The sequence below is a fragment of the Capsicum annuum genome, chromosome 10, assembly GCF_002878395.1.
Source record: "Capsicum annuum cultivar UCD-10X-F1 chromosome 10, UCD10Xv1.1, whole genome shotgun sequence".
NCBI classification, from domain to species: Eukaryota; Viridiplantae; Streptophyta; class Magnoliopsida; order Solanales; family Solanaceae; genus Capsicum; species Capsicum annuum.
The window spans coordinates 50,304,063-50,376,151 of NC_061120.1; the positions used below are offsets into that span (position 1 = coordinate 50,304,063).

General features: G+C 34.9%; 1 non-coding gene across 1 annotated transcript; it reads left to right on the top strand.

Annotated features, from left to right (window-relative positions):
* Positions 1 to 31,151: 31,151 nt before the first annotated feature.
* Positions 31,152 to 31,258, top strand: LOC124888362. The gene has a single exon (XR_007046488.1). It is a non-coding gene; the product is annotated as a small nucleolar RNA snoR97 (small nucleolar RNA).
* The last annotated feature ends 40,831 nt before the right edge of the window (positions 31,259 to 72,089 follow it).

Sequence of the window (72,089 nt, forward strand, 5' to 3'; positions counted from 1 at the left end):
TAGAGAATGTAAATATTTCAAGGTAGAACCTTCTAGTAGTTGCAATTCAGTTCATCTAATGCATTATTCATTAGTTTTTGACTCCCAAAGTTTAGTTATAATCTAGTTCATAGATGTCCTGTGCATCACCCAGTATCTCCGTAAGGTAAGCATTCTTAGAGGGACATAGCGTCCCAAGAGGGAGATACCCCACCTTCTCTTAATGCTCCCATGTCTTAGATATTTTAATTTCTCCTTGCATAACGAATTCAGTTTAGAATAGAGGGTACTCATAAGTTGACCATCAAGTTAGACCTCAGCTGTAAGTTAAGTATTCAGATGTTCAGTTTAGTTCATGATGTTCAGTCCATATGTCACGTAGCAGAATCAATTATGTTCTTATGTTTCAGTTCAATATTAGTGACTTTACCATTACATGTTCAGTCGGATGTTTTTGAGTCAGTTCAGTCATGTATTCATGCATCAGACATCCGTGGTCAGCTTATCAGTACTTTCAGTCATGTATTCACGTATCATGTCAGTCATATAATCATGCATCAGATATGCATGGATTCAAATTATTATTTAAGAATCAGATATGCATTCTTAATTTGAGAAATTTAGTTTATCGGAACACTTAGTCCTACATTACTAAATCAGCTACCCATGCATCAGATATGCATGTACAGTATGATATGCTCAGTTTTCAGTCATGTCAGCCATGAAATCATGATCATTCATTCATGTTATATATTCGTGTAAGTTGTCTTTTCTCTCATCTCAATCAGTATCATTCGAGGATGATTATTCCCAAGGGGGAGATATTGTAATACCCCATATTTTGGACTGGAATAAAAATTCATCAATCCTATGCGCAGATGTTTCAAAAGCCTCAAATCCTATATAAATTTAGTGTGGTAATCAATTATGTAGTGTGGGGATCTATTTGAATATAAATTTTGATCATAGACGTCCCCTAACTCAAGTACAAGTTAAAAGTTTTCCTCTCGTTCACGTTTTATTGAGCATCAAAACTTGGTGCAACTTCAATCGACCATAACTTGTTGTATGTTATGAACTGGGTGGTTTACTTATATCAAATGAAATATATTTGAATTAGATTTCCAACAATGCTAATTTTGCCTAAATACAATATCTGAGCAAGGAGTTATCACCATTTTACTCCACCATGTCGGCTGGAAACAGTGTGACGACATTCATGATAGCTTATCACATTTGTGACCCCCTATCACGAAGGTCGTCAGCCTTAGGAAGAAACCAGCTCCTAAGTGATGAAATTCGTGATAGCTTATCATATTTGTGACACCCTATCATGAAGGTCATCGGCCTTAGCTAGAAACTAGCTCCTCAGTGACGATATTCGTGATAGCTTATCACATTTGTGACACCCTATCACGAAGGTCGTCAGCCTTAGGTAGAAACCGTATTCTAAGTGATGACATTCGTGATAGCTTATCTCATTTGTGATGCCCTATCATGAAGGTCGTCATCCTTAGGCAGAAACCAGCCCCTAAGTGATGATATTCGGGATACCTTATCACATTTGTGACGCCCTATCACAAAGGTCATCAACTATAATTTTTCAGCAATTGGGAAATTATTTTGTAAGGGTATTTTGATCTTTTCCTTCACCTTCCACGACTTATAACCCTAAAGAGGCGTAATTTTTCCAATTTTTCTTCAGTTAAGCATCTTAAAAACCCTCTCTTACACTCTCAACTACAAGATTAGGGTTTCGATCAAACTCCTCTCTCAAAAGCAAAATTCAAGCCTTTTTCCAAGATAATCAAGAATTAAGTTTCCCAATCCAAGAACTCTCCAGCAAATCATTAAGGTTTCCTTTCTAAGGTATGCGTGTTTTCTTCCACGGACTCCTTTCGTCCATGAAGTTCAAGAACCCTTTTCTAAAACTATATATTATGGTTTTCATGTTATGAAAGGATTTTTTATCATGTTTATGTGTGGAATGATGCCAAGATAGAATCTTTATGTGTTATTATGAATCTATGACATCATATGAGTTGAAAACATATAAGTTTGATTATTTATGATGAGTAATTGTATGATTTACACCTATGCCTAAGTTATGCATGTAAGGTGTTTGATAAAATACCTAACAGACTAAGAATCATGCATTATAGCTAAATTGTTATTAAGTGAAGGATTCATGATATGCCCCCATATTGCAATGATTTTCATGTTGATGTTGTGTCATGTAAATGTTTTTGGGATGTTCATGAACTGGTCTTATGAGATTATGCCATACTTACTTACAAATCCTACTTATGTACAAAATGTATGATATCCATGCAATGTATGAAATTCCCCAAGTTATGATATTATGGGTTGTTGATGTTGGTCACGTACTTAAGTCAGTCATGTGTGTCAGTTTCCTTCCATCGAGTCCTGGGGGTATTCGTACCCAAAAAATATAGTTGTGTGCCAAGAGACATGTCATGTTATCACGATACTCTCAGTTAAGCCATGATCTATAGAATTCAGTTAGTCATGTGACTCAGGAAAACTCAGAAATCTCAGTAGTTCAGTAATCTCAGTGACCTCAGTACTCAGTCTGTAACTTCAATATTCACAGTCAATCTTAGTAACTTTAGTACTCTCAATCAGTCCTCAAAACTCAATACATTTTGTTAGTCATCGAAATTCAGTAAACTTAATTTAGCTTCGCTAAACAATACCATTAGTATCAGTTCAGCTAATCAGTTTAGTTCAGTTATTTAGTTCATCTCTGTTATTCAGTTTAGTGTATTTCAGATGGGAGTAGGATTCAGCACCGAGTGAGCCTAAGGATGTGGACTCACCCACTAGAATAGGACTGAGATCCCTAGAAGCAATCCTTAAGTTCAAGAACGATGTTGCCAGCGTAGGTACTAGATGCCACCCATTAGATAGGAATGACATACTCAAGGGTCAGCCATTAGCACATTTATATGTATAGGACTGATCCAAGGAGTCACCCGCTAGATTAGGACTGACTCCATAGAAGATGTTTCTACTGGTGACGTGGTACTGACACCCTTCCTGTCATGGCAGAGATTAGACCCTATTTAGCTTAGCTTAGGGCATGTCGGTTAGATGAACACATCCCACAGTTTCAGTTAAAGAATCAGGCCTGTCAGACATAGTTAACTCAGCTTAGTAGTACAAATTTAGTACTGTTAAATACAGTCAATGCTTATTATTGTAAATAGACTTCAAGATCATCCATTAGATAGGATTGATCCCAACTATGATTAATCAATATCATAGTCATTTGATTTAAAGATCACCCGCTAGATAGGACTGATCTCAGACTAAGTCAAATCATCCTTTTTATCAGTATACTCATGATCACTCGCTAGATAGGACTGATCTCAGATTTAGTTACTCCATGTAGAACGAAACTCAGATATTTCCATCAGTACTTAGATTGTCAGATATAGTCACTGAGTATCGGTTATATTGGTTAGCCCAATCATTACAGTTATATCAGTTATATCAGTTGTCATAGCTCATGTTACTAGTATTTAGTCTCAAGACTATTAGACACAATCAGTCAAACCAGTTCTTCATAATTCAAACTATCAAAAATAGTCAATAATCTATTCAGTACCTTAGTAATAGTAAAGTCATTTCGTCAGCATTCAGATTCAGTAGTCAGTATCATCATGAGTTTAGTAATAGTTATTTATGCATGTATGTATTCTTATGTCCATATTAGTTAGAATTGTTTATGCATATAACCCTTTGCATTTAGCCTACCTCACTCATATACTTAGTACATTCAGACGTACTGATGTCTTTGCATTATGGTGTTTTATTTTATGCCATAGGTTCAGAGGCATGAGCTCCAGATCAGCAGTAGATTTCAGTCTCAGTAGTCAGAATTAGAAGCAATTCCTAATATATTGAGGACATGATGATTTCAGTTTTTAGTTTATTTCAGTAGTTGGAGTTAGTTGGAGACATGTTCCTTTAACTCCCTATTCAGACAGTTTAGAGGCTTTTCAGACTATGATGTTCAGACTTTAGTTTATTTTAGTTGTTTTGGGTAGTTTATACCTTATTTCAGATGGTATAACTTAGTATGTTTTGTTTAGTTTGAACCTTACGGCCTGACAGTATTACATATTCCATATTTCATGAGACATTATGCAGTTTACAGGTACAGATATCAGCCATGGGTTAGCTTGTGGTCCTTTGGGGCCATGAGCACCATGTAGCATTCCTATTCAGAAAATCGGGTCGTTACATAACTAAAGGATATGCTAGGTCGAAGATCATTGGGGATAATATTTCAATAAAACCACAATAATTTTACCCATTGGTTCTTTCGAGCAGCTAACAAGTGTACAAATTTTCATAATAACCCAAGAACTCAATCAAGCATCCCTATTTATAGGATGATGATCTTGACGTTATTTACACTCTCAATACACTTATTTCTAAGATTAAAAGGGATAGTAAACCATAGATCAATTTTCATGTCCCCGTATAACCCTCTTTTGAGGATGTTATGGGTTACCTAATGTTAACTTTCATCCCTCTTTCGAGGATGATAAAGGGTTTCTAGAGTTTTAGGTTTTCACCCATCAAATTCAAACCCATAAGCTCAAGAAATGGTGGAATCCTTACTCAACAACTAAAATCCATGTAAACACAATAATAACTATGCACAATTACATGCTAGTTCAACATAATCCCAAGACTAAATTACTTAGCTAATCATGGAGAAAGTAAAGAGAGATATACCATAAGGATTATCCAAAGAATTAATTCTTCACAAAAATCCTAAGAAATTTATCTTCCAAAGTTAATTACATACTTGCCCAATTAGGGTTTGAAGTCTTGAATTCAAAGATATCTTATAAGGTAACCAATACCCTAAAGAAGAAAGGGTTTTATGTTTATATATGGTTTGGGATTCTTTTAAGTATTTTTAAAGATCTGCCCCTGGGAATATTAGTGCATTTTATCACTAATATGTCTTATTCATTTATTTAAAACAAGGTAACGTACACCTATGTTTAGTGAGAATGGGTGGAAAAATCACCTCTCATTAGCACTTGATTTATTTTTCATGTTACTACAAATCCTTTATACCCCATTTCTATGCATCCTGCACAATATCCACCATCAAATTAGATGATTTACTTTAGTTAAGGTACATAATGTCTAAGGAGAGGCCAATGCCAAAGAAGGTTCATTGTAACAACTGGGTTGGTGAATTTGGTAGTTCAAACAAAAGGTCTATTAAAGTTCAAAGTTTAGATTCAAGGGATACATGATAATTTGGTACATCATTTAGGCTATAGTGGAATTATTTAAACATGTCCTATAATTCTTTCGTAACCTCCTATCCTACATCTTTTAGCAAGACTAATTGGATAACAACACTGCTCCTCTTGGACCACAAGAACTAAGGTAAAAAAGGGAACAAGCCAAGGCCACAATATCTGTAGCCTTCATCAAGGCTGCTACACCAATAAAAATTCCCTAGTCTTAAGAGAGATTGGACTAATAACAATGAGTATGCTGAAGAAAAGAGTTCCTAAGAAGAGAAGGATGAGTCCAACAATGAATAATTTGAGGGTGTTGCTACTACCCCACCTTAATGGGGCTTGGATCCAGGATGTTGGATTGTATTAAACTCTAGGGACTATTACATTGATTGGATCTTAATGAAAAACTTTGTAACAAGACAAGGATTATTCAAGGAGAACCATGGATCCTACCATATTTCATCCAAAAAATTCTAGAATTAATTTAGGGATTTGAGTGTTATGAGCTGGGGTAAAGGACAAGACCCCTATGGAACTATGTGCCCTAGTTGGTGAATGAGTTTTACTCAAAATATGCTGCCAAGAAAAAGAATATGAATCCTTTAGGGAAGGATAAGGATATGAAGAAATATCCCATACTTGACACTATATGGGTTCAATACACTAAAGTGGATATCTCAATCAAGGGTATCTTTAGAGCATTGTTAGGAGTCATATTTAAGATAACTAAAGAGACAGTAAAGTATAAATTATAGATAAATGACTTAAAGAGGGTTAGGATATTGAATATGGGTGATAAGATAATACACTCTATGTGATCGGAAGGCCACATTGCTAAAGTGGGTGAAAATGCCTAATGGACAGAGAGAAATTATGCTTAGTTTGGTTTGCCCATTTGGTTATATTGGCTAGAGACGTCAACAAGGTTACAAAAGATGATTTGTTGGCGCATGCTGAGGATATTAAAAAATTCAACAATTATCCCTGGGGATATGATAGCTTCTACTTAACTGTCCAATATTTACTGACAAAGGTATCCTCAGGGACGACCACATTATACGGATTTCCTTGGGCTTTTATGGAAAAATTAATCACTAATTTTACTCATCCATTAATTTATATTGAATATAGTTATTATGACTTTTTTTTGCTTGCTTCCTATTTACATTTTTTAGGCTTGGACATTTGAAGCTATTCCTTCCTTTTGAAAGCTGGTAATGGATTACTTGGATGAGGTTTCTTATCCAAGGATGTTTAGGTGGTTTTGCTGCAAAAAGAAACACCAATATTAAGGAGGCTGATCTCCTTAACCCTCTGGATGATGCAGTACATCTTCTTCAAGTAAAATAATTTTACTAAATAAAAGATATTGAACAGATGTTATATCTGGTGCAACAGTTGTTATATCTAATGCACCAAATGGGACATCTGTTGCGACAGGTTACCCATCCTGTGCCAATCGGTACAACAGATAGATAATTTATTTCCAAACCATTTGGACCTCAACTTTACAGGTGTAATGACCCTTTTGGTTATTTTTCACATTTTTAATTATCTTCATTTATTTATATTCTCTATAGCTACCCTCAGTTATTTATAACTTGTTGGACTGACGGTTCAATTATTGCACAGTTTGTTTGCTTTTTAGAGCAAATTTCCTATTTTGAAGTCTTTACTAGTTCTAAATGGCCACCAAACAAAAAAATGAATGAAATAATCTCGAATGAAAATTTCTAATGCACCAAAAGATCCAGAATATCAAATTTAGTCTATATAGACCTTTGGTTTGGGTCCCAATGTATCCCAAATCATTTTGACCTATTGGTTAAAAAGTTGGAATACTAGAATATAGGTGTGGGACCCATATTTGGTCTAACCAACCTTGGATGGAAAATCAAACTTCTCCATAATGTACACAATGTCGATTTTAGGCTGGGGGACCCTTGTTTTAGGTCCCTAGGCTCCCAGACTTATTTTTGGCAATTGAGCAATGGAAATGTAGGTGTGGGCCTTACTTTTTGCCTAAACAATCTCGTATAAAAGTTTTGATGATTCTAATGTGTTTTAAATTCAAAATTCACTGTTTGATCATGTTCTTTGTATTTTGAATTGTTCCGAGGGTCTAAATCAAGATTTTAATTTTTTTCATATGGTGCCCAAGGGAGAAACCGTGATCGCCGAAAATTATATGGCAATAGCACTAACATGATCGCGGACCATAGGATCTATGAGTGGTGATATTATATGAACTAAACATTTATGCACACTACCATGTTTTGTATTAGAAAATGAGACATCAATATAATTTAAATGCACTAATATCCTCATTTTGTAGGTATTTAGTTTAAAAGGTGAAATATTGTGTATTGAAGCTCAAAAAGGGATCAAATGGAAGGGAACGGTGTGCACCTAGAGACCTGAAGTAGCTCAACCTTAGTTACCATGACCGTCGTCCTCAATTTGCGGTTGTGGTCAGTCAAGATGGTCAGCATAATGCGATCGCAAATCACAACTGCGGTCGCGTTTCTACGATCGTGGTCAAGCTTGCTCGATCTCAGTTCAGATCGAATATGCCCCAACACAGTTTTGTAAAATTTCATAGAGAAATCCCAAATCATATATTGGCAAAAACCCTTCCTTCTTTAGGTATTTCTTACCTTATAGATATTTTTTAATTGAAAGAAAGAAATCCTAATTGTGCAAGTGTGTAACTAACTGTGGAGGATTGATTTCTTAGTATTTGGTGAAGAATGAATGCTTTTGATAATCCTCTTGGTATATCTTTCTTTACCTAATTTAAGAGTAGCTAAGTAAATTTATCTTAGGATTATGTTGAACTAAAGTGTAATTGAGTGTGGGTGTTGCTGTGTTTGCATGATTCTTAGTTGTTGGGTATGGATTCCACCATTGCTTGAATGTATGGGTAAGAATTTATGGGTGAAAACCCCAAATCTCCAAATGGGTTTGTAGGTGAAAACCTCAAACCCTGAAAACCCTTCATCATCCTTGAAAGAGGGATTAAGGTGAACTTGAGGTAACCCATAACATCCTTGAAAGAGGGTTAAAGGGGGGCAAGGCAAAGGTGGACAATTGAGCCTATGGTTTACTCCCTTTTACAATCTTAGAAATAAGTGTATTTGGAGTGTAAATAATGTTAAGAGAATTATCCTATAAATGGGGATGCTTGATTGAGGTTTTGGGTGATTACGAATTACATACTTGTTAGGTGCTCGAAAGAGCAAATGGGTAAAATCATTGTGGTTTTATTGAAAGATTAACCACAATGACGTTTTACCTAGACTATTCTTTAGTTAACAACTAAGCTTCATGCAAAACCATCATCAACCAACATACTTTACCTTTAGGTAGACATAATCCTAAGATCTCCTCAAATCTTAATTTTAAATTAAAAGTATTACTTTCGTGCATTGTTAGTCGAAAAATCATTACAAGCCAATCCCCCCATTTTATTTTACATGTCCTATTTATTATCATTTGTAACGACCCGGGAGTATACCCTGGATGCCACACGGTGCTTGCAGCTATAAGTGACCACAAGCTAACCCATAAGCTGGTACCTACTTGAGCACTAAAAAAACTGATAATAAAGGATACACATATGTGGAAAAAAGTTGGATACACCATAACGTTTAAACATTTAAGAATATCTCTGAACTAATATTCCTAGAAAAGAAATGTCTAAGAACAATACTGTAAAGACTGTTAATAACAACTGATAACTGACTAGCTTTCTGCAAGTATCTGAAAGACTGTAACTGACTGACTATGAAGTTGATGGGATAAGTCCCCAACTAACGTCTACTGACTACTGAAATAAAACATTGAAATAAACATAAACAGTCCTCAAAATATGAGAAATCACCAGTGCTACTTCTGCTGTTGCACTGGGATGTCTAGGTATGGTCGAGAACCTGAGCATCCGAACCTATGATATGAGATATCATAGCGCAAGAAATGAGTATGCGGTCAGTACTCTGAATGTACTGGTATGCTAAATGAGGTTAAGCTGATATGAATGAATAATAACTTATTGAATAAATAGCATGAGATAACTGATGTATAGTATGCGAGGAAGTTGTAAAATTTGAGTATGCTTGACAAAACATATGACATGATCCTAGGATAGTCTATAAACTAAAATACCAAAATGTTGATACTAAATAACTAATAATTGTATGCCATGGTCAAATAATCCTAAAACTTTACTCTGTACTGAATACTGGACTGAGACTATGAGAGCTATCATCTAACCGACATAACCCAGTAAGAGCTAATTGAGGTCCAACCTATGACCCCAGTTAGAAGGGTGTCAGTGCTGTGCCACGAGTGCTGACACTGGTTGTGTGGATCCACTGAAATGAAGTCCCGAAGGACTAAAGAGTCACCCTCTACTGGCAGGTGCTCTGGTAAGATATATGTCAACCCTCAACTGGCAAGTTAATATCTCTAACCTATATGCTTGCAGACTAATCCCCTTTATCAGACTTGTGGTAAGAACCACAAGGGTACTTGCAGAGCTGGCAGCGATGTCTGTTTTGGTTATGGTAAGCCAAGCCACAGGTTCAGAGACTGCTCTTAGTCAGGTTATCAGAGTCATATCCATTCCTCAGCTTCGTCTGATCGCCCGAATCAGTAGGGTGGCACCACCAGTGCTACTAGCAGGCAACGCCCAAATAGACTAATGCTCTTACGACCCAACAAGATCAGGAAAATTCTCTTAGTGTAGTTAGTAGTACGTTACAGATCTTTCATGTGCATCTTTATGCTTTGATAGATCCAATATCTTCTTGATCTTTTATTACAGCCTATATAGCAGTTGATTTTGGAATCAGTCCTGAAATTCTAGCAGAGCCCTTCTCGATCTCTAACCCAATGGGAAAAACCATTATAGCCCAGTGGGTATACAAGAACTGCCCGATTATGATGTTTTAGAAAATCACATCAGCAGACTTAGTCGAATCAGAGATGACTGATTTTAATGTCATTCTCGGTATGGATTGGCTTCATTCCTACTATGCCACAATCAACTATAGAAACTGAATAGTCCAATTTTAGTTTCCAAATGAACCCGTGAGTGGAAGGGTAATATATCCACTTTTAGGGATCAGCTTGTTTCCTACCTTCAGGCAAGGAAAATGATATCTAAAAAATGTGCCTATCATTTTGTTTGAGTTAAGGACACTAGTTCTGAAACTCCCAGCCTTGAATCAGTCCCAGTAGTGAATGAATATTCAGATTTCTTTCTCAAAGATCTTCCAGTAATTCCTCCCGAAAAGAAAAGAGACTTTGGCATTGACCTTCATCCAGATACTCAGCCTATCTCTATTCTGCCATACAGAATGGCACTAGCAAAACTTAGAGAATTGAAAGAATAAATGAATGATCTCTTAGATAAGGGATTCATCAGACCCAACATTTCCCCATGGGTCGTACCAGTCTTCTTTGTGCAGAAGAAAGATAATTCTCTAAGAATATGCATTGATTACCGTCAACTAAATAAGGTCACGATGAAGAACAAGTATCTTCTTCCCAAAATCGCTGAGTTTTTTGACCAACTTTAAGGTGCCAACTATTTCTCTATAATAGACCTCAGATCCAGCTATCATCATCTTAGAGTTAGAGAAAGTGACATTTCAAAAATAGCTTTTCGAACTCGATATGGTCACTTTGAATTTTTAGTCATGTTATTTGGTCTTATCAATGCCCCAGCAGATTTCAAATACTTGATGAACTGCTGTTCATACAGTACTTGGACATATTCATCATAGTCTTTATAGATGATATTCTAGTATATTCCCACACTGAGCGCGATTATGCAGACCATCTTAGAATAGTACTTCATACTCTTAGAGATCATCAGTTATTCGCCAAATTTGATAAGTGCGAATTTTGGTTAAGGTCAGTAGCATTCCTTGGTCACATCATTTCCGGTGATGGCATTAGAGTTGATACTCAAAAGACCAAAGCAGTAAGAAACTGTCCAAGACCTATCTCTCCATCAGATATCTGGAGTTTCTTGGGTTTGGCTAGCTATTACAGATGATTTGTTAAAGGATTTTCATCTATTGCATCCCCTATGTCCAGATTGACTCAAAAAAAGTCAAGTTTTAGTGGTCTGACCTGTGCGAGAAGAGTTTTCAAGAGTTGAAGACTCGACTTACCTCAGCCCTAATCTTAGCTATTCCAGATGGTTCAGATGGGTTCATGGTATATTGTGATACATCCAGAGTAGGTTTTGGTTTTGTCCTCATGCAGCATGGTAAGGTCATATCCTATGCCTCCAGATATCTTAAACCCCATAAGAGGAATTATCCTACTCATGATCTTGAGTTAGCAGCTATAGTCCTTACCTTGAAGATTTGGAGGCATTATGTCTATGGAGTTTATATAGATGTCTTTATAGATCACAAGAGTCTTCAGTATGTCTTTTCTCAAAAATGTCTCAATCTTCATAAGAGAAGGTGGTTAGAGCTCTTAAAAAACTATGACATGAGTGTCCTCTATCATCCAGGCAAGGACAACGTAGTGACCGACACTCTCAGTAGGCTATCCATGGGTAGTTTTTCTCATGTGGAGGATACTAAGAAAAAGTTAGCTCAAGAAGTCTATCAGCTTGCCAGACTAGGCATTTACTTAGTCGATTCTTTAGAGGGTGGTGTATGTTCAGAATCATCTCTAGTTTTTGAGGTGAAAGAAAAGCAAGATAGAGATCCCAGCCTTGTCAAGTTGAAAGAGTTAGTTCAGGATCAGAAAGTAGAGGTTTCCTCCTAAGGATGAGATGGTGTTTTGCGTTGTCAGGGTCATCTCTGTGTTCCAGGTGTAGATGACTTAAGGCAGCAAATTCTTGCAGAAGCGCATTGTGCACGCTACTCTATTCATCCAGGGGACATAAAGATATACCATGACTTACGGGAAATCTATTGATGGAGTAGGATGAAGAGAGATATTGTAGATTTTATGACTAAGTACTCTGCATGTCAGCAAGTTAAGATAGAGCATCAGAAGCCTAGTAGGTCCATGCAGGAGTTCAGTATTCCTACTTGAAAGTGGTAAGTTATGAAAATAGACTTCGTGATGGGTTTCCCTTAAACTCATCATTAGAAATGATTTAGTCTGGGCCATTGTATACAGAATAACCAAATTAGCTCATTTCCTTCTAGATCATACCTCTTATTCAGTCGAGGATTATGCCAAACTCTATATCAAGGAGTTGGTTAGATTGCATGGTCTTCCATTGTCTATTATCTCATACAAAGGTACCCAGTTCACCTCTCATTTCTGGAAAGCATTCCAAAAGAGTCTCGATACCTAAGTTCATCTCAGTATAGCATTCTATCCTCAGATAGATGGTCAAGCATAAAGAACCATTCAAACTTTAGAAGATATGCTAAGGGCGTGTGCAATTGATTTCAAGGGAAGTTAGGATGACCACTTGCCTTTGATTAAGTTTGCATACAACAACAACTATCATTCCAGCATTCAGATGGCTCCATTTGAAGCTCTCTATAGTAGGATATGTAGATATCCAATTGGTTGGTTCAAAGTTAGTGAGGCCTCATTCATAGGTCCCGACTTAGTATTCGACACCTTAGAAAAAGTCCAGTTAATGAGAGAAAGACTTCAGGCTGCTCAGAGCCGTCAGAAGTCTTATGCATATTTTCAAATAAAAGATCTCAAGTTTGAGGTTGGTGATTTTGTCTATCTAAAGATCTTTCCTATGAATGGAGTGAAGAGATTTGGCAAGAAGGGAAAGCTCATTCCTCGATATGTCGGTCCCTTCAAGATTCTCAGTCATTTCGGTAAGGTAGATTATGAGCTCGAATTGCCTTCAGATCTAGCCTCAGTTCATATAGTCTTCCATGTATCTTTGCTCAAGAAGTGTATAGGTGATCCACCAGTCGTAGTCCCTATTCAGAGTATTGATGTTCAGAACAGTCTCTTTTATGAAGAGATTCCAGTTGAAAGCTTAGACTATCAGACTCACAGATTGAGGAACAAAGAAGTCCCTCTAGTTAAAGTTCTTTGGTGAATTCAGTCCAGCAAGGGAGCTACTTAGGAAGCAGAAGCAGACATCCATACCAAGTATCCTCACCTCTTCTCCGCCAACTTAGATCAAGTTCAAGGTAATGGTTCTCCTTAAGCATACTCAGTTTCATGATCAGTTTTCATCACGAACTTGGTATTCCATTTTATTTTCTTGTTCCCAGTATAAACTTGGTATCAAGTACCATTGTATATTTAGTCGTGCATTCATGTATTAGCTCAGTTATATAATTATGCATCAGAAATGCATTCTTATTGTCAGAAACTTAGTTCCTTGAAACATTCAGTCATGCATTCATGAATCAGTTACACATGCATCAGATATGCATGTTCAGTATGTTATGTTCATCTTGTCAGTCATGAGATCATGTTCCAGTTATTCATGTTCAGTTTATGTTCATCTTATTATTTCCCCTCTCAATCAGTCTTATTCGAAGATGAATGTTCTCAAGGGGGAGATATTATAATACCCTAAAGATTTCTAGCAAATTTCATCCCAAGAATGCCTAGTATTAGATTCTAAAGTGAATGATAATTATTCCATGAGGAATTTTCAAGAGTTTCGTTTTTTGTCATGTGGAACATTAAATAAGCTTTCCATCGATATATGATTCACTTAAATCCGATAACCGGATAAGAAGTTATGACTATTTCATGTTCTCGTCATAAAACAACACCATATTAGTTAGTGGCATGCCACGACACAAGAGGAAATTGCATTTGGAAATTTCCAGTAGGTGTCCACGATTATGGCGCATCATGCCAGCACTTAAATTCTGAATTGTCATTTTCCAATGACACGGCGCGATAACACCGCGTCGCACCAGGGGCCGAGTTTGGTAAAATTTTAGTGAAATTAAATGACGCATCCAGGGTTAAAAGGGTCAATTTTCTACCCCTATTTAAATCTAATAACACGTGATTTAGCGATTCTTCACCCAAAATATACTATTTTGTCTCAAGTTTCTCTCAAGAGCAAGCTAGGGTTTCTATTGGGGATTTAAATTCAAGAAGGTTTCACCATCAATCTTCATGAAATCACAAACTAAGGTATGCATAGTGTTCATTCATGGACTCCTTTTATCCATGAAGCCCAAGAATCCCTTTTCTAGATTCAAGTTATGGATCTTGTTATGAATTTTATGATTGGGCTACTTTTGTTTATGTTGATAATGAGTAATTGAATTGTATTCCATGAATGAGTCTTAAATTCCATATGGGTTGATTTGTATCGGTATATATTCATGAAACCCAGGACTAAACCCTTGAATGATTAAATTAGAATTGAATCACGACAGTTAATTGTTGTATGATGTTGTTTACACATTATATACCTACTATGTGTTTGGTTGAATGCCTAGATGAAGGGAAAATGTCTAATTAGCATGATATCATGAAATCCCCATGTACTTACAAGCTTATGCCTATCACATATTTGATGAAATGATTCAGTAAATATGTTATGATGATTATTATGTATTCAAGTAAGTCATGCTTTGTAAGTTTCCTTCCATCGAGTCCTGGGGGTACTTGTACCTGAAATATTAGCTATGTACCTAGAGTCATGTCATGTTTTCATGATACTCTCAGTCAAGCTATGAATCCTTAGACTTCAGATAGTCTTATGACTCAGGAAAAATTTCCATAATCTCATAACTCAATCAGTTATCAGATATAAGTAGTATTCCATCAGTCAACAAAACTTAGTAACTCAGCTCATGTTCAGTTCAGTAAATCATGTTCAGTGTCCATTCAGATGGGAGTAGGAATTAGCACTAAGTGACCCCAAGGATGGGGAAACATAATATCAGATGAGGGTGTGACCTTTAGAAGTCATCCTTGCATTCTAAAACTATGTAGCCAGAATAGGTTGAGACATCAACACTGTTTGATAAGGGTTGATGAGGTAGATAATCACTGTCAGATAATGGCCCTACTGTTCTCTTTTGGAGACACTATCAAATAAGTGTTGCCACAACTTGTCCTTACTAATGGCACAGTATTGACACCCTTCCAATTGGGGTTACAGATTGTACCCCAAATCATCCAAAATGGCGTATTAGGGAAATATCGGTTAAATATTACCTCCCACAGTTTCAGTACCAGTCTCAGTAAAAGAACTTAGATAGTTTTTCAGGTTTAAGACTGTTAGATATAATCAACTCAAATATAGTAAAGAACTCAGATAATTCCATCATATTTAGGACTGTTAGATACAATAACCCATGTTATCAGTTATATTCAGATATAGCTATTTATGTTATCAGTTATATCAGTTACTAGTTTGTCATGTCATTAGTATTTAGATTCAGTAATCATGATATTACAGTGTCAGTTACAGTTACGTATTTATGTATGTATTCTCGCATTCATGCTAGACAGTCAGCTAGCATTATTCATGCATTTTAACCCTTGCATTAGCCTACCTTACACGTATACTCAGTACATTCCATTGTACTGGTGCATTTGTGCTATGGTACTTTCTTTTTATGTTACACCATAGGTTCAGAGATACGAGTTCTAGATCTGCAGTAGATTCCAGTCTCAGCAGTTAGAATAGAAGTGAGTCGTCATCCTTTGAGGACATAATTATTTCTCTACTATTTCATTGATTAGTTATTAGTTGGAGTTAGTTGGTGATATGTCCCATCAACTCCTTATTCAGATTATTCAGACAGTAGAGGCTTTCAAACTAGATGCAGACTATTGTGTTTCAGACTTCAGTGTTTACAATTTTGTTTAGGGTATTATATTGACCTACAGATGTTATCTCATTCATGTTATGTTCAGTATTGAACCTTATGGCCTTTCAGTATATATTTTAGCATTATTCAGTATTTTATGCAGTATACAGGTACAGATACCAGTCATGGGTTAGCTTGTGGTCATTCAGGGTCATGAGCACCGTGTAGCATTCTCAGTTTAGCAAATTGGGGTGTTACAGAATGCATATATTTGATACATTCTTGATCATTATATCTTTTATTGATGTTATTCTAGCTAAAATACGATCTAATGACTGTTCATCCTAAATAAGGTTTAGGCAATAAGGGAGCTAGTTGTTTATGAAGTGCCTATAGTACTTGATGGCTAGAAATCTAATGTACTAGTTAATGAACCTTTTCTAGTTTAAATATGGTAGCTAGCGATTATGGATGATATGTGGCAATGATAATGACAGGGTTAATGTTGGTGAAGATTAGTTGTTATTGATGACTAAGTTTAAGATGTTGATTAGTTGTGAAATGAGAATTTATGTATTAATAATGGTAGATTCTTAAAGATCTTAGTTAATAGCAAAACAAAGTGTATAAATAATGGTTAGAGGTCTTTTGCTAGATGGTGACTAGTGAGATTATGATGGTTAGAAATGAATTTGTTAATTAGCAATTTGGGACTAGTGGTGAATCTTGACTAGGTGCTAAATATTGACTATTTAGTGAGTAATGATTACATGAAGAAATGGTTAGGCTAATAATTAGAGGTCATCGGCATGATTCAACCTATTCACTTACTTTGATTGTGGGATATTTTGACCCATTCTACATTTTTATAATGATTTAAACTCGAAGATCATTATAGGCAATAGACTTATTGATTTACACCTTTTTTGCCACGACTTGTGTCTGCGCACCTATTATATATATATATATATATTTGTGATGATATATATACCTAAGTTGAGTCTATAGAATACTGTTGTGATGATATTGATACCTGATTAGAGTACGAAGGATATTATGATAATGATATTGATACTTGGCAAGGATGGAGGTTGATTACGCTGATGATGGTCATGATAATAATAGTTATAATATATATGGTTATGATGATGACATTGTGATATTGACTATGTACCTTACATTCATTCCTGTATGTGAATCCCCTATCACCAATATGTACTTATGTCTATCAGCTGGGACAATTTCATAGATATAGGTGAATAACATGCCTTATGTTATCATCTATTAATTGAACCTTCAGAGCTTGGGGTGGTGTAGGTACGTATAATCTCGATTAGGTATTTGGTAATCTAGATTACCCAGTTATTCATGCTATTATTGATATTGTTATTTTCTTTATTATGATATTGTTATTATGGCTAACTTATGGAATATCGGTTATTGATCCATTATTGAGATTTGAGTTATGTCTTCGACCTCTTCTATCTTAAGATTGCATTACTATGCATGATTATTTCATGTTCCATGTGGATTAGAAACCCTGAGTATGATAGTATTAAATTCTGGTAGTATTTTAATAAGGTCTTAGAATGAGAATATGATGATCTAGGTTATGCTTTTAGATGACTTCATGTTTATATCTACATATATATAGCTATATGAAGCTATGACACTACCATATATCCCTTTCTTAGTTTGTTCGTGCGGTATAATCACTTCTTGGTGTTTTATATTGCTATGTATCTTTTTTCCTCTTCATTCATATATTGGTCTAGTATATATAGTATTGTATTGACGTCTATTGAATTTGGCTGGAATATAATAGTTCACCCCGATACTTCCTTAATCTTATTATATTAGAATCTTAGACTTGAGGAGGATAGTTGTCCCTTATTATTGTCATTAACTTTTTATATGATTTCTAGACTCTTGGGTGTAGTTCCCATCATATTTATTTGTTATATATATCTTCTTTATCATTGTATCTCAGTTGGCAATTGCCTACTAGTATCATTTGTTTAGTACTAATACTACACTTATGTAGCCTTTAGATTATAGTATGAGTTATCACTGTTAATGTGTGCCTCATGTAGAGAAGCCATGGTTCAGAGACCTAGAGAGATCTCCTGACATTTGAAGTATTACTTCTCTCTCTTATGTATTAGACTAGTCTTAAGTTATGTTTAGAGATAAGTCGTATTAGTGTATTTCTCTTTATATTTCACTTCTGTACTCTTATTATATTAGAAGCTCTTGTACTTATACCACTAGGTTTTGAGATTTTATTATGTATTGATCTTTATTTAATTTATTCTACATTCTTTTACTTAAATTATTGAGTAGTCCATTACTAGCCATTTCGGACTATAGGTTGGCTATAATACTGGTGGGTTATGGTAGGTGCCATCATGAACTGAGAAATTAGGTCATGACAAATTAGTATTAGAGCCTCGGTTTCATTAATGAATTAGTAGAAATGCTAAGTGTTTAGTAGAATCCTGCAGATCACTGCATAGATATCCATAACCTATCTTCGGGAGCTACAATGACATTTTAATAAATTCACCTTTTAACTCTATATCATATGTTTGCATTTCTATGAAACTCGAACACATTATTTGACTCTATTCTATCCATGAAGGATGATGCGCTATTGTCGATAGATGAAGATGAGACATTAACATGGATTTCTAGTATTTTAGCAAAGTGTCGGACTAGAGAGTTAGAGATGGATATCAAAGATCTTCAACTATAGCCAAAAAGAATTTGGTCCAGTTTATGCTTCAGTATAGCTCATGACTACTTCAGCCTTAGAGGTTCAATATTAGGAATTTGAGTTATGCTGTAAATCCCTCTTAGGTATGGATGTCATTTGATTTATCGAGTAGTCCTAAGACTAGAGTTAGGTTTGTTGGTGTTCATCAAGGTTTTTTACCAGTTTTGAATATGATATTGCATTTCTCATATAGTCCAAGAATTTTTCTATGCTACATCCTTCTAAGACAAACATTGGTATATGGATGTGTTAGAGGGTTAGTTTGTTACTCTGTTTGGCGTCGAAGCACTAAATAGTAGTTGAATCTTCTTTCCATCATGATATTTATTATGAGAGGACCATTGAGAGCAATAATATTAAGACTTATAAAAATGGCAGCAAGAGGCATGTTATCAGTATAGTGCTATTGATATTTTCTCAGAGAGTGATTAGTCTTCCAGTAGAGTTCAAATTCACTTGCAGCCTATCAATTCTACTCAGATAGTATTCCATACTTTGAGTAGTTCTCATATTAGACATAATAATTATAGTAGGCAGAGTCCCCATTCGACCGGTGGAGTATGGTCTGGTTTTTCAGGTTATGATGACCATTCTTGATTATGAGGGGCAGTATCTCGAAGTATTCCAAGATTTTGGTTTTGTTGTGTTATCATGAGGCACTGGTTTTGAGATTTCCCAAGTATGAGATAGATGATCATCTAGAGTTAGCACATATTCTATGTCAGCCTAGAGTTCCTGAGATAGGCTATGATTTCAAAAGTTTGGACATAATCTTACGGATTTTTCTTAGCTTTAGTTGGCCAGCCATTTAGGCTTAGTCTGTGTTCTCTCCATATCGATGCTTTAGGAGTTTCTATGACTGTAGAGAGACTGACTACTAGTCCAGGTAGTGTCCCCGACATAGGATTTCTAGTCATTCATCTTATTCAAATCATCCTCACGATGCTATGGCATCCTTAATTGGAGATAATGTGTGTGGCACCTTTGTTGATGATTTATCCTGTCGATCTGAGTTGGACACATTTAGATTTATTTTTCCCTATTCCCATCAATCATGTGATTGTGGATGTCACTACGATTGGTGTGCTTTTAATTCCCATTTTTATCACTTATTATGTGTGTTGGGATTTTCATGTTCATTGATGATTATATGCCTATATAAATTAATATCGGTCATTATGTGCCTTATTATTAAATTCCTGATTATGTTACTACTTCATGGTTTATTCTTTTTAGTAGTGGATGTAGTAGAACTATATTGATATTTCCCCTATGGGTGTAGTTTTTGGGTTCGAGTCCTCTTTATGTTGGCACATCGGCCTTATTATGGCCCTTGAATGTACATAATATTGATGTTCATTTTGGTACCTCATATTTAGTATGTTGATACTGATATTTCTATTGCAATTGTTACCACTATATGACGTTATTAATATTACTTGATATTATTACTTTATGTTGTTACTTGATGAATTGATCTTCGGTGGGTAGCTATATAGACTAGTGTTATCTAGTTAGACTTTCATTTTCTTGTGATATTATTCGGTGGCTTAAGTAGATATAGACCAATTTGATAATTTCTTTCCCCTAGCATGGCGAGGTTAACTGTATTCCCTCTTGGTTAGCTATATTAGATTAATTTAGGGATATATTGTGATATTTAAGGAAAGTCGACCTTCTGTGGTGCAAATATTATTCTAGGTTCGTAGATTTCATTGTATCTCCCATTCTTGAGTTTAACACTCTTAACCTTGCCTCTTGTGTTGCAAAGGTTTTGTGTTTGGCTATCACTTCCTATATAGCCCATTTGTGAGATTGACCAATTCGAGGTCCGTTCTTTGTTTGTGACTATTTCATCACCAGATTGTGGTTTTGAGATAGAGATATCGTGGATTCATCTCTTAGATTTGTTAGGTTTGTTCTCTTGTGATAGTTTACCCTTGTTATTAGTATGGATATTGGATGCTCCTTTCTTAATTTGACATGGTTTTGTCTAGTGGGGTTGGAAGGTTACAGGCAGGTTTTCTTTCTTGTGATTGCTTCTTAAGTTGGAAAATTAGAAACACCTTAGCTTGAGTTTTTGGTTATTTGGTGATGGTCTGTACTTTGGAATAGTTTAGTCAAGCCTAGTACAGACTAGAAATCAGTTCAGTGTCTATTTAGTTTGGAGTAGGATTTAGCACCGAGTGAACCCAGGGATGAGGGCATTCCTGTCAGTAAAGGGTTTGACCGTTAGTAACAATCTCTTCATTACAGAACTATGTAACCAGCGTAGGTTGAGATGCCTTCCTGCCAGTCTAGGGTTGATACATCTCGTACGAGTTTTCCTGCCAGCGAGGGTTGACGAAAGAGCTTCCTGTCAGAAAGGGTTAACTCATAGCCATTGTTAGTATTCCTTAGCAAGGTGCTAACACCCTTCCAACTGGGGTCACAGGTTGGACCCCAACTCCGTTTATAATCGAGGTATGTCGGTTAGATGAACACTCCCACAATTTCAGTTTCAGACTCAGTATAAATCTCAATTTAATTTCAGAATCAGGACTGTCAGACACAGTCACCCAGCTTAGTATAGAACTTAATTTAGCTCTACAGAATCAGTACTATCAGAAACAGTCACTCAGTATACAGTAATTTAGTATCAGTAAACTTAGACACCAGTCATTCAGCTATCAGAATTCAGTACCCAGTGTTAACATGAATCTCAGTTACAATATGCATAGTTATGAGCATATCATGGCATATTCAGTATTTACAATAGTGTCAGATATACATATATTCTCAGTTAGCTATACTCATGTTAGTCAGTTATTGTTCATACATATGAACCCATGCATACCAGCCTACCTCACTTAGCATACCAGTACATTCAAAGTACTAACGAGTACCTTTCTTTTGCGCTATGATGTCTTATAGCATAGGTTCAAACGCACAGGCTCCTGACCTTACCTAGCATCCCATATTGTCAGCAACAAATTTAGTGGTGAGTCCTCATAGTTCGAGGACAGAGTTTTTATTTCAGCATTTTTAGTATAGCATCAGTAGTTAGAGTTAGTTGGGGACTTGTCCCATCAACTCCATTTTTAGAAATTTCAGTTAGAGGCTTTTCAGACTAGATTATTTCAGACAGTTATTTAGTTTTCAGATATGATTGTCAGATGTTCAGTATTCAGTATTTACGTATCACTATATGATTCAATTTTGAACCTTATGGAAAATTTCCACCTAATTTCTGTATTATATTGTTTTATTATTCAGTGATTGCAGCCAGTCATGTGTTAGCTTATGGTCCTTCGGGATTATGAGCATCGCGTAGCATCCGGGGTACAGACTCGGGGCATTACAACAAGTATACATACATCACATATAAGTAGAACAGGAGGGAACATGCATATACAAAATCATCAAATACAAGTAAAAGAATATAAGACAATTACATAAATGACAAGTCATTATGGCAATACAACACAATATAAACACAATAAAGTAAATGCAATGTATATGATGATGATGATGCACGAGGTCGTCGCACAATCTCCATATACACCTACGGAGGTAAGCCTCCCAATGCAGGACCCATGGGGGGGTTCATCAACCCGTATAAAATCTATAAATCTCATATCTCATCCTTGGCACATCTCTCGGTGGGGTTTATAAAATGTTACAATATCTCCTCCCCGGCACTTCCATCGAGGAGGGTTTTATAAAAGGTGTTGCCAGTATTTCTTAGATGTGTCCACGGTGGTACCAATAATTCATGAATGAGTATGATATGAGGATATAATTCTCACAACCAATCACAATGATATATATTTTCACAATCCATCACAATGATATATTTTCACAACCAATCACAATGATATATTTTTATAACCAATCATAATGATACATTTCCACAATCACGTGAGCCAATATTCACTCATTATTTTTGTTTCATCCTTGAATTTCCATATGTCTCATATGCCAATAATGTATGAATATAATCACAATACACCAATGGTACCACATTAAGCACTTTAACAACACAATAAAATTATTCACATGTATTCAAGGCTATCAATACCACATAGGACCCCACACGGTCACACATATTACATAATATCTTAATTTCGATAATTACATCACATATAGGCCCCAACACATAGATAGACATTTTTCATGATTAGTTCCCCCCTTAAAATGCATTTTGTACCATCATTTACTACCCAGCTTAGTCTGAAAGAGTTAGTCATAACCTACCTCAGAAGATAAAATTGGTCCTCTACATTTCAAACCCATGACTTTACTCTTCATGAATAGTCCCGAACTTTTCTAAAAACATCCAATATGGAATCTACGTGTTAAAACAAAACCAACGACACCCATATTGACTACTTTTGGTTTAGGGTCAAAACAGACCCTCGAAAAGGATTTTTGAAAAAGAAGGGCAAAATCAAAATTTTACTTCAAAAACATGTTCTCCATATTTTTAGGAATCTATAGCTGAAATCCAAGTCAAATCAAGTAAAAAAATGAAGTTCAAATTGAAGAAAAACCATTTTTAAGCTTTACCGGGTAAAATTTTTGAAATCTGGGTTAAAATCAAGAATCTGACTTGTTTTGAAGGTTACATTGATTAAAAACTAGTAATTATAAGCTAAAAACATTATTCAAGTGAAAAGAAGTGAAATTGAAATTTAAAATCAAGCCCTAAGATTTTTGGGGTTTTGGGAAATTTATCAAGAAATTATTAAGAAAAAGGTGAATTCATACCTTAAATCCGTAATAAAATCAAGAAATAGGTGTTAATCTAGCTTCCCAAGATCCCACAAGCTTCACTTTTAAGCTCTCACACTACTTTAGGATTCAACTCTCAAGAGGCAAGGTGAAAGAATAGACAAAATAGACCAAAAATAGATTTAAAAAAATGTTATATTGCAGATTTTCTGCAATATATAGTGTAGATTTTTCCCTTAAGTCGAAACGGACTTCGACGGAGTGTTCGGGATTCCTTTGAAGATCGATATACACAAGCAAACTATGCATCCATACTAAATTCGATGTTTTGAACGTGTTGAAAAAATCAGATTTTTGAAAAAATATTTTCACAAAATTGACCCTCAAAACTATAATTTTTCAAACCGAGGGTCGAAATAAGATTTAAAAGTCGGAAAATCACACCAAATATGTTACCACGCTAAAATCGACATTCTGAATCTGCTGGCAAAGTCAAATTTTCTATATGAGGTCGTTTCAACCAAATGTGAGTCCCACACTCATATTTTCAATTTTCCAACTTTTCGATCAATAGGTCAAAATGAGCTCGGGTGCACCGAGACTCGAACCAAAGATCTACCTAGCCTAAAATCGATATTTCAAAGTCGTTGATGTAGTCCGTTCTTCCATCCATCGTACGAATCAAAAGATATCCACATAAGTCCAAAAAAAGGCTCTCAAAGCCATCAAAAACCACAATATTGCATAAATGGTACCAAAATGCATCAAAACCATGTCAATCATTCCCACACCCCAGAAATATCATAATGCAACTATGGGGAGGGATAAAATAGTCAAACCATACAAAATCATAAATTTCACATACTTCATCAAATTCTTAGGTCATTACATCATCCACCACTAAAAATCTAGTTCATCTTCGAACTAAAGGCAAAAGAATTACTTGAATCAACAAAGAACTGGGATAGAAACTACACATATCAGAATCAACCTCCCAAGTAGCCATATCTATAGGTCGATGTCGCACTGAATCTTAACCAGAGGGATAACTCTAGGGCGCAACCACCTAACATCCCTAGCTAAAATGGAGACCGGCTCTTCAACAAAGGACAACCACTTATCTACCTGAACAGACTCCCAACAAATGAAATGAGACTCATCAAGAATCTAGCGGCGAAGCATAAAAACATGAAAAACTGGATGAACAACTGATAGATCTGGTGGCAAAGCCAACTCATAAGTCATATCAGCCACAGTCCAAGGAATCTCAAATGGGCTAATATACTTGGAGTTAAGCTTGCCTCACCTACCAAACCTCATCACACCCTTCATAAATGAAACTCAAAGGAAAACACGATCCTCAACACCAAATCGCAAGGAACAAAGTCTACAATCAACATAACACTTCTGCCTACTCTAAGTCGCTCTAAGTCTATTCTACATGATCCAAAATATATCCAAAGACTTACGAAGCAAGTACGTTCCTCGAGATCTCACCTCTGAACCATCAAACCAACCCATTGGGAAGCGACAACACCTCAAAAAGAGCCATATCAATACTGGAATGGTAGCTATTATTATATGCAAACTCAGCTAAAGCAAAAAGTTACTCTCTCTGGCACCAAAATCCATCACATAAGTGCAGAGTATATCCTCTACAACCTGAATAGTCCACTCCAACTAACCATCAGTATGGCGGTGAAACAACGTGCTAAGATCAACCCGAGTACCCAACTATACTAAAAAGTCTTCCAAAAATGAGATGTGAACACAGAACCTCAATCTGAAATAATAGACACTGGCATACCATGAAAATGCACAATCTCAAGAATATGGATATGGGCCAATCTCTTAACATTGAATAAGACTTGAACTAGAATAAAATGAGCTGACTTGGTAAATGGATCCGCAATAACCCAATCACTATTAGAACCATGAGATTTACGATGAAAACCAGTCACAAAGTCCATGGTGATCCATTCTCTCTTCCACTTGGAAATGGGTAACCTCTGAAGCAGTCCACAAGGTGTCATATGCTTGGTTTTTACCTACTGACAACATAGGCAACGAGACACAAAATCCACTATATCTCGCTTTATACCACCCCACTAGTAGTGCTGTTTCCAATCACGATACATCTTAGTCACACCTGGATGGATGGAATATTTGGAACAATGGGCCTTCTCTAAGATCAACCTAATCTAATCACCCCCAATATCTCGATCTGGAGGCATACCAATCAAGTATGTAGGAAACACATCCATAAACTCACGAATAATATAACTAAATCCAAGAAAAGAGGTGATATAACACTGGTGTCACAAATAGTAGACAAGTAATATAAACATCCCCTACTTAACCAATTTATGAGCCTGAATAAAAGATATAATCCTCTTATGACCTAAATAAAGTGCACCCTTTTAAGCTATCCTTGGCACACCCGTTGAATCTAAAGTCACAGTCTTGGCATAATAATCTAAAACAACATGGCAATGAGCCAACCAATCCATACCCAAAATAACATCGAAATCAATGATATCTAACACAAATAAATCTACCAAAGTCTCACGCCCGATAAAAGTCACAAAATAAGATTGGTGCACCCAATCTACAACTAAAGAATCACCTACAGAGGTAGATACACAAATAGGAATGGCAAGAGGCTCACTAATAGAATTAAAACCCAGAGCAAAATACACATACACATAGGATAACGCGATCCAGAATCAAATAATATAGATGCAGGACTGAAATAAATGTAGACGATACCTGTAATCATATTATCAGAAGCCTTTGCCTCAGGTTTGGCTGGTATAGCATAATACTGTCCACGACCACCAGCTGCCTGAATAGCCCTGTGACCCCTTCCACGAGCTCCACTACCTCTGCCTCTTGCATCTATGGAAGAAATCCTACCTCTCATATTTGAAATAGGAGTAGCCCTAAACACACTACGAGGATAGTCCTTGGCTACATGGCTAGTATCATCACACACATAGCAAACTCTAAACTTGCCCTGACGGCCACCCTGCACTGCTAAACTAGAAAACCCAAGAGAAACTCTAAAATCTCTACCTTGAGGACTCTAACCTCTGAACTTACCAAAATGGCGCACCTTCTTAGAGCCTCCCTGAGATACCCAAGGAATATCTTTTGTCGCCATAGCATGATCTATAATACTCTAAAAAGAAGCCCCAAATACAACTATCTGAGATGTGTCTCACTGAAGAGCATAAGGCATGGAAAGTCCAGCTGGCTGAGATCCCACCTAGGGAGGTAGCACAGATGACGACTGAACTCATGATCTTAGAACCCCATAGTCAGATGTTGGCACTAAAAGTGGAATAGTACTTGGGGTATAAGGAGTACCCAATACAGAAGTTGGTGCTAGAGGAGGTTCCACACTAGTTGCTGGAGTAACACTCAACATAACCAAAGAAGAACCCTCTAAATGAGTCAGCAACACTTTTAACACTGGGGTAGATGAACTCTGATAAATTGGGCAGAACTCATACATCCAATAGGCTCAACTCTAGGATTAGGGGAGAGTAACCTAGCACTACTCCTAAATAAGGCTAATCCATGGGCCCGTTCACTCCCTTGAGTCCATCTATGACTCGAGGTTCACCCTCTGGGAGATGGCTTTGCATCTCTATTTTTGTGGGACCTAAATAACACCATCTGCATAGAAAGAGTAAAAAACACAACTAAGAACACAAGGTATGAAAAAAAAATCTCACAATAAAGGATAAAATAAGGAAAGTTTCCTAAAGACATCCTATAGCCTCTCGATGATAGATACAAATATCTATGTACCGATCTGCAAGACTCTATTAGACATCCCATTCTTACACCCTTAAGACTAATAAAACTTGGCTGCTCTAACACCAATTTGTCATGACCCACAAATAAGGGTTATAATGGCACTTGTCGTGGTGTACCTTGACAAGTAAGACTATCACCTAAATTGATACAAAAAAAAGACAGAAATATCCCAAGGCAAGGATTCTAGAATGAAGCCCAACCATACAAGTAATCATAATAATACAGAAAGAACTTATCCAAAATACCAATCATGCTTGATGCCAGGTGTCAATAGTGTAAGAACTACTAATACGATCCAAGAGTCAAATACATCACAAAAATAACCACAAAGAAATAATATCTATCTTCAAATACTAATAAAGACATAACTATTATAAAAAGATAGAGGTAAACTCTAGATGCATGAATGTCCAACCGCTACCTTAGAAGCTCCAACAATCGCCCAAGTCAAGCAAGTTGAGGTGCACTCAAGCTAGGACCTGAACCAAAAGGGCGTAGTAGGCATGAGTATGGTCTACTTGTACTCACTAGGTATAATAGACGATCAAGCAAAGTAGTAAACAAATCATACAAAATATACACTAAGGGCACATCAATTGTAATTAGAAAATGTCCCACAACAGTAGCCCACACTACCTGCACTAACATTTCTAATATATCAAATATATTGCAACATCACAACAAGATAGGACATAAGTATGTATTATATCACATATAAGTAGAACAAGAGAGAACATGTATATACAAGATCATTAAATACAAGTAAAAAAGATAAGACAATTACATAAATGACAAGTCAATATGGAAATACAACATAATATAAACATAAAAAGTAAGTGCAATGTGTATGATGGTGATAATGATGATGATGATGCATGAGGTCATCGCAAACCTCCGAGATCGTCGCACAATCCTCGTATACACCTACAAAGGCAAGCCTCTCAATGCAGGACCCATGGGAAGTTTGTCAACCCGTATACAATTGACATCTCATATCTCCTCTCCAACATATCTCTCGGGAAGAGTTTTATGAAATGTTAAAATATCTTCTCTCCGACACTCCCCTTGGGAAGGATTTTATAAAAGGTGTTACCAGTATTTCTCAGATGTTGCCACTATGGTACCAATGTTTCATGAATGAGTATGATATGAGGATGTAATGCTCACAACCAATCACAATGATATATTTTCACAATCGATCACAATAATATATTTTCACAATAAATCACAATGATATATTTTTACAAATAACAACAGTGATACATTTTCACAACCACATGAGCCAATATCCACTCATTATTTTTAATTCATCCATGAATTTCTACATGTCTCATATGCCAATAAAGTAGGAATATAATCACAATAAACCAATGGTACCACATTAAGTATTTTAACAACACAATACAAGTATTCATATGTATTCAAGGCTATCAATACCACATAGGACTCCACACGGTCACACATATTACATAATATCTCAATTTTGATAATTACATCACATATAGGCTCCCACACGGGAACAACACATAGATAGACATTTTTCATGATTAGTTCTCAGCCTTAACATGCATTTTGTACCATCATTTACTACCCAACCCAGTCTGAAAGAGTTAAGCCATAACCTGCCTCAAAAGATGAAATCGATCTGCTACACCTCGAACCCATGACCTTAATTTTGACGAACAATACCAAACTTCACAAAAAATATCAAATATGGAATCTACGCATTAAAATAAAATCAACGACACTCATATTGACTACTTTTACTTTGGGGTCAAAACGGACCCCCGCAATGAATTTTTAAAAAAGAAGGGCAAAATCAAAACTTTACTTCAAAAACATGTTCCCCATATTTTTAGGAATCTACAGCTAAAATCTAAGTGAAATCGAGTAGAAAAATGAGGGTCAAATTGAAAAAAATAATTTTTAAGCTTTACTGGGTAAAATCTTTAGAATCTGGGTTAAAATCAAGAATCGAACTTGTTTTGAAGGTTAAATTGATGAAAAACTAGTAATTAGAAGCTAAAAATACTATTCAAGTGAAAATAAGTGAAATTGGGATTTAAAATCAAGCCCTAAGATTTTTGGGATTTTGAGAAATTTTTCAAGAAATTACTAAGAAAAGGGTGAATTCATACCTTAAATCCATAATAAAATCAAGAAATAGGTGTTAATCTAGCTCCCACAAGCTTCACTTTTAAGCTCTCACACCATTTTAGGGTTTAACTCTCAAGAGGTAAGGTGAAAGAATAGACAAAATAGGCCAAAAATGGATTTAAAAAAGTGTTATATTGCATATTTTCTGCAATATATAGTGCAGATTTTTCCCTTAAGTCGAAACGGACTTCGACAGGGTGTTCCGGATTCGTTCGGAGATCGATTTATACAAACGAACTATGCATCCATACTAAATTTGACGTTTCAAATGCGTTAGAATATTCATATTTTTGAAAAAACGTTGTTTTCAATAAGTTGACCCCCGAAACCCGAAATTATAATTTTTCAAACTGAGGGTCAAAATGAGATTTAAAAGTCGTAAAATCACACCAAATATGATACCACCCTAAAATCAACGTTCTGAATCTTCTAGCAAAGTCAAATTTTTCATATGAGGTTATTTCGACCATATATGGGTCCTACACCCACATTTTTAATTTTTCAACTTTCCGACCAATAGGTCAAAATGAGTTCGGATGCATCGAGATCTGAACCAAAGGTATACCTAGTCTAAAATCAATATTTTAAAGCTATTGATGCAATCCGTTCATTCATCCATCGTACGAATCAAAAGATATCCACAGAAGTCCAAAATAAGTCTCTCGAAGCCATCAAACATCACAATATTGCATAAATGGTACCAAAATGCAGCAAAAATTATGTCAATCACTTTCATACCTCAGAAATATCATAATGCTACTACGGGGAGAGATAAAATAGTCAAATTACATAAAATCATAAATTTTACATCTTTCATCAAATTTTTAAGTCGTTACATTGGTGGTGTTATTTTCCTTTAAATCTTGCTTTGACTACACTCCTTTTGAGCTAAGGTTTTATAGAAAACAACCTCCCTATCCTATAATGATAGCGTAAGCTGTACATATATTCTACTCTCTCCAGATCTCACTATGGGATTACACTGGGTATGTTGTTGTTGTTGTGCAAAAGAAGAAAAGGTAACAATGTAAAAGAATAAAAACATTAGGATACTTTTATTGTAGTGACTAGATTCTCATTGCTATATTTGATTATCATTTATTATTATGCATTTGTTATTTTGGAAGCCAAGGTTGTGTGACCATATTACAGTATGTGAAAAATCAATTGAGTCTTTTTACTAAGAAAACAAAATTATAGATGGCAGGACAGGTGGCTTACACTTCAATTTTTAAGTTGCTTGATGATGGACAACTATTGAAACAACAAATTTTTATGCCAAAAAGCCAAGCTGAAAGTCTGATTGAGTTTATACTCCAGTAAAATACCTGCCCTGTATGTCGAAACTTGATTAGCTAATGTGAGCAATCCATTTACTAAACTAAGGGAGAAACTATATCTTCTTCGAAAAAGGCTTTTACTCACCTTATAATAGTAGAAGTGTAGAATTAATGGTATAAGTTGACAGTGAGTCAAGGTCCCTGCTTATGTAAAGGGAACCTCCTTGGTTACACTGCATCAGTCCTGAACATACACCAAATTTAACTGAGGCTTTAAATTTTTTTTAATCAATGTCTTAATTTTTGTTGTTGATTATATATTAAATGAAATTAATGTTTTGATTAAGTGACTTTGAGTTTTAATTGTACTCTTCTTGAATCAGTGGGTTTAGACGCTAGAAAACTCATAAATTTACTGATGTTTATCAGTTTCTTCTCTTGAATATCAATGGTATAAAGTTAAATGACAACACTTAATTTTATCTTGTGGATTTTTTAATGATTTATTCAATTTTATGTTTTCAGTGGTCTATCGGATACATTTAACTATCTTTAAGGTATGTGTATGTTGTTTTATCAATTTTATCTATTGTTGCATTGAGTTTTAGCAACTTGTATATGCTCACCTTATCTCTGTGATAGTGGGAGAAAATGAAAACTCTTAAATTGTATCTAGTCCATCACCTCTTTATCTTGCATATTTCACTAAAATTGGAGTTAAATATCAACATTACATGTTAGTAAAATGTTCCTCCATTTGGTCCTTTTTATTTTTTGTTAAGAAATTGAATATTGGTTTTAAATTCTTTATAAATTGCACTTTGACTAATAGTGTTGATCAAATTGTTTTTATATTTTCTTATGCATTGATTAAAGTGAAATAGGGAAATAATTTATATAAGAATGATGAATTAATTTTTTTAAAAAATGAAATGTGTTAAATGGCCAAATAATAGTTTTTTTTAAATGTATATGGTTAAAGATTTGAACTTCAAAGTGCACTAAATTTTGTCCCACTATTTTAGCCTTAGGGGCTAAGGTTATTTTCATTAACCTATAATATACTCTATATATTATTTCTATTTCTCTTGTATTTACCTTACTATTCATTTTTTTTGTTTTAAAATTTTATGTTAATGTATCCATAACATTTTTGTCATTAATGTATCCATAACATTTTGCTCATTAATATCTATAGAAAAATTAGGATAACAATTAAAGTATGCCGGGTCATTAGCGAGGTTACTTTGTAATACTGCTAATAATGAATCATTAAATTTTAATAATTTAACAGTCTCAATATTCTTATTAATGGCAACAGTAGATTCACAAGTTTTTATATTATAATTTTTTACAAAATCAAAGTGTCCAGTTTTATAGACTCAGTTAAAACTTTTTTTTTGGAATATCCCAATTCTGTAAATCACTTTTTATTTTAGCTGTTTTATTAGAGTAGCAAAAATATTAACACTGTTTATTACATTTTGGTTGGTTGGAGTATTCATTAGGATTTTTGCAGGTGAGAGAGAAAACATTATCCTAGGACCAAAATCTACTTTAGATGTTACTCCTTTAATAATAACTTCATTGTAGTAATTATTGGTTTTTCTTCTTCTATCATTCTTTTATTTTATTCCTATAGGCTTGGCGACGGGAACACCCTTCGGGTCCGGCTCTATTTTTCACATACTCAGAGCTAATCTAATGGAAAATCCAGGTTTGCCAACGTCTAAATCGCTATTAAATAGTTACCCATCTTATAGGAAAAGAAATAAGAACATAGAGGAAGAACAAAAGTAATTACTTACCAGAGAAATGATATACTTGATGCCTCCATATTATATGTCCAAGGCATCAGTTTCTACAATCATAAGAGCCTCTAGATGCGGTATCCCTAGGCATGGAAGTTTTTGAACTATTGATTTAATTTTTTGAAATGTATTAGTGTGTTCAATTTCCTAAGGTACTGGATTTTTCTTAAGACGCTGATACAGGGGCTTACAAACCTATCTAATGTTAGGAATAAAATTTGCAGCATAGTTGAGACTTCCTAAGAATCTTTGAAACTAAGTTTTATCAGTTAATTCATCTGGAAACTTAGAGGAGAATTTTATGGCTCTATAGATAGGTTTATAGGTTCCTTAATATAAATCATGACCAAGAAATCTAATAGAGGTTTGGACTAATTTAATTTTTTTAGCACTAACTACTAATCTATTTTGTTTGACAATTTTTAAAAAGGTTTGGAGATGTTTAAAGTGTTGGTTAATATATTCATAAAATATTAAAACATCATCTATATAGACTATAGATATATGACTATATTGATTGAATATATTATTCATAATGTTCTAAAATTCAGATAGAGCATTTTTTAGTCCAAACGACATTACATTTCATGGTCCACTTTCTTTTTTCATATTATCCTTTTAAATGTAGAAGAAGTGCTAGCTCGCTCTTTTAATTAGATATAGTAGATACTAAAGTGATCCTATAAATAAAAATATAAATAACAATGGTGACATGATGGATCTACAAGGGATAGCAAAGGCATACCTCCTCAATCAAAAGAAAGGTGCCAGCACTCCTTCAAAATTTGAAAAGCTACTTGATGGACCCCACAGAAAAAATGAAGACTAGAAGATAAATGGCATAAATATTCAAGGAAGGAAATGCCAAAATCTTCTCAAAATCATCAAAAGACACATGTTCAAGATAAAAAAATAGTCAGAGACACGTGCAAAACAAATAAATAGTCATCAGCTACTCCTAGACAGGTGTAGAATAAATATCATATGAACAGATGTAAAATAGATAGAGTTTGTTAGATATTAGTCAGCATTTTTGAGGCCTATTTAAAGCTTTCAACTTGTAATAGTGGAGGGAATTTTGAAGTTTACACAACTCAGAAAAACTCTCCACCAGTTTCATATTTCCCATCCTCCCTCTATACTCTCTTTACATTTCCCAAATCAATAAAAAGTTTTTGCAAGTATAAATTTCTTTATTTCTCTACTGTTTTGATTAATTTTTTTTTACATTTATTTTGTTCTTATTTTGTTGTTCTAAAGTTAATTTCAAAATTTAAAGTACTTTTAAATTATAAACTACTTTAAATTGTTATTTTTCTCCCCGTTTTCCCAATTTGTCCCCTCGCTAATGACCTGGTATAATTTAATTTTTGCCATATAATTCTTAGCTTAGTTCAACTTCTAGTTTCATGCATAAGGAGCTTAAGGCTTGAAATTTTATTAAGTGTTGGGGACTTAGTCATTTCTAAAGCCTCTTAACTTCGAGGATTTTTAGATTGGTCTTACCAACCCTGAGGTGTTGGTTTTTGAGTTAATTCATGTTCAGGGGTACAAGCTCGAATAAGTTTTGGATTTTTGGATGAGGTTTGGGTCATGTTTGGATCACGAATATTGCAAGTCACCGTAATAGAGCCGTGTAGCGGCAATACTCCCATTTGCATATTCAACGTTCGCAGTGAGGGAAATGTCTAACCGTGATTAGATTGCATTGTGGTAAGCATATTATGCCCAGTTATGAATTTAATTTCTTGAGGGGCAATTGTGTCTTTTTCCCTCAACCAAAATCATCCATAACATGAATTGGGACATTATTTAAGACATTATTTGCCCTTTTTCTCTAAATCCTTCTCAAGAAAACCCTTCTCTTTTCCCCAAGATCACCAATTTCAATTTCTTTCTCCCAAAAAAATCAAGTAATTAAATCTTGAAGTTCAAGAAACCCTGAGTAAATCATCTATTAAGGTATGTGGATGTTCATTCATGGGTTTCGTTCAGCTGTGGAGTCCAAGAACCCCTTTTTGTTTTAAATAATGAGTTTTTGCATGTTTAATTTGAATTATCCCCATGAAACTCATGTTAATTTCAATTACAAGTTATGCTTATAAGTGTTTTAAGTGGAATGATTCCATTACATATTTTGAATGTTGAAATCTTCATGTTAAATCCCTAATTCATGCTTTTAGTCTTGTAATCATGTTGTCCTCGTATGTTTTACCCATTCTCATACTTAAGTTCCTGACTCTCATGTGTTTGATGAAATGCCTAAGTGTTGGGTTTTGAATAATGATCCCCTACTATGGTTTTAAAGCTTTTATATGGAAATACTGTTGATTCCTTTCATGCTTGTAGGTTATGAACATCCGATACCTATGTCTTTTACATGATTTTTAGATTATCAAGTATGATTTAGTTAAACCATCATTATTCCTATTTATTCAGTTATTATGATCATAATGAGTACACTCAGTTTTGAAATAATGTTCAGTTAAACTCATTCTAGTTTCAGTTCCTATGTCAGTTTAGTTGAGAGTAGGATTTAGAACCAAGCAAACCCAGGGATGGAGCCTCACCTGACAGTAGAGGGTGTGACCTTTAGTAGCAGTCCCAGAGTTCCAGAACTACATAGCCAGCGTAGATTAGAGATATCAACCTACCAGCTAAGGTTTGATGAGGTGTTTACCTTTTAGTTGACGGCAAAACATATCTCATTAGAGCATATGCCAGTTGAGGGTGACTCTTTAGTCCTTTGGGACACCAGTTTAGTGGACCCATACAGCTAGTGTTAGTACCCGTGGCAAGGTACTGACGCTCTTCTAACTGGGTTATAGTTTGGACCTCGATTAGCTCAGATTGGGGCATATAGGTTAGATGATACCTCCCACAATCGCAGTACAGTATTTTAGTATATTGCTTATCTAGGTTTTCTTGACCAAGTGTATAGACTTTCAGCTATTCAGTCATATAATTTATAGAGATTTCAGACTTATTATAGATTATAAATTTATTTTTGGTCTTGCATTCTTAGATGTTACAGTTTTCATACATTCATGTTCAGTTACCTCCTCCTATTCAATTAGTCCTTATTTCATATGCACAGTACCCCATGTTTATCAGCCTAACCTTATCTTATATACTAGTATATTCAAAGTACTGACTGCATACTCTTCTTTGAGTTATGATGTCTTATATCAAAGGTTCGGATGCATAATTTCCTGGCCATGCTTAGATAGTTCACCGTACCCAACAACAATAGTGGTGAGTCCTCATCTATCAAGGGCAAGATTGATTATTTCAGTTATTTTATTAGTTTCAAATTTTTAGTCAGTCAGAGTTAGTTAGGGGCTTGTCACATCAAATCCTCAGTCACTTAGAGGCTTTTCAGATGTTCAGACAGTTAGTTAGTCAGTTAGTCTATTTTATCAGTCTTGTCAGATACTTCAGAATAGTGAATTCATTCGTATTTTTAGTATTCAGATTTTATGGTTTTATCAATTTTTTTCTTCATATGTCTATTGCTATTACATTATTCAGTGCTCTCAGCAGGAACCAGCATATGGGTTAGATTATGGTCACTTATGACCGTAAGCACTGTTGTCCCGATGAAGGGGTAGCCTCAGGTTGTGAAAAATTTGGTATCATAGCCTAAGGTTTTAAAGTGTCCTAGGAGGTCTAAAATGCATGTTGAGTAATGTCTTGCGCACAGGTATAAAGCGTTCCATACTTATGGACAAGAGGCTACGAGATATTTTAGGAAAAGTTTCTCTTCTTTCAGTATTCATGTCATGTGAATGAGCATAAGCTCTATTTAAACTCTCTTTTGAACTCATCCTTCATTCTATTTATAGACTATGCCTCCCAAAATAAAGAACTAAAGAAGGGATGGGGATCAGCTCATACCTCCGCCTGTTCAGGAAGATCCCCTAAATGAGCATATCTCTCACGCCGAGTTTAAATATGTTTTCACTACCTTAGCTCATTCAGTAGTGGCTCAAAATAATCAGTAGGTTGTTTCCCTATCCAACCTAGTGGAAATACAACTGTAGCTAGGATTCGAGGTTTCACCTGAATAAATCTCCCTTTGTTTTTAGGATCCAAGTCTTAAAAGGATCTATCAAAATTTCTTGATATAGTTCAGAAGGTGATATATATTATGGGTATCATTTCTAGTGAGAGTGCAGAGTTGGTTGCATATCAGTTGCAAGATGTAGCTCACACCTAGTTTGAGTAGTAAAAGGAGGACCGTGGTGTTGATGCAGGGCCTATTGACTGGGACGAATTTTCCACTGCTTTGCTAGATAGGTTCTTCCCATTAGATTTGAGGGAGGCTAAGATTTATGTTTTCATTAATTTTAAGTAGGGCAGCATGAGTGTGAAGGAGTACTCGCTTAAGTTTACTCGGCTGGCGAGGTATGCTCCTAATGTGGTTGCAGACAATAGGTCTAGAATGAGTAAGTTTGTTTCTAGTGCATCTGATAGTGTGGTCAAAGAGTGTCGAACTGATATGTTTATTAAGGATATGGACCTATATAGGCTTATGGTTCATGCTCAGAAGATTGAGGAAGAGAATCTTAAAGATAAAGAGAGAGAATAAGAGGGCCAAAAAGGTAGTTTTAAATTTTCTCAGCCAAGGTTGGAAGGTGGTAATCATCCTTAGTTCCGTCATAAGTCCTCAGCCCGAACTCTGTCTTGAGCTAGTTCTCCAGTTCCTAAGTTCAGGAAAGATAGTCAGGATAGGGCACCAAGCTCTAAGTCCTAGGGTAGTGTGAATAGTGGTTGTACTAACCCGCTCTACGAGAAATATGGCAGGCATCATTAGGGTGTGTGTAGAGCTGGCAGTAAGTATGTTTTAGATATGGCAAGCCAGGTGACAGATTCATATATTTCCCAAATATTGGTCAGTAGGGTCAGTCTAACTATCCTCCAGTTCCAGCCGATCGCCTGACTCAGCAGGGTGCTATTTCCAGTGTGACCAGTGGGCAACATCAGAACATATTGTATTCTCTTCATACCGGACATAATCAGGAAAGTTATCCTATTGTAGTTATGGGTACGTTACAGGTCTTTCATCTCCAGTTTATGCTTTATTAGACCTCAAAGCTTCACTCCCCTTTGTAACCCCCTATATAGTAGTTGATTTCAGTGTCAGTCCTAAATTTTTAGTAGAACCTTTCTCATTGTCTACCTCAGTGGGTAAATCTATTATAGCCAGACGGGTATACAGAAATTACCCGATCACAGTATCTCAAAAAATCACCTCAGTTGATCTTGTGGAGTTAGAGATCACTTATTTTGATGTCATTCTCAGCATGGATTGGATCCAGTTATTTTATGCCTCAGTTGATTACAAAAATAGAGTTATTCAGTTCTAATTTCCCAATGAACCAGTCATTGAATGGAGGGGTAGTACCTCAATGCTTAGGGGTTAAATTATCGTGTATCTTAAGGAAAGAAAAATTAATATCTAAGGGGTAAATGTACCATTTTGTTCGAGTCAAACACTTTAGTTCTGAGACTCCAAGTCTCGAGTCAGTTCCAATAGTAAGGAATTTTTAGATATGTTCCTTGAAGACCTCCCTGGAGTTCCTCCCAAAAGGAAAATTGACTTTAAAATATATCTCCTTCCAGATACCCAGCCTATCTCTTTTCCACCTACAGAATGGCTCCAGTTGAGCTTAGGAAATTGAAAAAACAACTAAAATATCTCTTAGATAAGGGATTCATCGGATATAGTATTTCCTCATGAGGAACACTAGTCCTTTTCATGCGTAAGAAAGACGGTTCTCTTAGAATGTGCATCGATTACCATTAGTTGAACAAAGTCACAATCAAGAATAAATATCCACTCCCTAGGATTGATAACTTATTCAACCAACTTAAGGGGTGACAGTTACTTCTCTAAGATAGACCTCAAATCTAGCTATCATTAGCTTACAGTCAGAGAATATGACATTTCAAAAATAGCCTTCAAAACTCAGCATAGTCACTTTGAATTTCTAGTTATGTCTTTTGGACTAACGAATGCACTAGAAACTTTCATAGACTTGATGAATACAGTGTTCAAGCAGTACTTGGACATGTTCGTCATAGTGTTTATTGATGATATTCTTGTCTATTTTCTTAGTGAAAATTATCATGCATACCATTTTAGAATTGTATTGCAGACTCTTAGAACCCATCAATTGTTCGCCAAATTTAGTAAGTGAGAGTTTTGGCTAAGATCAGTAGTTATCCTTAGCCATATTATCCCGATGATGCCATTCGAGTTGACCCTTAAAATATTAAAGTAGTGAGAAACTGGCCCAGACCTATCTTTCCATTAGATATCAGGAATTTCTTGGGTCTGGCTGGCTATTACAGATGGTTTGTTGAAGGGTTATCTTTTATTGCATCCCTCATGTCTCAATTGACTCAGGTGTAAGTCAAACTTTAGTGATCAGATTTATGTGAGAAGAGTTTTCAGGAGTTAAAGACTCGACTTACTTCAGCCCCAGTCATGACTTTGTTAGATGCTTCAGATGGGTTTGTAGTTTACTGTGATTCTTCCAGAGATGGTCTTGGTTGTTTATCGATGCAGACAGATAAATTCATAGCCTATGCCTTTACACAACTTAAACCTATGAAAAGAATTACCCTACCCATGATCTTAAATTGGCAGCTATTATTTTTGCCTTGAAAATTTGGATACGCTATCTGATAGAGTTCATGTTAATGTGTTCACGGATCATAAAAGTATGTAGTATGTGTTCTTGCAGAAAGATTTGAATCTTTGATAGAGAAGGTGGCTTGAGTTGTTAAAAGATTATGATATGAGTGTGTTGTATTATTCGGGCAAGAAAAATGTAGTGGTAGATACGCTTAGCAAGTTGTCTATGGGTAGTGTTGCTCATGTTGGGATAATAGAAAGGAGCTAGTTAAGGAGGTTCATCAGCTTGCTAAGTTAGGCGTTCGGTTAGTTGATTCAGATGAAGGTAGTATATGGGTTCGGAATGGTTTGAAATCTTTATTGGTTGGTGAAGAGAAAGAAAAGCAAGATAGGGATCCCAATTTGGTTAAGTTGAAGGAATCAATTAGAGATCAAAAAGTAGGGGTTTTCTCCCAAAGGGGAGATAGTGTGCTTCGTTGTCAGGGCAGGTTATGTGTTCCATGTGTTCATGGTTTAAGGCAGCGGATTTTGGTAGAAGTGCATGGTGTGCGTTATTTCATTCATCCAGGAGCCACTAAGATGTACTGTGATTTGTGGGAAATCTATTAGTGGAATAGTATGAAGAAGGATATTGCAGAGTTTGTGGCTAAGTGATCAAATTATTAGTAGGTTAAAGTTGAGCGCCACAGGCCTAGTGGTAGATTTCATGAGTTCAGTATCCCCACTTAGAAGTGGATAGTGGTGAATATAGATTTTGTGATGGGTTTGCCTCATGCTCGTCGTCAGCATGATTCGATATAGGTCATTTTGGATAGAATGACTAAATCAACTCATTTTTTGTCAGTTCATACTTTGTATTCAACTAAGGATTATGCTAGGATTTGTATTAGAGAGTTTTTTTAACTTGCATGGAGTTCCATTATCTATAATATCAGATAGAGTTACTCAATTTACCTCTCACTTTTGGAAGGCTTGTCAGAAAGGTCTTGGTACCCAAGTTTATCTCAGTACTGCTTTTCATCCTCAGTCAGATGGTCAGGCAAAAAGGACCATTCTGGCCTTAGAGTACATGTTGAGAGCATGTGTTATTAACTTTAGGGGTTGTTGGGATGATCACTTACCTTTAATTGAGTTTGCCTCTAACAACAGTTATTACTCCAGTATTCAGATGGCTCTATTTAAGGCTCTCTATGGGAGGAGATATATGTATCTTATTGGTTGGTTTGAAGTAGGTGAAGTTACCTTGATAGGGCCAAATTCAGTATTTAGAGTGATGGAGAAAGTTCAGTTGATTTGGGAGAGGCTAAAAATAGCCCAAAGTCACCAGAAATAATATGCAGATGTGAGGAGGAGAGACCTTGAGTTTGATGTTGGTGACTTAGTCTATTTAAAAATCTTTCCCATGAAGGAAGTGAATAGATTTGGCAAGAAGGGAAAGCTCAGTCCCTGCTATGTTAGCCCTTATAGAATTTTGAACCATTTTCGGAAGGTAGCTTATGAGTTTGAGTTATCTGCATACTTAGGATCAGTGCATCCAGTGTTCCATGTTTCCCTGCTAAAGAAATGTACTGGTGTTCCAGCTGTTGTTGTTCCTTTAGAAACTACAGGTGTTTATTAGAGCCTTTCTTTCGAAGAAGTTCCAATTGAGATCCTAGATCATCAGATTCATGGACTAAGGAACAAACAAGTTCCCTTGGCTAAAGTTCTATGGAAGAATCAGTCCGTTGATGGAGCTACTTAGGAAGTAGAAGCGGATATGTGTACCAAGTACCCTCATCTTTTCTCCCCAAACTCAGACCTAGTTTGAGGTAACAGTTCTCCTTAGATTAACTCTTAACCACTCTCAATTCTAGCTATATAAACATTCTCATGTCATTGAATGCATTCACGAAATCAGTTCAGTTCATGTATTATGTTTCAGACTCAGTTTTGTATTAATGTTCCCAGTCATGTAAGTTTAGTATGTGATCTCAGTTGCCTTAGTTTAGAACTCTCAGCCCAACCATTCTCATTCAAGGACGAATGTTCCCAAGGGGAGATATTGTAATACCCCATATTATTCTTAGCTTAGTTCATCTTATAGTTGCATGCATAAGGGGCTTAATACCTAAAAATTTTCACTAAGTGTTGGGGACCTAGTCATTTCTAAGGCCTCTTAACTTTGAGGATTTTTAGATTGGTCTTACCGACCCTGATATGTTGGGTTTGAAGTTAATTTATGTTCATAGGTATAAGAATCATGTTTCAGGGAAGTTTTAGATTTTTTAGATGAGGTTTGGGTTATGTTTGGATCATGAATCCAGCAAGTCACCGTGATAGGGGCCGCATCACGACAATATTCCTATTTGCATGTTCACCGCATCATGGTGAGAAAAACGGCCGACCACGATTAGACCATGTCATGATAAGCATTTTATGCCCAGTTACGAATTTAATTGGTTGAGGGGAAATTGTGTCTTTTCCCCTTAACCCAAATCATCCATAACATGAATTGGGACATCATTGAGGGCATTATTTGCCCTTCTTCTCCAAATCCCTCTCAAGAAAACCCTCTCCTCTTCTCCAAGATAACCAATTTCAATTCCTTTCTCCCTAAGAAATTAAGTAATTCAAGCTTCAAGTTCAATAAACTCTCAAGAAATCATCTATTAAGGTATGTGAATGTTCATTCATCGGTTTTGTACACTCATGGAGTCCAAGAACCCCTTTTTTCTTTAAATAATGAGTTTTTACATGTTTACTTTGAATTATACCCATAGAACTCATGTTAATTTCAATTACAAGTTATGTTTATAAGTGTTTTAAGTGGAATGATGCCATTACATATTTTGAATGTTGAAATCTTCATGTTAAATCCTTATTTCATGCTTTTAGTCTTGTAATCATATTGTCCTCGTATGTTTTACCCATTCCCATACTTAAGTTCCTGACTCCCATGTGTTTGATGAAATTCCTAAGTGTTGGGTTTTGAACAATAATCCCCTAGTATGGCTTTAAAGCTTTTATATGGCATTGCTATTGATTTCATTCAGTGCTGGTGGTTATGAACACTCGACACCTACGTGTTTTACATGATTTTAGATTTTCAAGAATGATACAGTTAAACTATGATTATTCCTATTTATTCAGTTATTTTGATCATAATAAGCACTATCAGTTATGAAATGATGTTCAGTTAAACTCATTTAAGTTTCAGTTCTAGTGTCAGTTCAGTTGGGAGTAGGATTTAGCACCAAGCGAACCCAAAGATGGGGGTCGCACCTGCCAGTAGAGGCTGTGACCTTTAGTAGCAGTCCTTGAGTTCCATGACTACGTAGACAATGTAGGTTAGAGATATCAACCTGCCAGTTAATGGTTAACAAGGTGTTTACCTGCCAGTTGAGGGTAACACATATATCATTAGAGCACCTACCAGTTGAAGGTGACTCTTTAGTCCTTTGGGACACCAGTTTAGTGGATCCACACAGCCAGTGTTAGTACCCGTGGTACGATACTGATGCCCTTCCCACTTGGGTTACAGGTTAGACCCCAATTAGCTTAGATTGGGTCATGTCAGTTAGATGATACCTTCCATAGTCTCAGCATAATATTTTAGTGTATTCTCTATCCAGGTTTGCTTGACTAATTGTGCATACTTTCAGCTATTCAGTTATATATTTTATAATCTTTTAGATTTCATACTTGTTATAGATTACAGATTTATGATTGGTCTTGCATTTTAAAATATTTCAATTTTTATGCATTCATGTTCAGTGACCTCCTTCTATTCAGTTAGTCCTTATTTCATATGCACAGTACCCCATATTTATTATCCTAACCTCATCTCATATACCAGTACATTCAAATTTCTCACTATACACTCTTTTTTGTACTATGATGTCTTATATCATAGTTTGGACGTACAGTTTCCAAACCGTGCTTAGACAGTTCAACATACCCAACAGCAATGGTGGTGAGTCCTCATCCATCAAGGGCAAGATTGATTATTTCAGTTATTTTAGTAGATTCATATTTTCAGTCACTCGGAGTTAGTTGTGGGCTTGTCCTATCAACTCCTCAGTCAGTTAGAGGCTTTTTAAACATTCAGACAATCAGTTAGTCTATTTCATCAGTCTTGTCAGATGTTTCAGAATTGTGAATTCATTCGTATTTTTAGTATTCAAACTTTATGTCTTTATCAGTTATTTTCTTCACATGTCCATTGTTATTATTTTATTCAGTGCTCTCAGCAGGTACCAGCACATGGGTTAGCTTGTGACCGTAAGCAACGTTGTCCCGACTAGGGGGTAGCCTCGGGTTGTGACAAATTGTTATCGTAATTTTTTATATAGATATTATTGATCAAAATTTTATGGATACATTAACATTAAATGTTAAAACAAAAAACATGAATAGTAAGGTAAACACAAGAGAAATAGCAATAATATATAGAGTATATTATAGGTTAATGAAAAAAACCTTAGCGCCTAAGGCTAAAATAGTTAGTGATAAAGGAGTTACCATGCTTATGGAAGCTAACCATAATCATAATAATACCGATGTTCCTATATGTCTACTTTTAAAATAATAGGTTATTAACTTTGAAATTAACTTTAGAAAAACAAAATAAGAACAAAATAAATGTAAAGAAAAATTAATTAAAACTGCAGAGAAATAGAGAAATTTATACTTACAAAAACTTTTTATTGATTTGGGAAATGTAGAGAGATTACAGAGAGAGGATGGGAAATATGGAAGTGGTGGAAAGTTTTTTTGAGTTATGGAAATTTCAAAATGCCTCCCCCGATAACAAGTTGAAGGCCTTTCTTCTTTTATTTTCTTTCAATGTCTTCTAATGTTACTTCCGTTTCTTCTACAAATTTGGAGACTAAAGGTCTAGTTAAGTACATTCTTCTAAGTTTTTATCAATAAAATGTTTCTACCAAGGAATAAACTTTGGGATGATAAAATAGTTACCTTTGTCCCATAAATGATAAAATGGGATGATGTATTAATAAAATCTAATTGGCATTTCAACTCCATAATGGAGCCTGAAATAAAAGAAAAAAATTCAAACATTGAACAAGTAGTACAATATCTAGATGGATCTATAGATTAAAATTTTTAAGATCCCAACCTTTTAAACAAGTTTCTTCAAATAGAAGAATGTCCTTTTCTAGACCTTCAGTCTCCAAATCTATAGAAGAAAGGGAAGTAGCATTAAAATATATTGAAAGAAAATTAAAAGGAGTTGATTTCTCAAAAACAATTTTCAAAGTAGAATATGAATCTACAAATTTAAAAACTTAAAAATCAATAAGTCCCACTGTTAGTGAAATGCTAAGAGTAAGAGATTCCCTATGTATGATTAGGTCAGATGTAATATTTGAACCTGACTTTGTATATTTAGATAAATTATGGACTAACCCAGAAAATTCTACTAAAAGAGAATGGTATAAACAAAGATATTCATTAAAAGAAAGATATTCTTTTAGACAAAAATGGTGCAATGATATGAAAAGATTAAGCTATAATATTGAATTTTTTAAATGGTTTGAAATTACAGGGAAAATAGATGATCAAAAGGAATCATTAAATATGATTGTTAATAAATGGTATACCAGTGATAAAGTAGTCGAATCAATAATTTCTCTGTTAGAAGAAATTAGCCTACCAGTAGATGGTAAAGTTGTTACTGCCGACCCTTTTAATTAGATATAGTAGATTCTAAAGGTGATCCTACAAATAAGGATATAAATAAGAGACTTCAACAAAATAATTATACAAATCAATTATTATATGTAGTATCTAAACAGATTCTCAAAGCCGAGAATAAATCAACTTTTAAAGATAAACCAAGTTCTTCTCATCATGATAAAAAGTTAGAAACTCACTCAATATTTAAATTACCCAAATTCTCAAAAGATGAATTTCCTAAATTTAAAGAAAAATTTTAAATTACCCGAATTCTCAAAATCTAAACTTCCTAAATTTGATTTTTTTTTTTGAAATAATAGATGATATTTTAGGAAAAAATAATGAAAGACTAAAATCTGAATTAAAAATCTCAAATGATAAGATTATAAGAACTTTATCATAAAAAATGATATTGAAATTAACAAATTAAGCTCTAAATATTCAGTAAAAAAGAATTATTATAAAAAGCCCTCATTTTCAGATGTGCAATATGAAGAAAATGAATAATTTTCGTCCCTGCCAAAGCCTACCATTCCCCTACCATCAAAAGAATCCATTACTAGTTTACCCAGAATGCAACCACTTAAAATATTTAAATACGAATACCCCTCAACTAATAAAAATATTATTACCCAAACCAAAGATAGTTATGAGATGAAACTACTGGAGACATACTTACAAGCAGTCTTCCCATCCACCCCGCAAAAGAAGGAAGAATAGAGTATTCTTGATAAAAAATAATTTGAGATAATAGATTTGTAGGTACTGCCAAAATTTTTATCTCATACTTCACATTCTGGAAAAGAAATTGCAAAATGGAATATTGACGGATTAGCAGAACATCAAATATATAGTAAACTACATGAAACGAGAATGGCCATTACGGTATATAAAATTTATAGAATGTTTGATAAACAAGCGCTATAATGATTATATCAGGATTTATAGGTACCATAATATATTGGTGGGATAATTACCTCACTGGTAATAATAGGCAAAGCTTATTAAATGCTATAACTATTAAGACTAAGCCTATAGGACAAACAGTTAAAAATCAAGTTTTAAAAGATGCCACAGCCACCTTAATTTATAGTATAGCTAAACATTTTATAAGAGAGCCTCAACTTTTTCAAGAGAGAAGTTTAGATATATTATCAAATTTATCATGTCCAAAGTTAGATGATTTTAGATGGTATAAAGATGTTTTTCTCAACAAAGTCATGGTTAGAGAAGATTGTAATCATGATTATTGAAAAAAAAAAGTTATAAGTGATTTAGCAACCTTATTTGCGTAAAAGGTTAGAACAAAATTAAAAGATAGATTTGAGGGGAAAATTCCTTATAGTCATTTAACTTATGGTGATATTATAAGTTTTATAAATGTCACAGGTTTAGAATTATGTACGTATATTAAACTTAAAAAATATAATAAAATAACAAGAAATGATCTAGGAAGCTTTTGTCAAGATTTTGGGTATATGAAGTTATCAACCCCTTCAAAAGAAGTTGCCAAAAAGATTAAAAGACAATATAAAAATTATAAAGATAAATCCAAACAACCTCATTATTATACAAGACAATTTAAAAGATCTAAAAAGCCTTTAAAAATGAATATAAAAACAACAGTTAAACATGTTGGAACTGCGAAAAATCTAGTCATAGGGCTAAAGATTGTCAGGTTCAAAATAAAAAGAAAGAAAAAATAAATATGTCAGAATTAGGAAACAAAGTTAAAAATAAATTATATTCCTTTCTTGATGAAAAGGAAAATAGTTCTTCTTATGAAGAAATTCTTAGTGATGATAATCAACTTAATGTAGCATACAGTTCAGATAGTAGTGAATCAACTAACCATTGTAATTGTAGCAGTGCAATTTCCACTTGCGATAGCTATTCTATAAATGTTATCACCAGTACTAATAAAGAAAAAGAGACATTATTTGATATGATAGATCATCTAGAAGATCCAAATCTTAGGAGAAAATATTTAATAGCCTTAAAAGATATTGTTCTTAATCATCAGATTGATAATGAAACTGTTGAACCCTTTAATATGAAAAATGTATTAAACAAATTTAAGGAATATAAGTCTGAAACAACAATACAAGATCTTCATACAGAATGATTATATATAAAGGAAAAAGTCAGACAGTGTCACACCCCTTTTTTGATGGTGGGTTCGAGGTCGATGAGTTTTTTCAATTAAAGTGACTATTTTGAGTAGAAATTATTTTATTTATAGAGTCGCCACTTGGAATTGAGTTATGGTGTTCCAAGTCACCTTTTAACTCCCTAATCAAAAGGAAATGACTCTTTTATTGGTCTGTAAAAATAGAAGACTGGGTAAGGAATTCTATTGATCAAAGAAAAGGTGTGAGGCACCCCTCGAGTCTCGTGGTTCTATCACGATCACTTTTATTGACTTATATTGACTTAAACTATTTTGAATAAATTGTGTTAAGGCCTAAATTCACTCATTTTTAATATATACTAAAACTATTTAAAACTCTTGTATTAAGTTGGTAAAAAGTTAATTTTTTAAAAGTTTGTTAAGGTGCATTATTGAATTATTGAATTATTTTAAACGTCTCAAAAAGATGCGTACGCCGCATTCTTAATTGAGACCAAATTTAGTTATCCTATATTTGCTTAACGTTTAAAAGCTTGTCTACTTGAAATGTCATCTAACTTTAAAAATAAGTTTGAGCAATATTAATTTAAGGCGATTAACTAATTTAACAAAATAATTATCAAGATCTATTCATAATAATGAATAAATAAAAATAAATAAAATAAAATAAATAAAATTAAAATAAAAAATATATATAAAAATACCCATATCCATTTTTAAACAAAAATTTCTTTTAAAATGGGGTTTTAGAACTGGTGGCGACAGAAAAATGGGGGTGGGAGTGGCTGCGTGGCGATGGAGCATTGGCAAAAAAGGGGAAAAGGAGAGAAAGGGGCAGCATGTGATGGAGTTGATTCAGCGATCGTGTCCGACTAATCTTCACCGACGAAGTTCGGTGTTGGGTTGCATTGGGAAGGGAGTTTCTGGTGATAGTATTGTTTCCCGACAGCGTCGCCCTTTATGGTCGACGAGACTTGACCAAAAAGAGAGGGGATAGGGGCTGGTGGTCGATTTAGATGTGTATTCGGTGGGGTTATTTCTGGAATCAACCCCCAAAAAGTTGTATTTGATGGGTTTTTGGCCCTGGGGTGGTGTTTTTTCTTGCCGGCGTCCAAATCCGGCAAAGCACAGTGGAGAGATGGAGGTGGCAGTCATGTTTTTCGACGATAACTCACCAAAAAAATCTTTCTCTCTCATATTTTCACTGTTTTCTCTCTGTTATCTCACTGATTTCTGGTGCATATATGATTGTGTGTACAGTGTGTGTTTTCTTTATGAAAATGAAGTCTGTGTATGTGAATGGGAATTAAAAATCAGTGATGTAGTGTGTGCTATGATTGTACAATATCTGAGCGTGTAAATATTACTGTGTGATGTGTATAGTGTTATACATCTGTGTAGTTCATTGATGAGAGTGTATTAATATGAATCTTTTCATGTAAAAATATAAATATTCAGTAAACTTAATGGAATAACACACAGTAACAAAAGTTCACATAATTAATTAACTACACATACTAAATAATACAAGAAATCACTTAGAACATTTTCATTCATTCCTTTCCATAAAATTAATATAAAATGGTTCAAGATTGAAAAATAACCTGTGATTACTTGAACTAGATAATCACTCGAGAAACAATCATCATCGGGAACTCAATAGGCAACCAAACTCAGTCTTCAAACATTAATCTTCAAAAAACATATTCGCTTCTTTCTTTTTTCTCACCTTTTTTCTTTCTCTAGTGTTTTTATAGTTTCCTGATTTCTGATTTTTTTACTGTCTAGTATATGTCTGATAGAGATCTACATAGTTTTTTTTACTCTTTGATGTTCACCCTCTGTCTTTTTTTGATTTTTCTTACTGTCTATTTTTTGGGTTTTTTCTAATATAGTATTTGATAGCCTGCAGAATAGTACGTAGGTTCTATTTAGGGGTGAGGAAATTCCTTAAATAAATGGATTTGGGGAGGGACAGATATGGAATTAGATAAGGAGGGTTTGAATTTATTTATTTATTTATTTTTAAATTAAATATAGAAAATAATAATAATAATAACTAATTAATTTTTTTTATATTTAAAAAAATACAATAAAATTTTATAAATATTCAAAAATAAATATAATTAAGGTAGTACTAGTAATACTAGCTTATTTATTAAAATTTAAAAGAAAAATATATTTTTGATTTTTTTTGTATTATTTTAAAAATAAAAATAAAAATAAAATATCCCAATATATAACTTTATTTATTTATTTATTTATTTTTAACTAAAAATTTATTAAAAATGAAAAAAGAGTTAAAATAATATCGAACCAAATATAAACATTTAATGTCGAAACATAGGTTAAAATTTGGGGAGGATCTAAAATCACATGTCTACAGATGAGTTAAGCAAAGACTTAACAATCTTGAAACTGAATCATTTGATAATAGATTATTAAAAGATTTAACTTCTAACCAAGACCCCAAATTACATCAACTTGAGCTTGGTGAAACATCAAGAGTAAAAGGTGATAATAATGAAATAGAATCTTTAGAAATGGAATCTCTAGAAAAACCTCCTACAAATAAATCAGGAATTAATACAATTACAATAGTTAAAGCTCAAAGTTACCATATACCAATTACAATAGTTATCAATAAAGATTATAAAATCCATAAGATTGCATTATTTGATATAGGTGCTAATGAAAACTGCATTATAGAAGAACTAGAAAATTTTATTAAAAGAGAATGATATAAACAAAGATATTCGTTAAATGAAGATATTCTTTTACAGAAAAATGGTGCAATGATATGAAAAGATTAAAATGTACTATTGAATTTTTTAAATGGTTTGAAATTACAGGAAAATTAGATGATCAAAAGGAATCATTAAATATGATTATTCAAATCTTTAACCATGGATCCATCATGTCACAAGTGTTGATGAAAACTACATTATAAAAGGACTTGTTCCTACAGAGTACCTAATAAAGGGTGTTACACGATTATTCTCCACAATAGGAGAAAGATTAAAAATAAATTATAAACTCCCAGCATATAGTCAGATGTAAAATAGATACAGTTTGTTAGATATTAGTCAGCACTTTTGATGCCTATTTAAGGCCTTCAACTTGTAATAGCGGAGGCATTCAGGATTATAATTGATAACTAGTCTCGGGGCACTTAGTTCTTTTTCAACACTATTATTTACATAAAAGGCTGAACAAATCCAGCCTCAATGATTTTATTTTTATTTTTCCGGGTCTCATTGTTTCCCTGTAGAAATTCTCTAGTTAAGAAATCTGGGAAAGAATTGTTTTCTCTCTTTATAAATTATATTTGAAAATTAAAACTAGATAATAATCTGGCCACTTGGCAAATATATGTTTAGAAATTAAATTCTTCTCATTTTTTTGTAAAACATCTTTGGTTGATTTGAAATCTACTCTCAGTAAAAATTCTTTGTTTATTAAATCATCTTGACATTTAGCAATACATAGTACTATAGCCAAAATTTCTTTTTTAATAGTACTATAATTCTTTTGAGTATCATTCTAGATTTTCGACGTGAATCTTACTAATTGTTCAGTAGACTCTATGGAAATCCTTTATTTAAGGATGCCTCCATATCCTATGTCCAAGGCATTAGTTTCTACAATCATAAGAGACTCTGGATGCGGTATCCCTAGACACAAAAATTTCTGAACTATTGATTTAATTTTTTGAACTATATTACTGTGTTCTATTCTCCAAGGTACTAGATTTTTTTAAGACGCTGATAGAGGGGCTAACAAACCTATCTAATATTAAGAATAAAATCTGTAACATAGTTGAGACTTCTTAAAATCTAATTTTTGTTTTTTGATCTTCTTCATTGAAGGGTCTTTTCATTTTTTCTTCTGGTCGAAAAGGCTGAAATGAAGGCCTCAACCATTACCAGTTTACCCAGAATGCAATCACTTAAACAAATATTTAAAGAATAATACTCCTCAACTAATAAAAATATTGCTATCAAATTGCAAGTTCCTTAACATAGGTCTTGTTCAGGTAGGCTAATTTTTTCTAATGGAGGTATTATTATTTCAACTGGGTAATTCTACAATATGCCTTTTACTTTCCCAAAAGGCATTAGAAAAATTCGAGCAAACCGGTTAATGAAAACAACAATAGCCCCTAAGGCTAAAATAGTTATTAATAAAGGAGTTACCATGCTTATGGAAGCTTACCATAATCATAATAATACTTTTTTCCCAAAAAGGATAAAATGGGATAATGTATTAATAAAAGATAATTGTCATTTCGACTCCATAATGGAGCCAGAAATGGAAGAAGAAAATTCAAACATTGAACAAGTAGTACAATATCTTGATGGATCTATAGATTTAAAATTTTTAAGATCCCAATCTTTTAACCAAGCCTCTTCAAGTAAAAGGATATCCTTTTCTAGACTTTAAGTCTTCAAATCTGTAGAAGAAAGGGAAATAACATTATAAAATATTGAAAGAAAATTAAAAGGAGTTAATTTTTCAAAAATAATTCACAAAGTAGAATCTGAATCTACAAATTTAAAAACTATAAAATCAGTCAGTTCCACTACTAGTGAAATGCTAGGAGTAAGAGATTTCCTGTGCAAGATTAGGTTAGATATAATATTTAAACTTGACTTTGATTATTTCCAATAGATTATTCATCTATTATAATAGATTCAACATTTGCAGCAACATATGTAGGGCATTTTGAAATAATAAAACATATTGAACATTTGTTGCCATATCTGTAGAGTATAAAATGTTGCTAATTTTACCCTATCGATTTGAATAATTTAAAAGATGATAAATATGTTACAATAGGTTTTCAAGACTATTGCAAAAGATGTGAAATCTGTTGAACCTAATGTTAAACATCTATAGTTAGGAACGATTTAGAATTTGTTGGTAATAACCCAATATCTTCTACATCTGTTGCTATAATTTTTAAATCTGAACATAATATATTGATACCAAGCATAAAGTATTATTGATAACATTAAAATTTAACATTTGTTGATGAAATATTATCATCACTAATTACATAAAATATTAATTAAGATAGTTAAAAAAATTTGTTATGTTTTCCAAACCACTAATTACACAGAAATCCATCGCAAATTACAAACCCATAGTAGGCTTCCAAACTCTTGCATGCCACCCAGCAGTCTATACATCCAAAATCATTGCAACTACTTGGTCATTCAACATTGTTCTATGAGTTGCCATACTAGCGTCATTTATTAAGTCCTCAATAAACGAAAACGAGTATAACCCGTACGTGACACCAATCTCTTTTTTGGAGTAATACTATTTTATCCCTTTAGAAACCCATTTTTCATTAAGAAACTTCCTTGGAAAGTGATGAAGCATGACACTTTTCTTCAACAATATTAAAAACAACTGCAACAAAGACTCAATGAAGTATAGTAATTCCCAATCCTCATAAATTGATATGTTGCAATCATACATATTCATCACTCCTTACCCAATGATAATATTAATAGTCACAACGTATTTTTTATCCAAGTTGATGACTGTAATAATCTTCTTTGAATATTCCCATGGCATGCTATCTGAGTATGGTCTCTTACCTCTACAATAATTTGATATATTATATTCAGTTGATATTGAGCAAGTAACTCAATCTTTTCTCCACGGGAATTTTTCTACCTCTCTTTGAAATTCTCATAGAAGTTAAGATCGATAATCCTATCCTTGAGATAATAAGCGTTACAAAATTTTATATGCCTCATCGCATGTGGAGAAAAATTTCATAAATACATTGAGATAAAATTACAATTTATAAGTTAGTAATCTTGGTATATAATAACTTTTGAAGAGATACAAAAATGTCTTATCTATTGCAAAAAATGGGAAAACTATTGCAACAAATAAGACATCCATTTCAACTTATCTTAGATCATCTGTTAACAGATTACCCATTGATGTCACCCAAAATATACCCTTCAAGAAGTTACAATGCAGTTGCTGTCAAATAATAGTAACCCAACTTAGCTGGGGACAATCAACATGGAATAGGTCAAATCTATCTGTCAAACTTGCTAAAGTAGCTAGATGTGTAGAAAAGTAAATGGGAGGTGTTTGTAGTAAACAGTAAAATTAACAAGTTGTGAATGCTTTTGGTTGTAAACAATTTGAGATAAACACTAGGATTGTGTTCCCCTTGGCTTCCTAACTTAGTAGGTTTCTCATTCTCAATCCCACTAGCTCACTACCATAAATGTAGTATCTGATAAGCTAGGTATTAACAATCATCTTGTGAACGCATTGGTAAATCTCAACTTTGACCTTGTGAGTCTCAGGGTTTCACCTTACTAATCCTAAACTAAAACTTTGTGGGTATCAAGTTATTAGATGAGGGTCGATAGCCTCGAATCATAGTTGTAATCAACTTTTCCCAATCTCAATATCTCTTGTGAAGATGATCTTGAATACAGGTAGGTTGTTAGAGTTGGCCACCACTATGAAAGTAATTAAACTGAAAAAGATCACAATGCAAATATAGACAATAATATAGAAGAACCTCACACTTCCCCTACTTCGTTACTATGGAAAGTTTACCACAACCCTAGCTAAAGGAATTATTCACTCATTGTCACAAAAAAATCTACAGAATTCAATAAAGAAAACATATGAATAATGTCACAAATAATTGATGAAGAAAATCCAAAGTCTCAAATTAATTAATCAACCAAACACCAAGAACAAAGAGATTCCAAGATCAAAAGTCAATATTGAAATCAAAATATGTTTGTAAGTGTATAAAGTGCATAACCTATTACATGAGAATCCAATGAGTATTTATAATTTCTCAAAATAAAAAAACTAACCAAATAAAATTAGAAAATAGAGTCAACAGTGGCTACGCCATAGGTAATGAGACATCTAGACTGGCGACGATGCATTGTCAACTCTGTATCTATACTGAATGATGATGACTAATTGTAAGACACTATGTGTTGTTGGTTGGACATGTGGTCACTCTAGTGGATTTTCACCTTTCAGGACTTTTTTCTCTGTTGTCAGAACAACTCCTCACTATGAGTCGTACCCTGTCATGATGACTCATAGTCTTCTTCTGTTTCCACTGGGCTTTAACTTGAGTATCTTCTGGAATTTTGCAAATTTACTCAGAATGACTCGCACGACTTGTTGTCACTCTTACTGAGTCGTGGTCATCCTGAACTTCACTCTCAAAATTAGTAGTCTTCACTATTATCACCACGACTTGGCCTACGAGTTGTATAGTCATATAATGTCTTGTATTCTAGTCAGTCCTTTGGTTCTAAGCTCTTCTTCATCTTATTTTATTCCATTCAACTTCCAACCTAATTTCCCTTCAACACACACAAAACATACATCATATCCAACAAAATGACCTTAGTATTTGCTTCTTTTCATTATTTTAAGTGTCTAAATTGCCATAAAACCATGTCACATTAACACTTTCAACTTAGAATGTTTGCATGTCCTCAAGCAACAAAAATGCAACAAAACCAAATACGGTGCTTAACAAAGAAAAACCTAAGATACCTATGGCAGTCAATCTCAAATTCATCTCAAAAAAATCACCCCCTCCTATTTTGTCTTTTCAAGACAAACTATGTGGATTTTTGTAGCACTACAACATGATATAAAGGAATCAAGCTATGGCATTAAATTAGCAACAACCAATCAAGCATATGTACAAGTTGTACTACCCAAAAAAATATGCAGCTAGAAACACAACCCATTCACCCTTATAACAAAAAAGTCCCTCTCACTCAGATAAATCATACATGTTAATACAATAATGGTCATGAGACACTCACACTTATAAAGAAGTTCCAAAATATGCATAGAATGCATATCATTATTTTCTTTACCTTAAGACGGTTATGTTAGGATCTGTATAGGACATTACTCGGCTTGTAATGTAGGCTTAGGGGATGGTATTGTACATTTGGGATAATTAGTGACTAAGGCTCATTTGTACTTACGTTAGGTGTCAACTTATCAACCAACTTTTTTCTTTTATTCCACCATTTTCTCCCTTTTTCTTCTTTTATTTGTTTATCGGGTTGGCTGTGCTTTCTTTTATCATTTTTTTTTTCTTTTCCTAATCTATATAGTTTTTTATTTTTCTACCACACTTAGCCCTACTTTCTTTTATCTAATTTACACCCCTTTTCATACCCACTTCTAATTATGCAACCCTATGATAGCCACCCTTAATATACGCGATTTTCCTGTGTTGAGGTGCAAAGTGTCCAAGGAAGACCAGGGTCAAAACAGTTTCATTGTAATAAAAATGGGAAGGTGAAAGGTTAAAATAAGAAAAATAGACTAGATAGGTTAAAATAGGGATCAAAGGATACTTATTGATATTTGGTAGGTCGTTAGGCTAAAAGTGGACTAAATTAAAGAATAGACTATGATCCTTTCCTAACTGACTATACTGCAACCTAGGTAAGAATAATTGAGCAAGTTCTCGATTTAACACATAATAGAACAAAGTAAGTATCTCACACACATATAACACAGAGTTGTATCACCAATTACTACCTATATAGTTCATGAAACTGCTAGATATGATTATTATGTCCCTAATCTTAATGCCATAACAAGATTCACAATAGTCACATATATACATATCACATAGTTCAAAAATAAATGTTTTTGAGGAGTATCATTTTTCTAACACATTTAAGCATAATGAAAACATAATACATCAACTGCCTTAGGTACTTATTTTTCTCCTTGTTAAACAAAAAAACACAAAACATTAAGAAACAAAACATAATACAACATAATATAATGTAGACATACCACTTGCACAATCATACTGCGGCCGATAGGAAAAGAATCACAGCAATAAAAACTCGCGGAAGCTGTGGTACACCCCACCCCAACTAAAATATATGCAAAATCCCCAATGCATCTAAAGAGTAAAAATAGGGAGTGAAGCTATACCAAAGTGCCTTAGGTGCTAGATCATAGCATCACAGCATGTGAGGGCCAAAATGGGCCCCACTCTCATTAATTATGGTCCCAGTGTTAACCGAGATGCTCACATCAGCAGTAGCATCGACGGTGGTCAGTGTGCTCAATGGTATCACTGGAGGCAAAGTTGTCACGACCCAAACAAAGGCCTAGTCATGATGGGTAACTCAAGCCCATTAAGGGCCCTCGACTACCCCTTTAGCCTTGCCAATAGAATATAAACAAAATACAAAGAAGAAGATAACCAAACATATATATACGAAAGATAGGTATAAAAGGACTTAATATAACTAGGAGTCACCAACTAATATCCAACCCACACATTGTCAAAAAAGCCTCTAACCAGAATACCAAATTTAGTTGGGACATGCCCCTAACCCTTATAATGAAACTCTTTAATTCCAAAAATATGAAAAATATACTCAGGAAATGGTAAATCTTTTAGGAGGATTGAGGCTCACCACTTTGCAGCAACTCAAAGACCATCGTGCCACCTCACACCGCACAAGGGTAACAAAAGTGTCTTAGAATCATACATTATGAAATCATGCAGCATCCAAGGACGGTCAGTGGGATAAGCACTGGTATGTATATTTGGAAAGGGATAAAATAATGGCAAATCCAAAACAAGTTTGAAACCATATGCACACATTTATATATATATATATATATATATATATATATATATATATATATGCATATAGGGAACAAGGTTTAAACATGTGATTTAAGTCCATTAACCTAGACTGTGTCACTCTGACCGTTCTAAGGGCACATATGAGCTATATGGGTTCATCTCCCCATGTTGAAAAGGCCCCAGTGTGTTAGCTGCCCAAATTGAGAAAATTCAAGGAAGGACTAGAGAATTCACGACCCCAGCCATTCTTTCTCTCTCTCTCTCTCTCTCTCTATATATATATATATATATATATATATAAAGTGTAAACTATTCAACCAATCACCAATAAACCCCATGCTAGCAAATGTGGTTTCTAGTATTTGTCCCCATAGGACCTCTACTTTCCAAAATGTGCTACACCAATACCCTTTAAGCAAAAATTAAAACTATTTACACATATTCCCATCCGTTAACCAAGGAGTCTTTTGATTAGGCATTTACTGTTTGTATCTTCATACCAAATAAAAGAGCTTGCAAGCTAATTTCTATTATGACATTCCAAACCATTTAGCCAAATTGACTCCCAAGTTCCAATTTAAATTATCCATACCACTAAGTCCTTCCAAACAATTGTAATCCAAAAAACCATTTTATATTCCATTAACCTTTTATGCAATGCAAGGTTCAAAGAGTATGTCAAATTGTGCATATATCTAGGTTTTCAAAGCCAATTAAACAAGTTGGATTGAGGTTAAAGCTAATTCAAAAAAATTAAATCATAAAATTTAGGGAAAACCATGTTCCCCATTCCAAGTTCCATACCCGTGCATTTATTAAGTTCAAAACCATTAAATAAAGTATGAATAGCCAATTCAAAAGCATGGGAAATCAAATCATGTAATAACTATTCCAAATTTCTAAACCTATATTGAAAACCCACAATTAAATTCACATGGATAATAATTAAACACATCCTTTGTAAAAAATCAATTTATGGAAGAGATATATGTCTGGATACTCTAGAAATTTAAAGAAGAAAACACAAATTTGAACCATGGGCGCTTAATCCCTTAAAACCCTAGCTTATTCTTGATTAGGGATTTAGAGGGGTGGAGTAATGTTTATGTTATATTTATTGATAGGGATAGGGACCCTTACAGGGCTTTAAGTCATGGAAAGTAATGGGATGGAAGGAAAGGATCATAATACTCTTAATGAAAATAGGTAGGAATTGTTATTACAGTCGCTATGGGTCGGGCAACAACTCGTGGTGACAGATCATGAGTCCTCACCTAGACTCATAGCCTAGGCAGTAACTAGGGCCATCCACACTATCATGGTCACGAGTCCCTTATCATGACTAGTGACCTTGACCTACGACTTATATGGTTAAGTCATGACATAAACAGACACATGTGGCCATCTTACTGGCATAGTCACACGTCATACCCTATGACATATGACCAGACATTACGACCTGCTGGGTCCAAGTTATGATCAAGATACAATCCTAAGGCAACCTCCTGGTCAAATAATAAAAGGGGCTCTATGACTCATGATAAGTGGGTTCGACTCATTGCCTGAGTCCTTACCTAGGGACAAAAACCTGGAGTATTATATTACCCCCTCCCTCCCCCAAGATTATTCATCTGGGAATAAAGGGTTAAGGAACCCATTAGCATGTTTAAAAGAAAGGATGCACATATACCCAAATGACAAATATAGAATTTCCACGAGATGGAAAATGAGAATCATACCTCAAGAATTTTCATCCAATCCAGGGATTAGGAATAGATATTTGGACTTTATGTCCTCTTTATCTTCCCAATTAGCTTCTTCCAACTTTTAGTTCCTCCAAACAACCTTCAGCGAAGCGCCATGTTTATTGACCTTATGAGTCCAACAACAGGGAAGTATAGAATAAATGAAGCCAATCGATCCATAAGATTACATCAGGATCCACCATATCCAACTCTATAAAATCCACCAATGTATCCTTGTGAAAGATAGAAACCACATAACCCCTATATACCTTTCTAGCAACTATTGAATCACCCACCAGACTAGGAATAGGGAAAGGGTTAAAAATATCTTCAGGACAAAAACAAAGATGTACAACCATATAAGGGGTCACATAAGAGAGGGTATACCCCGAATCAGGCGAATAATACACATCACGAGAGAAGATTTGTAATGTACGAGTAACAACATCATGAGATACCTAAGATTCATGATGGGTGGGAAGTGGTAATCGGAACCTTATAATCCCCAGTGGCTACATTAGCTATAGTATAGTGTCTTTGTATATAGATAGTCTGACCATAATTAAAGCACCAATTTCTTTCCTCATTATAATAACCATGATAAAGTTGACTGTAAAATCTACAAGTAGGATAAGGTGGGTCTAACTAAGCTCCACTAGCCTGAGACTGAGCACCGTGTGTCTTAGGACCACTACTATCCTTAAAGTAATGATCACCAGATGGTTTAGGATAAAGAGCACGAGCCAAAAAATCAAAATTAGAATTCTTTCAAATATTCTTATTAGTCCCCTGTCTACCATCCCTACAAATATTTTGCTAATTTGCACCCTACGTTCAATACCTAAACTTCTTATTCTTATTTTTCCCATCTCTGCCTGTCTTTTTTGCTCATTCTCTGCTTGCTGCATTGAAATCACAAACCTAGAGATGTCCATGTCATTGTCCAATATTGCAGCCTTGTATTCCAACACCAAGTCATGGGATAACCCAGAAGTAAACTTTCTCATCATAGACCTTTGACTAGATATCAATTTTAGACCATAGAGATATAACTACTAAAATTTCAAGGCATACTCTTTCATACTCATCATACCCTGCATCTGATTGACAAACTCCTTAGCCTTACCTTTCCTTAAGCCTTGAGGAAAGAAATGATTAAGAAAGGCACCTAAAAACTCATCCTATAACACAGGCTATGCATCATCACCACTCAAATGTTTCCACTCCTTATACTACAATAAGCTATATCTTTTGGCTGATATTCAGCAAATAGTACACCTTTAAAATTAGTGGCATGCATCACCCTAAAAATCATCCCTATCTGATCCACAAACCCTTGAGGAACCTCATAAACCTTAGAGCCTGTAAAAGTTTAGGGATTCAACTTTATGAACTTCCAACCAAATGTGATCAAAGAAGAAAAAGTAATAGAACCAACACGATCTAACTAAAAAAACTAAGATGTCACCAATTGAGTAAGAAGATGAATTGACTGGCAGAACTCTGCATTAGAAATGTCACCCAAAGTCATCGGGGCATGAGCATTATCACCCAAAAAGATTGAAAAGGACTAGCGAGAACTAGTGAAACTCCACACAGAGTAGTATAATCGAGATAAAGGACCCTCAACTAGGTCTGCATTCTATAGACAGTGCGAGTTCCATTAACATTGACCTCTGATAAGATTGAGGTTATAAAAGAGTTTCTATGATTATTAGATCTTTGGGGAGGCATGATTTGAAGTGCAATTAAACTAGAGTTAGGGATATTCAGGACACTAGACTCTATAGCCTGAACTAGAACAAAATAAAAGGGAATATTCCTAAATTTCTTGTACCCTCCCCCTATAAGTGTGGCGCACAACATACCCATAAGAGGGATTCAACTCGCCACGGCTTTATGGACCCTCATAGACCCTTAACCTATGCTCTAATGCCAAGCTTTTCACAACCCAAACTAGGACCTAGTCATGACAGGTATCTTAAGCCTACTAAGTGTTGGAGCCCACCCCCTTATCCTAGCCAATAGAACATAACCAAATTACATAGCAGAAGACAACAAAACATATATAGAGGCATGATATCTAAAAGGGACTCAATATAACTAGGATTCAATAACAAATATCCAATCCACACATTCTCCACAAAAGCCTCTAACCAGAATACCAAATTTAGTTGAGATATGCCCCCGACCCTGATAATAAAACTCTTTAATTCCCAAAATATGAAAAAGAAACTCAGGGAATGGTAAAGCTTTTTAGATGATCGACGCTTATCGCTTAATAGTAACATAATTGACTATCATGACACCTAATATTTCACAGAGGTAACAAAAGTTTCTTAAGACCCTACATTATTAAATGATGCAACATCCTAGGGCAGTAGATGGGATAAGCATTGGCATGTCAATCAGGAAAGGTTAAAAAATACCAACTCCAAAACAAGTCTAAAGCTATATGCAAATATCTATATACATATATATAAAATTTTGGAATAGGGAAAAAGTTTTAAGCATGAAATTTAAAACCATTAACCTAGACTATGTAGATCTGACCATCCTTAGGGCACCCACTGGCTATATAGGTTCAACTCCGCCTGCTGAAAGGGCCCCAATGTATGTTAGTCATGTGAATCAGGGAAATATGTGGAAGGCCTAAGAAATACACAACCCCAACCATTCAAAATATATGAATATATATATATATATATATCCCCACAGAAACAAATATGGATTCTTGTATTGGTCCCTCTAGGACCTTCACCTTTCTTTATGAGCTACACAACCCCCTTTAGGCATTTACCATTGGTATAATCATACAAAATAAAAGAGCTTGAATGCTAATTCAAATTATGCCATTCCAAATCATTTAGCTAAATTGACTCCCAAATTCTATACAAAGCCACTAAGGCCTTCCAAAACATTTTAATCCAAAATCATAGCCACCAGTGCTTTTCAAAATAATTTTATGTTCCATTAACCTTTTATGCAATGCAATGTTTCAAAAGTAAGTAAAATTGTGCATATATCCATGTTTTCAATATTAATCAAACAAGATAGGTTAATATTAATCCAATTCCAAACAAATAAACCATAAAATTTAGGGAAAACTATGTTCTTTATTCCAATTATCATACGCATGCATTTCTTCAATTTAAAATGATAAAATAAAGTATGACTAAAAATTTCAAAACCATGTCTAATTAAATCATGTAGTAACTATTCCAAATCCCTTAAACCATATTTAAAACCCACAATTAAATTCACATGGATAAATATTAAACACACGATTTGTATAAAATCAATTTAGGGAAGAGATACATGTCTAGATACTAAAGTAATTTGGAAAGAAAACCACAAATTGGAATGTTATGGGCTTAATCCCTTGAAACACTAGCTTGTTCATGATTGGGGATTTAGAAAGGAGGAGTAATATTTATGTTATGTTAACTAGTGGGGATAATGACCCTTAGTGTTCTTTAATTTATTGTAAGTAATGGATTGAAGGAAAAGACCATAACACCATTAATGAAAATTAAAAGGAAATATAATTCCTATCACTATGGGTCGGGTAACAACTTGTGGTGCCTGATCACGAGTCGTTAACTAGACTCATAGCCTGGATAGTAACTAGGTCCATCTACATTATCATGCTACTCGTCATGACTTATGAACTTAACCTATGACTCGTGGGGTTAATTTGTATCCCAAATAGATATATGTGGTCATCTTTCTAGTATGGACATGTGTCACACCCTAGAATTATGACCAGACATTATGACACACAACGTACAAGTTATGAGCAAAATAGAATCCTAAGGCAATCTTACTGGTTAGACAATAAAAGGGGCCCTATGACTCATGATGATTGGGGATGACTCGTCACCTGGGCATTGATGCTAATATCAAAAAAAAATTAAAGGCCAAAAACCCAGGGTATTACAAATCTATTATAGCTATAGCTATCATATAAACCATATGGGTGCTACTAGCTCCCGTACCCATCTCATGGACCCTCATCTGGTGGTCCTACATAGACTGAACACTAGCAGCCTTAGCCACCTCAATATAATCCATGCCCTTTTTCCTCTTTCACTACTTCTTTGATCGAAAACAACCTTCTCCTTCAATAACTTTTTCTTTGCATTTTATGCTGGAAATATTTGGCACCTCCTCCTCTTAGATATCCTCAATAATGGGATAAGTATGGGATGACCTTGTATGTATATACCTATAGTAGCCCAATATGTGGCTAACTTCTCATATACACCAGCCAGATCTGGGAACTAAATGCCCACCAACTTCTTATTGATTCACTGTTCAAACCCATAAAATTAGGTCTATACACTCTTAATTTCCTCCTAAATCTCCCGCTTAACCCATGGCTGCACTCCCTACTTAATATTCGTTACCTTATGCTCAAGTGTGCCTAATATTTTTATCACATTAGTTAAGAAGGCCTATGAGACTAAAGAATAGAAAAAGAGAGCTATTTAGACAGTGAATAGTCTTGTTGTATGAGGTGCGGTCAGTGTCTGAGAAGTACTAGTTGTATTTGTCAGAGCCTGAGTCTCAAATTGGGAAATCTTAATAGGAGTTAACCAAAAATAGTGAATCTCAGAGTATAAATACCATGCCTTCCAGCCTAAAATGCCTTCTGTAGTAAAGTGGCCTAAACAACCTTATATCAAACCCTAATATGCGGTCTTATAAAGCTGGAAAACTGATCCACACTCAGGATCTCTGGCACACCCTAATCAAAATATAGATGTGTCAATATTCATAGGAAGGCTAAGGTTGTGTCCATCCTCACTACATAATCACGGATATCCCAAGCTACATCTTGGTTACATCGATCTCATAGTCTTCCATGATGTCTACAACTAAAGAGGCTCGGTCAGGATAGATCACATTGTACCAGTTTGTGGGACTCAAATGATGATGCATTAGCTTCCAGCAAGCCTTTACAACTAAATTAAGACTACCTTTTATGATACATATAAAAGGACCAACAACCTAAGGTGTCTCTTCTTGTGTCATAGAAATAATCTCGTCCATCTACTGGAAAATAAGTGTACTTATCCTCCATCCTGATTTGTTTTGTCTTCACTTTCTATATTATATCTACGTAGTGGTCAATCTCAACAATGTTAGCTACTGCTAGAAATATAGACCATGAAGAAATCTTAAAATAGTCTATATTGAGATGTTCACATGAACACGTCTGATCATAATAACAACCAAAGGGTCACTACCCTTCTATTATTATACCTATAGATAAATCTATTTCATCTCCATCTAATAAGAGATATAAAACTCCCCTACCCGATCACACTATCTTGGAGACCTGTTATTAACTCAATGTGAGACTATCTTAAATGAGCCTCAAAGTCAGACATCCTAGACATGCCTATAGTACTTAACTTGGGCTATAAGTAGAACACTATTTTTGGTTTTTTAATGGAAGGGGTGATGATATTGTCTCTCTTGTATAATTCTTGTATGCCATGGTACCCCCACTAGTTAACGATGGGCATCAAGGGTGTCTCAATTTATAATGGTTCTACAGTTGGGGAAGGAGGTGGTATCTAAACTGGGTTATCCCTAGTTTCTCGCTCTCCATTCTCCTTAATTATTGATACCTCATTCTCAAATTCTGCATTCTCTGACCTACTATTCGCATCATCAGCATCCTCATCCTTATCCTCAGGGCTAGAATTTAACTCACCATCCTCTTTAGAATGGGACTATGATTATGGTGGTGATTGGCTAGGATTTTTCATCCTTGTCCTGGTAGGTGGAGGTGAGACTTTTAGTGGGGCCGTTGTTGAATCTCGAGGTCGGCTCTTTCTTAGTTCCACTGCCCCCTCCAATTGAATATTATTTGACTGAGCTCGTGATTCATCATCTACAGCTTCATCCCTAAGATATCGAGTGGAGGGACACGTTTGTTTCATTGGAGTTTGATTCTTAGTGGAATCATTCTTGGATGCCATTGGTACCAATTAAAGAAGACACATTATTTATCCCTAGGTAAAGTAAAGAAAATAAAGAAAAAGAACAAGTATATTGCAATAGTTGGGCACCCTATGAGTCAGTGTACGACACGTTACTAGAGGCCATGAGTCTTCATGAGACTGATACGGAGAAAAAAGACATATGGATCATTTACTGGTCAAGATATGAGTCCTTCAGATGAGTAGTTATGTCAGAAAATGAATCGTATCCAACACTCATAGTCTGAAGGAAAATTTTTCCTAAAGTACTCCCTTGCCCAGTCATCATGAGTCCACACTACTAGTTGTATCATGGGAAAATGACTCATAGAGTATGTCGTGATATGAATAGAAACCAAACACCTTTTGATACCCATGTTCCCAATTGTTACGAGTCAAGTAACAACATAGTAGGTGATCCTATGAGTTGTTATGAGTCCTGTAGCTACTGTTACGTGGATACTTAGAGGGTTGAGTTTCGATTTTCACCTACCCAATAGGTACTTAGACTTGCCCATGGGGTTTCATATCTACAATACACTCCTACTTTATCCCCATATAGCCTTTTTTTATACAAATATCATTTATTCCCTTTTATGATTTATCACAGTCTTGGTTCTCAAGAACAATTGGGTTTTCACCTTATGAACCCAACTATAGCCAAGGAATACAAGCATTGTCCACCATATTTAGCATAAATTTAAGAGATAGAATATTAAAGCATAAAACTTACTCAACTAAACATTCTTAGATCCTTTAGAAATTTTGAGATTTACCCTAGTTCTTGAGAGACACCACTTTTTGGGATACTTAATTTTAAAATGTTATGTCGGGGGATGAATTTGGAGTGTATTTTAAGTACGTACTGAGATGTTAAGTGAATGGACGGTGTCACATCCGTTTAAAAATGGAATATAAATAAATTTGGGAGTCTCGATCCATTTTAACTCAAGTAAATCAATGGGGTGAACCCGTTGGGCCCAACAACAAGTCACCGTAATGACTTGTAACCATAGGATATGACTCATAGACTCCTTTTATTATGAATGAAACCTTACCTAGGTTCTCCAGTCATAATGACTCAAGGTGACGAGTCATTGTTACTGGCAATGACTCATAGGATCCAGCTCACCACAACTCTGGTGAAGAGTCGTATGGTGAAACTATGGTTTGTAGGGTCCCATGTAGGGACCTAGCACCCGAAAATGTTCTTGTCTTTTTTTCCAATCTCCAGCCCTGAACTATGAAATAACAAGTTACCCTATAATTTAATAAGTATAAGACATGGGTTTCCTCATACATAGTACTTATTTAATGTCGCGGCATGACGTATCTTGGTTGGGTACTCAGACTTAACCAACCAAACCATGGGTTGCCTCCTATCCAGTGCCTGATTTAGCATCATGGCACGATGTATTTACCTTAGTTATTCAGACTTCACCTAGGCTAATCTCAACATATACTTTCACTTCATCAGGGTTTTCCATATAATGGTTCACACGCTGCCCATTCACCTTGAATGGAGCTTCATAATCACATTCCGGCTTGATAGCACCATCTGGGATACTCGAACACCAGTGAATGGTCCATACCACCTAAACTTCAACTTGTCAGGGAACAAACGAAGAATTGAATTATACAACAAGATCAAATCATCGAGCTCAAACCTTCTTTTCTCAATTTTTTTTCATGATACAACTTCATTGTTTCTTTATATATAAAGCAGAACTCTCATAAGAATGGAGCTCTTTTAACACATATAGTGATATGTGATCAAGATCAACTAGCAAGTGCCATGCCTTGATGTAAACAAGTTGATATGGTGAGGCAGTTATGGGGGTCTTAAAGTTTGTCTGATTAGCCCACAAAGCATCATCCAACTTGACCAGCCAGTCCTGTTAGCATTCATAGTCTCTGCCAATATGGAATCAATATCTCTCTTGGAGAACTCTACTAGCCTTCTCATCTGAGGATGATAAGGTGTTTCCACCTTATGATTAACATCATATTTTTCAAGTAAAGCCTTAAAAAGATTGTTGCAGATTTGAGACCCACCATCACAAATAATCATGTGTAGAGTGCAAAACTGAGAAAATATATTATTTTTCAAGAACATTGTGATAGTTTGACCCTCATTGTTGGGAAGCGCAACAACGTATACCCACTAAAAAACATAGTTGACTACCACTAGAATGTACTTCATCCCATAAGAGCTCACAAACAGACCTTTGAAGTTAATTCCTCAAACATCAAACGACTCTAACTCCAGAATAGGTGTCATTAGGAGTTTATGTCTCCATAAAATATTCCCTTGTAGATGATATTGGCCACATACTTGGGCAAAATCATGGGCATCCTTATAGATAGTGGGAAAATAATACCCATATTGCAGAATCTTATGGGTTGTACAGGTACCGCCGTAATGACCCCCAACTAGCAATGAATGACAAAGCTCGAGGATACTCATCATCTCTATCACAAGAATACATCTAGGAAAAACACAATCGGCACAAATCAAAGAGTGATAAGGTTCATCCTTAAAGAATTTTCTCACCTCATGCATAGACCACCTTCTCAGCTAGAATGAAAAGTCATTTTAAACCAAGTCACTTTACAAAAAGTTGGAAAAATTAGTTAACCACAAGATTAAGTCTAGAGATTCCAAGACCAATGTCAAGTTCGAAACTAAGGCCTGGCTATGATGGGTATTTCAAGTAAGTCGTCGATTGAAGACCACCCGTTTTAGCCAAATCAAATAGAACATGATACGATGACAGTGTCTAAACTCTAAATATATAACAAGATAGATAAATATAAGCTCAAGAAGTTTAAGATATACTAACAACCAATACCCAGTCCACAGTAATCCACAAGCCTCTAGACCACACTGAACAAAACTAAATATAAATCTAAGTTGGGACATGCCCCCGACGCTAGCCAAAACAAGTCCAAAGAAAAGTCTATGACTAAAGAAAACAAAACCATAAAATGAAGATCTTTTGGAGAATGGAAGCTCACCATTTTAGGGTGATTGTTGATAATACTAAAATTCTTCATAATCACATCCCAGCTCGATAGCACCATGTGGGATACCTAGTGAATGGTCCATACCACCTAAACTTCAACTTGTTAGGGAATAAGTGAAGAATTGAATTATACAACAAGACCAAATCATCGACCTCAAAACTTCTTTTATCAATTTTTTGGTCATGATACAACTTCATTTTTTCTTTGTATAAAGCAGAACTTTCATAAGAATGGATCTCGTTCGACACCCATAGTGATATGTGCTCAAGATCAACTAGCAAGTGGCATGCCTTGATGTAAACAAGCTGATATGGTGAGGAACCTATAGGGGTCTAAAATTTTGTCTTATAAGCCCACAAAGCATCATCTAATTGACCAGTCAGTCCTGTTGGCATTCAAAGTCTTTGCCAATATATAATTGAACTCTCTATTGGAGACCTCTATCAGCCTACTCGTCTAAGTATGGTAAGGTGTTTCCACCTTATGCTGTAGATCAATTTTTTCAAGTAAGGCCTTAAAAAGATTGTTGCAGATTTGAGATCCACCATCACCAATAATCATGTGTGGAGTGCCCAACATAGAAAATATATTCTTTTTCAAAAAGATAGTGATAGTTTGAGCCTCATTATTGGGAAGCGCAACAGCTACTACCCACTACAAAACATTGTCGACTGCTACTAGAATGTACTTCATCCTATAAGAGCTCACAAATGGACCCATGAAGTTAATTCCTCAAACATCAAACGACTCCAACTCCAGGATAGGTGTCATTAGAAGTTTATGTCTCCATAAAATACTCCCTTATAGCTGACACTGGTCACATAATTGGGCAAAATCATAGGCATCCTCATAGATAGTGGGCAAATAATACCCACATTGATGAATCTTGTGAGTTGTGCAGGTACCACCATGATGACCCCTAACTAGCGATGAATGACAAGCCTCAAGGATGCTCATCATCTCTATCACAAGAATACATCAATGAAAAATACCATTCACACAAATCAATGAGTGATAAGGCTTATCTTCAAAGAATTTTCTCACATCATGCATAGATTGCCTTCTCTGCTAGAATAACAAGTCATTTTAACCAAAGTCACTTGACAAGAAATTGGAAAAATCAATTAACCATGAGATTAAGTCTAGAGATTCAAAGACCAATGTCATGACCTAAACTAAGGCCTGGACATGACGGGTATTGTAATGCCCTGGAAAATGGGTCCTAGAGCGTCACACGGTGCTTGAGGCTACGAGTAGCCCTAAGCTAACCCTTTGAGCCATTTTCATTCAGTTTAACACAAATCAATGGGGTTTCCATAAATAACCCTCAAATATCAATAGAGTAATCATCATCCAAGAATAAAAGAATTTTAGAAAGATAACAAAATACGACTTATTAGTCAACTCCCAAATCTATACTAGTCTGACATGCCTCTAAGAAAATCAATAAAACCAGTGAGTCATTGAGACATGCCTCAACTGACTCATACTAAGTTATCAAATGTAAATAATTCTGTGAAACCTATATCAGACATCACGTCCTCGAAACATAAGGACTCAACACAACAGAGGATGTAGAACAGCATGACTAAAGAATCACTATCGAACCTAGAACTGAGTACCTAAACCTATATTCCGAGAAAATGCAGCCCACATCCGAAGATGTGGGTTAGTACCACGGAAAGAAACCGAGTGTATGGGGGTGTATGCAGTTGTATAAACATCATCATCATAAATATTTATAAGAAATATGCAAGATGTATGAAAGACTCACATAGCAGGAAGAAAATAATCATAATCATGAGAGGACGAAATAAGTACAATAACACATGTGAGTCATCATATAATTTGTCTATCACTTTCAGTTCATCAAGAATATCAATTCTCATAATGTAAATATCATTTAAATCTTTCGAAAGAATAACTTTCACAATTCCACTTTCAAATCACTTCACCATTCACCATAGACACAAGGAAACACACACACACACTGGGAGATCCTATAACCGATATAAACCATGTGAGCTACATGGAGTCCAACGTACAACCCACATTGGGCAGATCCGCCCTATCCTTGCCATCGGAGCAGTACTATCGATATCAAATCCTCACAAACTAGTGATCATTATATAAATCAGCCTCAGGCTCACTCCTACGGGGGCACGTAGTTCTAGAGAAGTAAGGTCACTTTATACCTCCCACTTGGTGCTAAAGATTTCTCCCGTACTTAGCTCAGATCATTTCAAACACAATCCACAACAAAAAAATTTCAGTAATATATAAATATACATCAGGAGCCATCATGCTTCCTATCTATCAAAATCAACCATGTTGTGGATTTCTTTCACACTCGAGTTCAAAAAAACTCCATTAAGACAAGAAGGTCAAATCATTCAAAATATCGCAAATATTCAACATCAACGTGCTTATAACACACTTTCTCAAAAAAACACAATTTCCAATGGGGATTCACGACCCAAATATCAAAATTATGATAAATATCGTTCAAGATTCATGCTTTATATCTCCACACATGTAAATTCATCTTTTAAAATCATAAACATCAAGATTTCATAATAATCATAATAAGATATGGGTTCATGCTTCAAATTCATAAAAATCAAATAAAAATCATGCCTTTGTAAAGAAAATTACTTTTGGGCACAAGAACAAAAGAGAGTTCTTATTGAAAAATCCCACATACCTTGAATGATAAACTTTAGATCGATACTCATTTTTGAGATATTAATCATGCCTTTGTATGATGGTTCTTGGAGTTCTTGAACTAGGAACTTGGAATCTTGAATAAATTTGTAGAATAAATGGTGAACTTTGGAGGTTCTTGAAGTTGGATGTAGGAGCTTAGGATTTTTTTTTGAGGGAATTTGATAAAATATAACATATAATGCTTCTAATAGGATTTAATATAGGGTTTGGATGGATTTTGGGTGAGGGGGGATGACTAAAACGACCCTAAAAATCAAATAATTCTCGAATCTATCCTTTGGTGGACTATTTGATAGTCTGAAGTAGATCAACCGTAACGTTTTACTTCGATATCCAAATTGGATGAAACTAATTTCATTAGAAAGAGGACTCTCATATATTTCTGTTGATATATAATATATCACCCAGATCATTGTGTACGAGGAGTTATGATTGTTTGACGTTGACCCAAAAGTTCGCTTTTGATAGGCTGAAGTAGATCGACTATCACTTTTTGCTCCGATAGACAAATTGGATGAAACTAATTTCATTGGAAAGAGGACTCGTAGATCTTTCCAGTGATATATAGTAAATCACCTAGATCATTATGTACAAGGAGTTATGATCGTTTAAAGTTGAAGCAAAAATACGCCAGGCCTTAGTACTTTTTCCCGCACATTTTACTGTTCACTACTATTCATGGTTCGATCGGAATGTTCATAACTCGTCACTCGGGTGTCCGTTTTGGATGATTCACATATAGTTGGGAAGCATATTCAATACTCTACTCATTGATGGGTCATAATCTAAGACATTCCGCATGGAAAATTTATATTTCATTCTAGAAGATAGAACCCAACACGTTTACGCCCAAAATTTTAATAAAAAACTTCCTAGGGTATTACATTATCCCCCCTTGGAAACATTCATCCTTGAATGACGCTAGACATGCCAAGATTAGATAGGGAATAGAGCATACAGCTGAAACCATTTGTTAGACTCATCACCACATCATTTCTCACTCCGAATGCAACATAGAATGCATAAATTCAAGAAACTACAGCTGAACACATAAAAAATGACCGCTGAACTGCTGCAACTTTTATCAAAAGTGCATGATTTAGGAAAGAACTGTACCTTCGGCTTGATCGAAGTTCACGGAAAATAGGTGCTGGTACTTGGATCGCATATCCGCCGCAGCTTGCCAAGTTGCACCCTAAACAGATTGGTTTCGTCATAACACCTTGACCAAGGGAACTTCTTTGTTCCTTAGTATTCGGACACTGAAATCAATAATATCAACAGGAATCTCATCAAAAGAAATATTTTCTTGAATATCTGCACTCACAGAGGAATCCACTACCATAGCATCGCTAATATGCTTTCTAAGCATGGAGACATGGAATATTGGATGAACAGAGGACAACTCGGAAGGCAACTCAACCTCATAAGCTACCTTACCAATACGGCTAAGAATTTTGTAAGGACCAACATAACGGGGACTAATCTTCCCCTTCTTTCCGAATATCTTCACCTCCCTTATGGATGAAATTTTCAGATACACTAGATCACCAACTTCAAACTTAAGGTCTCTCCTTCTAACATCTGCATATGACTTCTGATGAGTCTGTACAGTTTTCAACCTTTCCCTAATCAACTTAACTTTTTCCATAGCCTCGAATACCGAATCAGGACCACTCACAGCCACTTCACCCACCTCAAACCAACCTATGGGTGATCTACACTTTCTCCCATACAAGGCTTCAAACGAAGCCATGCCAATACTAGAGTGAAAAATGTTATTATAAGCAAATTCTATCAACGGTAAGTGATCATCCCAACTTCCCTTAAAGTCAAGTGCACAAGCTCTCAACATATCCTCTAAGGTATGGATGGTCTGCTCAGTCTAACCATCGGTCTG